This window comes from Urocitellus parryii, chromosome Y (genome assembly GCF_045843805.1).
Source record: "Urocitellus parryii isolate mUroPar1 chromosome Y, mUroPar1.hap1, whole genome shotgun sequence".
Classification (NCBI taxonomy): domain Eukaryota; kingdom Metazoa; phylum Chordata; class Mammalia; order Rodentia; family Sciuridae; genus Urocitellus; species Urocitellus parryii.
The window spans coordinates 7,770,767-7,842,855 of NC_135548.1; positions in this window are offsets into that span (position 1 = coordinate 7,770,767).

Here is a 72,089-nt window from a genome sequence, read left to right on the forward strand (position 1 = left end):
CGCCTCATACAAGCCATTAACTAGCAAGCAGGGAGATTAGAGACTGCCAATAGGTGGAATCCCGCCAGCCAAGCCCACACTGACCCTTGGGCCAAGTACGGGATTTCAGAAGGGGAAGGAAGCAGTACAGTCTCGTCCCATCCCCCACAGCGGACACTCCATCCAGGCAGTCAGTGGCCACCATCCGGGAAAGCTGAAGGATACACCACCACTCTCCTTCAGATTGCAACACCAAAACAGGTTTGTGTCAATCAGCTCACCTCCCAGACATCGGGAATTCGCATAAAATCTCTCCTAAGCTTTCCGGGGGAGGGAGGATCAAAGTGAGCCTGCATAAAGGCTAGGTGGGAATCTTGAGACACCTGACCTCCAACCCCTCCACCCAGTAGCAGCCAAAATGAAACCTGGTTAGCCAGCGCTGGGGGAGGGGCAAGCAGAAAAAAATCAAAGTGATAGAGTGCCTGGGATCCCAACAGCCAGCAGCAGGACCCGGGAGATCCAGGCCAACTGATTCGCGCGGCCTGCCCTGCGGCTACAGAAGGCGTGGCACCTCAGAGAAGCCATTAATTAGCAAGTAGGGAGGTTAGGGCCTGCCATTAGGTGGAATCCCGCCAGCCAAGCCCACACGGACCCTTGGGCCAAGTACGGGATTTCAGAAGGGGAAGGAAGCAGTACAGTCCCGTCCCATCCCCCACAGCGGACACTCCATCCAGGCAGTCAGCGGCCAACATCTGGGAAAGCTGAAGGATACACCACCACTCTCCGATAGATTGCAACATCAAAACAGGTTTGTGGGGGCTCACGCCAGGGGTACATTGGCAGCCCTTAGTGCTGAGTTCCTGCTTTGAGTCAGAGGAGAGAAGCAGTCCAGCCTGGTTCCAGACACCGGTCGGACCACAGTGGAGGACAGCAGCTGCCATTTCGGAGAGATGATGTAATCATCCCCATGTTCTACTGATCTCAGCTCATTCAGCTATGAAACAGGTGATTTCAGGCTGGTAGTTGCCTGTGTCCAGCAGACAGATTTCTTGCTCAGGCTGTGGACTGGGGATCTTGTGGAGAATATTCCTAGAGTCTCGTGCCGGGCAAGGCTTGCGCCGGGCTCTGAGCAGCTTGGTTCTGGTTCCCGGGGCTAACCTGGCCCAGGTCTGAGGAAACTGCGGAGACTTCTTGTGGAGGCCAGCTCCAAGTGGAGCGTGCGCTGAGCTTGGGGCGACTGGATTCTGACTCCCGGAACAGTTTTGGCCTGGGGCTGGGGAACCCGTGGGGGTCGCTCGCTGGAGCCAGCTCCCAGCGGAGAGTGTATCGGGATCGGAGAGGTGGGGTTCCGGCTACCTAAGCTGCTTTGGCCCAAGGCTAGGGAACCAGCGGTGACTGCTTCTCAATCAGGGTCCTGTTGGGTGCTGTGGGGGCAGAGTGGAACTTCCACCTGCGCCCAGAGCAGGCCAAGTGACCCGCTGGCGTGGTATCATGACACCCAAATGCAGCTGGAGCTGAAGAGAGCAGCCGCCCACGCCTAGAATAGGACCAGCGACCCCGAGGCGCGGTAGTCAAGTTACCTCATTTGGAGTAGGGGCTGTGCGGAGCTGCTATCTGAGCAAACAGGGCAGGCAGACCTGCCACCCACTGGCAAGTCAGGCCAGGTAGCTTGCCAGCGTGGGGGACATGTAACACCGAGGCAGTCGCGTCACACTGGTTGGAGTGGTGGTGGAGCAGGGTCGCCACCTGAGTCCGGAGGGGGCTCAGCAGCCTGTTGGAGAGGTAGTCAGGTACCCCCATGGGGAGTGGGGGCTGTGCAGAACTGAGACCCACCGGCCTAGAGGTCTGCCAGCGTGGTAGACACGTCACACCAATTGGAGTGGGGACCCAGCAGAGACGCCACCCACATCCAGATCAGGACGTACGACCCCAGGGCATGGTAGTTACGTTACCACAATTGGAGTGGGGGCAGAGCAAAGCCGCCTCCAGTGCCCGCAGGGGGGGCAGACCTGCGACCGATCAGCGTAGTAGACAGACCACCATAATTAGAGGAGGAGCACAGCCACTACCAGCCCTGCGAGGGAGACTTTCCAACTATACAAGAGCAACATAAATAAATAGGGGGTAAATTTCAAAAACACAACAGTTGCACCAAGCAGAAAGAAACGCGAGCAGTATGAAAAGACAAGGAAAGAAAGGACCACAAGCAATGCAGGTCAACTCAATTTTAGAAGAGGTAATAGCTGCAACAGATGGAATATCAGATAAAGAGTTCAGGATATATATGCTTCAGATGATCTGGAGTCTCAAGGAAGACATGACACAGCAAAATCAGACAATGAAAGATCACATTGACAAACAAATCCAGGAAGTAAAAGATCAATTTCACAGGGAGATAGAGGTAATAAAAAATAAACAAATAGAAATTCTAGAAATGCAGGAAACAATAAACCAACTTAAAAACTCAATTGAGAATACTACCAGCAGAGTCGATCACTTAGAAGAGAGAACATCAGACAATGAAGACAAAGTATTTCAACTGGAAAAGAACATAGACAGCTCAGCAAGTCTGCTAAGAAACCATGAGCAGAACATCCGAGAATTATGGGACAATATCAAAAGACCAAATTTAAGAGTCATTGGGATACAGGAAGGCACAGAGCTCCATTCCAAAGGAATAAACAGTCTATTCAGTGAAATAATATGAGAAAACTTCCCAGAATTGAAGAATGAGACAGAATCCCAAATCCTAGAAGCCTACAGGACGTCGAATGTTCAAAATCATAAGAGATCCACACCTAGACACATTATTATGACGATGTCCAACATATAGAACAAGGAGAGAATTTTAAAAGCTGCAAGAGAAAGAAAGCAGATGACATTTAGGGGTAAACCAATCAGGATAACAGCTGATCTCTCAACACAGACTCTGAAAGCTAGAAGATCCTGGAATAACATATTTCAAACACTGAAAGACAATGGGCTCCAACCAAGAATCGTGTATCCGGCGAAATTAAGCTTCAGGTTAGAAGATGAAATTAAAACCTTCCACGATAAACAAAAGTTAAAAGAATTCGCAGCTAGAAAACCATCTCTTCAAAAAATCCTTGGCAAAACATTACAAGAAGAGGAAATGGAAAATAACATTGAAAACCAACAATGGGAGATAGGACAGTAAAGGGGGGAAAGTAGTCAAAGAGGATAACAAATCAGGTTTAGTAACATCAATAAACAAATATGGATAGAAGAACAAACCATATCTCAATAATAACCCTAAATGTTAATGGCTTAACACCAATTAAGAGACACAGGCTAGTAGAAGGGATCACAAAACAAGACCCAACAATATGCTGTCTACAGGAGATGCATTGGATAGGAAAAGATATACATAGACTGAAGGTGAAAGGTTGGGAAAAATCATATCACTCATATGGACTGCAGAAACAAGCAGGAGTGTCCATACTCAAATCTAATAAAATAGATTTCAAGCCAAAGCTAATCAAAAGTGTTAAAGAAGGACACTCCATACTGCTCAAGGGAACCATACACCAACAAGACATAAGAATCATAAATATATATGCCCCAAATAATGGTGCAGCCGTGTTCATCAAGCAAACTCTTCTCAAGTTCAAGAGTCTAATAGACCACCATACAATAATCATGGGAGACTTCAACACACCTCTCTCACCACTGGACAGATCTTCCAAACAAAAGTTAAATAAGGAAACTATAGAACTCAACAACACAATTAACAACCTAGACTTAATTGACATATATAGACTATACCACCCAACATCAAGTAGCTACACCTTTTTCTCAGCAGCACATGGAACCTTCTCAAAAATAGACCATATACTATGTCACAGGGCAACTCTTAGACAATACAAAGAGGTAGAGATAATACCATGCATCTTATCTGATCATAATGGAATGAAACTGAAAATCAATGATAAAAGAAGAAAGGAAAAATCAAGCATCACCTGGAGAATGAACAATAGGTTGCTGAGTGATCAATGGGTTTTAGAAGACATCAAGGAGGAAATTAAAAAATTCCTAGAGTTAAATGAAAACACAGACACAACATATCGGAATCTATGGGACACATTGAAAGCAGTTCTAAGAGGAAAATTCATTGCTTGGAGTTCATTCCTCAAAAAAAGAAAAAAACAACAAATAAATGATCTCATACTTCATCTCAAAATCCTAGAAAAAGAAGAGCAAAACAACAGCAAAAGAAGTAGAAGGCAAGAAATAATTAAAATCAGAGCTGAAATTAATGAAATTGAAACAAAAGAAACAATTGAAAAAATTGACAAAACTGAAAGCTGGTTCTTTGAAAAAATAAATAAAATTGACAGACCCTTAGCCATGCTAACGAAGAGAAGAAGAGAGAGAACCCAAATTATTAGCATACGGGATGAAAAAGGCAATATCACAACAGACACTGTAGAAATACAGAAGATAATCAGAAATTACTTTGAATCCTTATACTCCAATAAAATAGAAGATAGTGAAGGCATAGATAAATTCCTTGAGTCTTATGATCTGCCCAGATTGAGCCAGGAGGATATAGACAACCTAAACAGACCAATAACAATAGAGGAAATAGAAGAAACCATCAAAAGACTACCAACTAAGAAAAGCCCAGGACCAGATGGGTATACAGCAGAGTTTTACAAAACCTTTAAAGAGGAACTAACACCAATACTTTTCAAGCTATTTCAGGAAATAGAAAAAGAGGGAGAACTTCCAAATTCATTCTACGAGGCCAACATCACCCTGATTCCAAAACCAGACAAAGACACTTCAAAGAAAGAAAACTACAGACCAATATCTCTAATGAACGTTGACGCAAAAATCCTCAATAAAGTTCTGGCGAATCAGATTCAATACATATCAAAAAAATTATACATCATGATCAAGTAGGATTCATCCCTGGGATGCAAGGCTGGTTTAATATACGGAAATCAATAAATGTTATTCACCACATCAATAGATTTAAAATAAGAACCATATGATCATCTCAATAGATGCAGAAAAAGCATTCGACAAAGTACAGCATCCCTTTATGTTCAAAACGCTAGAAAAATTAGGGATAACAGGATCATACCTCAACATTGTAAAAGCAATCTATGATAAGCCACAGACCAGCATCATTCTGAATGGAGAAAAATTGAAGGCATTCCCTCTAAGATCTGGTACAAGACAGGGATGCCCTCTCTCACCACTTCTGTTCAACATAGTCCTCGAAACACTGGCCAGAGCAATTAGACAGACGAAAGAAATTAAAGGCATATAAATAGGAAAAGAAGAACTTAAATTATCGCTATTTGCAGATGATATGATTCTATACCTAGCAGACCCAAAAGGGTCTACAATGAAGCTATTAGAACTAATAAATGAATTCAGCAAAGTGGCAGGATATAAGATCAACACGCATAAATCAAAGGCATTCCTGTATATCAGCGACAAATCCTCTGAAACGGAAATGAGGACAACTACTCCGTTCACAATATCCCCCCCAAAAATAAAATACTTGGGAATCAACCTAACAAAAGAGGTGAAAGATTTATACAATGAAAATTACAGAACCCTAAAGAAAGATATAGAAGAAGACCTTAGAAGATGGAAAAATATACCCTGCTCATGGATAGGCAGAACCAACATCATCAAGATGGCGATATTACCAAAAGTTCTCTATAAGTTTAATGCAATGCCAATCAAAATCCCAGCAGCATTTCTTGTAGAAATAGAGAAAGCAATCATGAAATTCATATGGAATAATAAAAGACCCAGAATAGCAAAAACAATGCTAAGCAGGAAGTGTGAATCAGGCGGTATAGCGATACCAGACTTCAAACTATACTACAGAGCAATAGTAACTAAAACAGCATGGTACTGGTACCAAAACAGGCGGGTGGACCAATGGTACAGAATAGAGGACACAGTAACCAACCCACAAAACTACAACTATCTTATATTTGATAAAGGGGCTAAAAGCATGCAATGGAGGAAGGATAGCATCTTCAACAAATGGTGCTGGGAAAACTGGAAATCCATTTGCATCAAAATGAATCTGAATCCCTATCTCTCACCATGCACAAAAGTTAACTCAAAATGGATCAAGGAGCTTGATATTAAATCAGAGACACGACATCTGATAGAAGAAAAAGTAGGTTATGATCTACATACTGTGGGATCGGGCTCCAAATTCCTCAATAGGACACCCATAGCACAAAAGTTAACAACTAGAATCAACAAATGGGACTTGCTCAAACTAAAAAGTTTTTTCTCAGCAAAAGAAACAATAAGAGAGATAAACAGGGAGCCTACATCCTGGGAACAAATCTTTACTCCACACACTTCAGATAGAGTCCTAATAACCAGAATATACAAAGAACTCAAAAAATTAGACAATAAGATAACAAATAACCCAATCAATAAATGGGCCAAGGACCTGAACAGACACTTCTCAGAGGAGGACATACAATCAATCAATAAGTACATGAAAAAATGCTCACCATCGCTAGCAGTCAGAGAAATGCAAATCAAAACCACCCTAAGATACCATCTCACCCCAGTAAGATTGGCAGCCATTAGAAAGTCAAACAACAATAAGTGCTGGAGAGGATGCGGGGAAAAGGGCACTCTTGTTCATTGCTGGTGGGACTGCAAATTGGTGCAACCAATTTGGAAAGCAGTATGGAGATTTCTTGGAAAGCTGGGAATGGAACCACCATTTGACCCAGCTATTCCCCTTCTCGGTCTATTCCCTAAAGACCTAATAAGAGCATGCTACAGGGACACTGCTACATCGATGTTCAGCACAATTCACGATAGCAAGATTGTGGAATCGGCCTAGATGCCCTTCAATAGATGAATGGATAAAAAAAAATGTGGCATTTATACACAATGGAGTATTACTCTGCATTAAAAAATGACAAAATCATAGAATTTGGAGGGAAATGGATGGCAATAGAGCAGATTATGCTAAGTGAAGCTAGTCAATCTTTAAAAAATAAATACCAAATGACCCCTTTGATATAAGGGGAGTAAACAAGGACAGGGTAGGGACGAATGTTTGAGAAGAAGATTTACATTAAACAGGAATGAGAGGTGGGAAGGAAAGGGAGTGAGAAGGGAAACTGCATGGAAATGGAAGGCGATCCTCAGGGTTATACAAAATGTCATATAAGAGGAAAGGAGGGGTAAGACAAGATAATACAAATCGAAGAAATGATTTACAGTAGAAGGGGTAGAGAGAGAAAAGGGGAGGAGAGGGAAGGGGAGGGGGGATAGTAGAGAATAGGACAGACAGCAGAATACATCAGACACTAGAAAGGCAATTTGTCAATCAATGGAAGGGTAACTGATGTGATACAGCAATCTGTATACGGGGTAAAATTGGGAGTTCATAACCCACTTGAATCAAACTGTGAAATATGATGTATTAAGAACTATGTAATGTTTTGAACGACCAACAATAAAAAAAAAGACAGCCTTAACCACATAGCAATGCTGTAAGCAACTTATTGAAATATTAGTGATATATCACCTGACTAAAAAAAAAAAAAAAAAAGGACTGGGGACATAACTCAGTGGTAAGCACCCCAGGAGTTCAATTCCTAGCACCAAACCACACCAAACTAAACAAATATCTGATAGATAGTGGAGTCTCCAGAGTATAGGTGTATATGTATAGATAAAAATGTTGGTTACAATATAAAGTTAATAAAGATACTTTTGAAAAAAATTCATAGTTCTTTTTTTAAAAGAGAGAGAGAGAGAGAGAGAGAGAGAGAGAGAGAATTTTAATATTTATTATCCATTTTAGTTTTCAGCAGACACAACATCTTTATTTATACGTGGTGCTAAGGATAAAACTCTGTGCCACAGGCATGCCAGGCAAGCAAACTACCGCTTGATCCACATTCCCAGCCCCTATCATGGTTCTTAAGAGCTCAAAATAGAAATGCCATATAATCCACTAATAAAAATTTTTTGAAGCATGGTATTACTATGAATGTCTGTACTCTCAGTGGCTTGAGAGGATGAAACAGGAGGAACTTAAATGCAAGACCAGCCTCAGAAACTTGGCAATGGCTTAAGTGACTCAGTGATATCCTGTCTTGTTAAAAAATAGGGATGTAACACAGTGGTAAAATGCCTAAATAAATAAAAATAAATAGCAATTCTTGGTTTAAAAATGCCCTATAACCCAGTAACTATAATTCTGGATAAATATCTAATGATATTGGAACACTTTTGTGGAAGAAATTCCTTCAATTCCATTTTCATTGTAGGTTTATTCACAGTATCTAATAAAAGGAATCAGATAAAGTGCCTTTTAGATGCAAGGTATTGATGAAAAGGTTCCTTCCAGCTGCAGATCATCCATCTATTTGCCTTAAAGACTGCATACTTATAATTCAAACTTATCCCTAAAAGGCAAGACTCAGATATGGATTTTTCTGAGTACTCCAAGAGATTTTGGTACCTCTGGACAAATTGTGTAAGACTTTTCTAAAACTAAGGAATAGGTAAATTTTGGAGTTTGGAATGTGGACAACATACAGTAAATTCCTCAAGGGGGAATCTTAATTCAGACACTGTGATAAGGTGTCTGAGTCTGGGGAAGAAAAAGGAAGTAAAATCAGAGTTTGATATAAAACTAGACTTTGCTTCACTGATTTCTAGGTTTGATTTAATCCAAACAGATATTCAAAAATGGTTAAAGTTACTAATTAAAATTTATGTGAAACAGGTATTTAAAAAGTACCAGGAAAGAGGTGAAGGTGTGGCTCAGTAGTACAGTACTTGCCTAGCATAGATAAGCCCTAAGCTTAATTCTCAGCACCACATATAAATAAATAAAATATAAATAAATATTAAACTAAATACCAGGTAAGGGTTTAGTGTGGTTGCTCAGTAGTAGAGTGCTTGGCTAGTATGCATGAGGCAGTCTGTTTGATACTGGACTAATAATAATAATAATAATAATAATAATAATAATAATAATAAAGATAAAGATACTTTGTTCATCTACAACTAAGAAAAAATATTTTAAAAAAGTACAACAGTGCTATGGCCTGTAACTTTCTAATTATCTGTGTGCTAATTAAGCTCTTGCAATTGAACTTACTTGTTATTTAAATTTAAGTCCAGTTCCACTTTTATTTCCTGCCACACCAGGTCAAAGGAGTTTGCTTGAATATTTGGAATGCTTCTAAATGTAATTTTAATAAAGTTGTCTTACATATTTAAAAACTAAGTTGAAAGCAAACTTGGTAGCACAGGCCATAACCCCTGTGGCTAAGAAGAATTATACATGGGTATCATGAGTTCAAATCTACCCTCAGCAAAAGCAAGACACTAAGCAACTAAGTGAGACCCTCTCTATAAATAAATAAAAAAAAGGACTGGGGATGTGTTACAGTGCCCCTGAGTTAAATACTTGGTACAAAAAAATAAATAAATAAATAAAAATTTAAAAAATTCAATTGAGGAGAAATACATTAAAGAAACAAACAACAACAAAAACAACAACAACCTTAATTTTGGAAAATTTACTATTGTGAGGATGGCCTTAGGCCTGGGCTAAAAAACTCCATTTTAAAAACTTCAATTTGAAACATGCTGTCTCACCAGGCATGTCTACAGAAGCACTGTAGTATTGCCCTCAGACATAAACAAATCACTTCACCTCACCTTGATAAACAGAGTGAGGCCTCTGGCAGGTTGTCCTCACCTAATAAGAGGGAAAGGTGAGAAGACCAAGGTGCAGACCACCAGACCAGATGTTTCTGGCCCTAGCATAAATGATCCCAAGGAAAAATCTGGTGGTAACTAACAGGGATTTAAAAAAGGGTAAAAAAGCTGCAAAATTTAGTATAAATAGTAGAGCAGATAAACAGATGTACAGTCAGCTCAATAAAAAATGCACTTGAGCTGGGGAGGCTGATGAGGACTTGGAATGACATCTCATCATTTCTCATCATTTGTATTATCCTCACCACTCTTAAACTCTACAGCCACACCTTAATGAGAGGGAGAAAGGTAAAAGATTATATGATGTTCTTCTCATGTGATGAAAACTTAATTTCAGTGGAGAGAAACCCAATGGGGAAAATATACCCACGAGGCAAGATCTCCCACACACCCAAAATATATACTTTTATGAGTAAAAATTTTATCAAAATTACTTTAAAATTTCATTTAACTTTTGTGCTATCTGGTCTTATGAGAAAGCAAATCTTATTTTAAACTTCTAAGCAATGTCCTAAGGCATTAATATTTCCCCAGAGGGAAAAACAATATAATGCACTAGTATAATTTAAAAATTTCCAGTATTCATAATAAAAATTAAGAAGGACAGCTTAAATCAATTTAATAACTTAAATCAATTTAATAACTTAATATCCAAAACATTATTATTTTTAAAAATATAAATTGACAAATAAATAAATGTATTTTTCCAGCTTGATCCTAAAATTCACTCTTGACCTCTCAGGGAAATCTATGTTCACCACAGCTATATTCCATGTTTGAGATCTATAAATACCCTGACCTCAGCAAGGTGAAAAAAAATGGACAACTCAGTTCTGTGTCATAGGTTATGGAATAAACATACCAAACAACTTTCTCTCAGGGCCAAAGAACAGGAGAGACTCTGCACTTTGAGAGAGCAGCCATTTACATCTCAGAAGTGTACAAAAGTGGACACTCTTTCTCACAGGATTCTGGGCACAGATCTATTTTCATTTTAGATATCATACTTTAACGAAAAGAGATTGGTATCACTGGAGAGAAGACTCTAGGTCATCAGATCATCAGTAACCCAGAAACTAGAGTCTACACATTTTAAAAAAAAAATCTATTTAGCATTTTTGTCTTTAGCCTAATGCAGGGTTTAGATTTCAATTTTCTTCTTTAGTATGGGGTACTCTGAGAATGTCATCAAACATTAAAGGCATAGAAGTCTACACATATTTTCATATAATTCAATAAAACCTGTCAAGAGATTAATGTTTAAATTTGAATTAATAAAAATTTAACCAGTACCTATAAGGCACAATATGTTTTTCACATAACTTCTGTTCCACATGTGATTGAATCCTGGCATTCATCCTATTTAGTGAATTAGATATCTATCACTGAATTAGAAGAAACTATATAAAAAATTATTGTCTCAAGTGTGGGCTTATCATCAATTAAGGCTGGGTTCATATGGGATCTTTTTACTGCCTTAGGTGATAGTTGGTAAGGTTACTGAACTTCAAAGGGAGATATGGTTGCCAAAAAAGCACCCTTCTTCTCAGAATCAAATAAATTAAGGTGGGATCATTCTCATGGAGATGGCAGTGTTATGAAATGAAAAACAAAGTATCAAAATGTTTCCTGACTAATACAATTTCATAGTCACAGATTTACATAAGTCACACACACAAAAAAAGAGCTCAGATACAAAGTTTGGGAAATATACTCTGCACTTTGGCAACAAGAGGGGTAAAAACACATTGTCAACTTTATGTGTACAGATAGTGCTAAAGAATTCCTAATATGTTGACACTTGGTATCATTCTGCTTTTTGTAATGAATGAGGTTTACATAGTTGTTCAGTGTGAAAGAATATTTGAAAGGTCTCATGAATATTAAGCAACTTTAATGGAATTCATGATCAATTCTATGTGACCCCAAAGCCACAACTCACATCCTCTAGACTACATGAATTACCAATCTTTCATTATTGTCTTAGAAGTTAGATAGTGGCACAAAAAAGTAGAATATTTCTTTTTGCACCAAGCACTGGACTCAGAACACTTTATCACAAATCACATCTCTAGCCCATTTGTTTTTAAAGACAAGCCAAGTTCTCACTAAGATGCTTGAGGCCCCACTGAGTTGCTGAGTCTAGCCTTGAACTTAAAATCCTTCTTTCTCATCCTCTTGAGTCACTGAAATTACAGACATGCATTAAAATATTGGCTCTTGTTTCCTGGTTTATGAACAGGCAAAATTGAAATGCTAAGCAGAGAAACAGCTGTTATAATAACCCCTTTGTTAATTCTGGCTTATTTCCTAAGGTTTAAATATTGAAACCAATATTTCAATGTATATTGAAGGTAACATCATCTATTATAGTCAACAGTCTGATTCTATCAAGACATTTTTTTACTGCCTAAACTTTTATTTAATTTGAAAAGGTTACTCAATATATTTGAACTTCTCATTTTTCTACTGGCATTATTAGGATACTAGGTTCAAACCATACAGCCTATGGAAAATTAAGGTGTGGTTATAGCTAAAGAGAAGACTATATGATAAATAAAATTTTAAACTCACAAGGATGAGGTATTTTCTTTGTTGTTTTTGAAGTATCCTTGGTGAATAAGATAGAGTACACAATCAAATCTTAAATCATACAAAGCAGGCTCTATCTCTAGTTAATAAAGACAAATATCAAATACAAAAAGTTGTGTTGCAAAATCACATGGCACTTTGTTTGTTAGCAGCATCACAGGAATGGATTTCTGCCATATTCAGTTGTATGTATATTCTATTTTTAAAATATTTTTTTAAAGAGAGAGGGAGAGAGGGAGAGAGAGAGAGAGAATTTTAATATTTATTATTTATCGGCAGACACAACATCTTTGTTTGTGTGTGGTGCTGAGAATTGAACCCGGGCTGCACGCATGCCAGGCAAGCGCTCTACCGCTTGAGCCACATCCACAGCCCTGTATGTATATTCTGGATCAACAAAATAATATCAGTATTACTTCAAAATATATTACATCTTTAGTTTCAGCCACACAGCAGTTGATCAATAATAAGTTGAAAGAATGATGAGCTTGTCAGGATACCATCTGGAGATCGCTTTTAGTAATCCTAGGCAGGGGGATTGTGTTCTGGTCATATCACAATACAGTGTATTTTTTGTGTCCTGTGGATGCAGAGCTTTTACTTCCTTGCTAATAGATCATTGCAGAAGACTTCAGGTGTGTAGATTTTTTGATGATGATTCCTAAAAGTGTGGATCATTGGAAAGGCCAGACATGGCTATAGCTACTCTGTTGTTGATGCTTCCAACAGGTTGTTGTTATTATTATTATTATTATTGCTATTATTATTTATTGAATTAATAAATACCCTGATTTAGTGTATTAATTTGTTGTCATAAACATTTTCTTTTGAGCATATGTTTATTATGTAAAATATTGACCATTCACTTTTGTTTTCTGTCCTATATATAAAAAGACCTACGGAATGATGCAGGAATCTATGGGCTGAAGGCGCTGGACTGTCTGAGAACTATTGTGCTTTTTTGTATAAGCATGACTACACTGCCAACTCTACCTCACATCTCTCAATTGCTAGAGACCCGAATTTTACATCCTGGTTCTCAACATCCACACAGCAACTGGCAAAGTCTTTAGGATATTTGCAGGTGAGAGATATCTCAGTCCTGATAGATTAATAGAGGTTGTTAGGGGAGTGGTGGTACCTATGGACAACAAGAAAAATACAATACTTAGTTGCCTCAGTCCTATTACAGTGGACTCTTATGAAGAGTTGTGATATAATGGGATTAGTTCTTTGTAAGCAGAAATAAGGATTCTGACTGCACTGTGGGCAAACATGAACCCTGCAAGTTGAAGTGTCAATGAAGTGTTGAAGCCTAGGCCCCAGTCCCTGGCCAAAGAAAAAAGTGGCAGCAGTGGCATATATGATTTGGAGAAGTAGTCAAAGGAGTCATGTGCAACTGCTCTGGCCATGGGATGAATGGTTTCTATAGATCTGACAGCAAAAACAGATGCAAGTATATGAGAGACTACCAGAATAAGGAATTGCAAGATAATGAAGAGGTCTAGGAATCCAAAATACATCCAGTAGAGTAAGATCTCTGTATTTTGAAAATACCTATCAACATTCCCCATTGTGACATTGAGTCTGTAGAGAAGAAGAAGGATAAAGGCCTTCAAGTCCAGTTATTGGATGATGCATAAAATGAAACATCAGTAGCCAATGGCTCCAGTGAACAACTGGCATTGCCAGCCCAGATATCCAAGTTTAACATATTTTACCTGTTAAGCAGAACTGATGGGCTTAAAAAAATAATTTACCCAGGTGTTAAGAGAGCAAAATTATTATTTTTTTGTGTCTGTAAGAATTAGAGAAAAACAGCATTCTGTGTTGCACCCTAAAAATGGTGAGGTTAGCATTGCTCCTTACAGTACAAGTTGTAAAATGCTCAATTCCATGAGGCATTTAAGGCGAAAAAAAGTTTAAAAAGACCAAGTGTGTTAGTACAGCTTATAGAGGGCTATGTTTTAACAAGTAGGCAAGGTCATAAACACTCAGATTCAATGTATGTACTCAAGGTCAAAAACATTTGTTTGTGAACATGCTCTTATATCAGTTAAATGATGTTGATGTGCCTTTTTGTCTTACCTGCATAAAAAAAGTTTCTATTTAATAACTTTGGGGGCTGAGAGATAGAAGCATGAGGCTGGTTATGGGCTATTGCTGCCTTCAGAAGTAGCAAGCCTCCCATCTCAAAAGTTCCTCACATCTGGTGAATAGGGAGCCTCCACCCTGGGAACAAATGTTTACTCCTCAAATATCAGATAAAGCTCTAATCTCTAGAGTATACAAAAAACCCAACAAGTTAAACAACAAAAAAGCAAATAACCCAATCAACAAATGGGCCAAGGACTTGAACAGAAACTTCTCAGAAGATGATATACAATCAATCAACAAATACATTTAAAAAATGCTCACCATCTCTAGCAATCAGAGAAATGCAAATTAAAACTACTCGTTTTGAACAACCAACAATAAAAATTAAAAAAAAAACGAATTAAAAATATTCTAAGATACCATCTACTCCAATAAGAATGGCAGCCATTATGAAGTCGAACAATAATAACTGCTGGCAAGTATGGAGAGGGGGGAGGCGCACTCATACATTGTTGGTGGGACTGCAAATTGGTGCAGCCAATTTGGAAAGCAGTATTGAGATTCCTTGGAAGGCTGGAAATGGAACCACCATTTGACCCAGCTATTCCCCTTCTCGGACTATACGCAAAAGACCTAAAAAGAGCATACTATAGGGACACAGCCACATCAATGTTTATAGCAGCACAATTCACAATAGCTAGAATGTGTAACCAACCTAGATGCCCTTCAATAGATGAATGGATTAAAAATGTGGCATTTATTCACAATGGAATATTACTCAGCACTAAAAAATAAGATCATGGAATTTGCAGGCAAATGGATGACATTAGAGCAGATTATGCTAAGGGAAATTAGCCAATCCTAAAAAAACAAATGCTGAATGTCTTCTCTGATATAAGGGGGTGACTCAAAATAGGATAGTGAGGAAGAGCATGAGAAGAAGACTACCACTAAATAGGGAAGAGAGGTGGGAGGGAAAAAGAGGGAGAAGGGGAGTTGCATGGAAGATGGAAAGAGGACCTCATTGTTGTACAGAATACATATATGTTGTTGTAATGAGAAAAAATAAAGAGTGTTGTTGTGAGCCACAGTTTAATTGGAATGATTCCTGGCATTTTCTTAGAGGGAATGGTTGAAAGGTGACCCTGCTCTGGAATTGGGCAGCTCCAGGATCCAGGATTAGGGCGGATCCTGCTGCTTTGAGCACCCACTACTTGGAGTTCCCATTGAGTTCTCAGGAGCATTCAGGGAGAATTGGCAAGGTGAGCCCGGTGGAAGGAGTGTGTTCCTGAGAAGTGTGTGTAGAGTGCCAGTGAGAATTCACTAATAAAGACTTGCTGTTTGAACCTACAAGGCTTTTGTGGTGGCTTGGTTATTTGTGCCCAGACAGACTGTGGCAGTGTGTCACATTAGATTGAATAAAGAGAAAGGATGGGAGAGGAGGGCAGGAGTAGGGCAGCAAAATATAATAGACAATATGATTGATGTATGTACATTCCATGTATGCATTATATGTCAAAATACATTCTGCTGTCATGTATGACTAAAAAAATTATAAAAGTAAAAGATATGGTTAAAAAAAAAGTTCCTCACATCTTCTTTCAACTGCTTCAGCCCCAAACATTGCTTTTTTGATATGAGCCCCTACACAGCAGCCACAGATGTGAAACTATTTTTAATTTGAGACTATCACAAATTGTCTGCTTTATGCAAAGAGTATTGTGTTATTTTGTACACATGCTCCCAGATAATATTTACAGGGTGGATATTTAGTGTATTGTTTATTTTAGATTACATATATTGCCTTGTTGTTGTCTCTCCCTCACTTTTTTATGTAGTGTTTTATGTTTCATATTCTCCATTTATAAAACTTTTGTGATACAAATACAATGGTTTTGTTGCAGTTTCCATGCCATGCTGCATTTTTATCATGACTGTAATGAAATATATCTGTTTGATATATTTGATATATTTGAAAATATTATTTTTTGATACTGAACAGCTGTATAAACCTCATCTATTACAAAAGGCAGAATTAGTGCCATAATATCAGTAGTCTTTTAGCCTTATCTGTGTACAGAAATTTGGTAATGCGATTTTACTCCTACTCTAGCCAAATGCAGAATGCATTCTCAAAACTTTGGGTCAGGGCTCTTCTTATTTTTTATGGCTTATATAAATGTGTGGCTATGAAAGAGTACTTGTCAGGTACCCAGTCAGGAAAGAAATTTTAAAAATATTGCTTGTCCTTGATTTTTTCAATTCAGTTCTCTGCCATATTCCAAGTTTATTTTAAATCCTTGCTATAAGCTTCAGAATTTTTTTCTCAAATATATTATCCCCATTTAATAAAAAGTTCACCAGATGTAAAAATTTTGTTTTTGTTTTTTTATTCTTTTATTTTTAAGTTTAGAGGAATGAGTACTAACCCAGGATACTTCTCATAAACCCCTGTAATACCAGCTCTTTTTAATTGTATTTTATTTTATTTTTAGTTTTCAAACAAAGTGTCGCTTAGTTGCTTAGAGACCTCTCATATTATTTGGGCTGAATTATAAATTGTGATTCTAGTGATTAAGTCTCCAAAATTATTAAGATTGCTGACATGAGCCACCATATGTGTGTAACCCCCCCCCTTTTTGAAAAAAACGTCACTGCTTAACTTTTAAGAGAATTTAAAATGCTCACCATCTCTAGGAGTCAGAGAAATGCAAATCAAAACCTCCCTAAGATACCATCTCACTCCAGTTAGATTGGCAGCCATTATGAAGTCAAACAACAACAAGTGCTGGCGATGATGTGGGGAAAAGCGTACACTTGTACATTGTTGGTGGGACTGCAAATTGGTGCAGCCAGTTTGGAAAGCAGTATGGAGATTTCTTGGAAAGCTGGGAATGGAACCACTACTTGACCCAGCTATTCCACTTCTCGGTCTATTCCCTAAAAACCTAAAAAGAGCATGATACAGGGACACTGCTACATCGATGTTCATAGCAGCACAATTCACAATAGCAAGACTGTGGAACCAACCAAGATGGCCTTCAATAGACGAATGGATAAAAAAAAATGTGGCATTTATACACAATTGAGTATTAGTCTGCATTAAAAAATGACAAAATCATAGAATTTGGAGGGAAATTGGTGGCATTAGAGCAGATTTTGCTAAGTGAAGCTAGCCAATCCCTAAAAATAAAATGTCAAATGTCTTCTTTGATATAAGGAGAGTAACTAAGAACAGAGTAGGGACAAAGAGCATGAGAAGAAGATTAACATTAAACAGGGATGAGAGGTGGGAGGGAAAGGGAGAAAGAAGGCAAATTGCATGGAAATGGAAGGAGACCCTCAGGGTTATACAAAATTACATACAAGAGGAAGTGAGGGGAAAGGGAAAAATAATACAAGGGGGAGAAATGAATTTCAGTAGAGGGGGTAGAGAGAGAAGAGGGGAGGGGAGCAGAGGGGAGGGGGAATAGTAGAGTATAGGAAAGGCAGCAGAATACAACAGACACTAGTATGGCAATATGTAAATCAATGGAAGTGTAACTGATGTGATTTTGCAATCTGTATACAGGGTAAAAATGGGAGTTCATAACTCACTTGAATCAAAGTGTGAAATATGATATATCAAGAACTATGTAATGTTTTGAACAACCAGCAATAAAAAAAGAAAAGAAATGATACCCATGATACAAATTAATATATGGCAAATCTCAAAAGAAAATTAAACTGGGATATAAATGTTGTTGTGTACTTTACATAAATTATCCCATTTAAGTTTCATGAAAATGTCAGTAGGCAGGTATTATCATTCATTTTACAAGTGAGGAAACTAACAGATTAGGTATCCCAGTAAGGCAGAGCAGACATTTGAGCAGACCCAGCACTTGGTGCTATGGATCTTCTTTTCAAGAGAGATTCTCTAAGTATCTAGAAGCACTGGAATGTCACCTTGTTCAGCAAAAATACATTTTTATATCTCAATCTGTTCTGAAGAAATTTATGGGTGAATATTAAAATGATAGTAATGAAGGGACATTTATAATGTTGACTCATAGTAAGTATCCCAGCAACATACGTGTATTCTTTCAGTATGCTTGTTAAGGTTATACTTTTTCATTAGTATATTGTACATTCAGAAAATAGCAGGGAAATGTGATAAAAATCTATGAACTAAAGAGATATGTTTGAGACATTTAAAACTGCATGTTACCACTATGAAAAATTAGGAATCTTTGACAAGAGACAATAGACTTGTGAAATCATTGAATAAAGAGGATCAGGAGTTCTCTTGTTGGACTCTCCATTTTGAATTGGAATTCCCTGTACCTCTTTCTCTCCAGAAAACACTCTTTAATTTCTTTTTGAAATTTAATTTCTTAATTTTTTTTGAAATTTAATTTCTTTTGAAATTTTTTATTTATGGAAACAAAATCCACCTCCCTTAGCCTTTTTCAGTGAAAATAAGCATTTTTTACATGTTTGTGTATATACAAACTTTGATCTAGTCCTTCCAAAAAAATAGGACCTAATCTGTTTTCAATGGCACTATACTATGGACATGCATGACTTTATGTCATAACTATCGTCCAAACTCATTGGGACCCTATCTTCTTATAATATTTAAATGCATCCCCTACTTATGCTGCTCAGTTCTCTCCTTAGACTTCCAGCCCGATCTTTGAATTTCCAGATCACTCTTCACATGCACCATTCTCATTTGATAAATGGATGAAATTACTGAAGATAGTGCTAAGTGAAGTTAGCCAATCTGAAAAACAAAACAAATTCAGAACGTTTTCAGAATTTGCCTATAGGCACCACTTTTTCTCTGAATTTTCTCTGTAGCCTCAGAGTAAGAAGCTTTCCTGTTTGTAGAACAGCCTCTATAAAGATGTTTCTTTTAATTTTTCAATAACTGTCTTTCCTTACTCACTAATTTGCTTGTCACACATAATTTTACAAATACAAAAATAATGTAGTGGGATTCCATAATGTTTACAAATAAAAATTAAAAGTTAAAAAGGTTATAACTTGCACTTTATTAACTTTTTCATGATGTTTACATTGTAAAACAAGATATTCTTTTTAGTTATTATGTAAGTATTTTGTAGCATAGTATTTCTCAATTTATTTCCTATTATATTGTATTTAGTTATTTCAGGTTTTTTTTTTTTTGGTATTTGAAGTAATGCACCTAGAATATAAACAAATGTTTTTTTTTTTTCATATTTTGGATTTCTTTCTTTTTTTATTCATATATGACAGCAGAATATATTACATTTTTATTACGCATATTAGAGCACAATTTTTTATATCTGTGGTTTTATACATAGAATATTCATACCAATTCATGTCTTCAAACCTGTACTTTGAATAATAGTGATCATCATATTCCATCATCATTAATAACCCCATGCCCTCTCTCTTCCCCTCCAACCCCTCTGTCCTATCTATAGTTTGTATATTAATCAGATACTCCTTTGCCCTATCCCACTATGAATCAGCCTCCTTATATCAAAGATAACATTCATAATTTGTTTTTTTGGATTGGCTAACTTCACTTAGCATTATCTTTTGTGACTCCATCCACTTACCTGCAAATGCCATGATTTATTTCACTTTTTTGCTGAGTAATATTCCATTGTGTATATATTCCACATTTTCTTTATCCATTCATCTACTAAAGGGTATCTACGTTAGTTCCAGAGTTTGGCTATAGTTTAATGTGCTGCTATAGATATTGATGTGGCTGTTTCCCTGCAGCAAAATAACCGGGGGTGGGGGGGGTGATGAGCAATTTGTGTACATTGATACAGCAGGAGTGGGAGCCGTTTATTGTAGGACAGGAGGGGTATATATAATTAACATAAACTAGATACAGCAGTCAACGAATTAGAAATCTCCACACTTAATGGTTTGCTGGCATTACTTCATAAACCACTCCCTATGGCAAAATGCCAGGTGCCATCCTGACTTGTTTACAGACACTAAGACACTGTGTTCCCCCTGAGGACCCAGCTGTGGCCAGCCCCACCCTACCCCCTACTCTGGGCCTGGCAAGCTGCTGAGGTTCAAGTGGAGGAGAAGCAGCTTGGAGTGGTCAGGGGTGGGAGGACGAGGCCAGGTCCTGGAACATTTGAGTGGGTACTGGGCTGGGCTTTACCTGCTTCTTGGTTTCTTGGCTACTATAACATAGCAGTGTCCATCCCTGGGTCCAGGTGGGCCAGCAACTCTGTCCTGCCATGTGAGAGGTGCTTACCTCTTTTAGGGACTTGGGGTGGAGAGTTCTCTCTTTTATTCTGTCCCTTCCTATCCCATCCCCCAGGCCTCAGGAGCTCCACTGGCTCAACTTGGAAACTTGGATGTGCTTGTTAGGAGTGTGTGGTCTTGCTGAGGGACTCAAATCGGGAGACCCTGGAGGTTTCTGGACCATATCAAGTTGCCTGGGTGTTGTTTATTTTTTGGGGGGCCATGCTGGGTGGAGGAGCTGGGAGCTAGGAGACAGGCCAATGACTGGTTCAGGGCCAGCCAGGGGTGGAGGCTAACCACCAGCTCATGTCTCCCTGGATCAAACTGATCCCAGTCCCTTCCTCTGGGGGTCTGGGGCCTGGCTTCCCTGCCAGCTGGGGAGCAGCCCTCTTTGGCATTTTCTGTCTGCCTCCCTTTCATTTTGCACCCAGGCTCCCCAGGGTTTCCTCTGGGGCCGGGACAAGAGCCTACTCTAAACATTCTCCCTGGTGACAGTACCTGACTTCGCCTGGCATGGCTGTTGTCTCACTGAGCCTGGGTTTGCTAGACCTCGTCTCCCTACATTTCTGTGCACCCACCTTCTGGCTGGGCAGCGGGGTCCCAGCCAGGTCTCCCTCCCGGTCTGAGCCAGAGAGCCACAGTCCGAGATGATCCTCAGAGACCCCTGGGCTGGGGCCAGTCATGCCTGTGGGCTCCGGAAGAGGCAGAAGGGTTGGGGATGAGGAGAGGCATGAGCTGGCCTTCTGGGGCAGGAGCCAGGACCGAGGACTCTCTGAACTTAATTCTGAGGTGGTTTTGAGGACCTCCAAAGCCACAGCATCACGCTGCTCTCCCCGCCCCCCAGGCCCACCCCACACATGGGTTTGCCTTTCCAGGCATCCTCTCCTTGTCCCCTCCCTCTGGGTGCCTTCTTGAGCTCCTTGGGCCCCTCCCCTAGCTCTCCTGGGCCCCCTCCTTCCTCCTTGACACACTTTAGTCCCCTGTTGCTGGGGGAGGGGAGCACACAACTGGTGGCTCTGATCCTGGATGCCTCCCCCAGCTTCCCTTGGGGCGGGCTCTGGATGGAGCCAGCAGGCTGAGCTGGCCTGGCCCCAGGGACTGGCACACTGTGTGTTCCTAGTGGCAGCGTTCCTGCCCCCTCCACGGACAGACAGTTCTGGACAGCTACCCCTGCCCAGGCCCTGGGGAGGCCCTGCCAGGACCCAGCACCAGTTAACCCCAGCCAAAGGGAGCAGTGGCTTCAGAAGTTCCTCCTACCTTCTTGCCAAGCACCATTCCCAGAGGGGAGGGTGGCAGGGCCAGGTCCTGGCCTCCACCCATCCTTCCCCTAAGTCTCTGCTGGACAGCCCGAAGCTCCAGTCAAGTCCTGTGTCTGCTCTTAATCTCTGTGACTTGGGGAACTCCACCAGCCCTCTCTGGGCCTCATCTGTACATTTAGGAAATGGAGCAGATCACTGACGTTTACCAAGCCTCACTGTGTTCCAGGGACTCGACTAACTGCTGTACATTGATGACCTCATTGTCCTGTGGGAATGCTATGAGCACACTTTCCTATTCGGAACGTGAGGCAACTGAGGCACAGGAAGGGGAAGGAACATACTTTTGAGGTCACTCATACATGGAGTCCCGGGCAGCCTGATGTGTGACTTGTCTTCACTCTGCCATTCACTATTTGATCCTGGCACTGGGGCTATTAACTATTCAGGGACTAGGACAGGGCCCTTTGAGGACTTTAGATGGGGGCTTCTTCTTGGGGGGCCATTCATTCTGTCCTGCTCAGGTGGCCTGCCGCCCTGCCACATGACAGACTGTGGGAAGCTAAGTCCCCAGACATCCCAGCTGGAGACACCCCCTCCCCCATTCTGAGTCCTAGTCCTGGGGTTCAACGACTTGACTCCAGCCTGACTGTGCCCTCGAATGAACATCACCCCCAGCACAGGGGAGGTCCCCCTCCCAGCATGCCAGCTGCAGGGCCAGGAGGACACAGGAGTTGCCTGTTAGGACCCCAGCAATTCTCCCTCCCATTTCCCAGCCAATGAGAAATGCAAAAAATAGCGTGGGCGGGCCGGGCCCTAAGGGGCTGTTTGAATTTTGGAATCTGCACTCCCCTCATCTCCACATTTGCCTTGACATGGGTCCTGTCTCTGGGAACCTTTTCATGTCACCTCATTGTCTTGCTGAATAAAAGAGGGGGTGGGAGGTGGGAGGAGGCTCTGGGAGCTAAGTCAGGAAATTTTTTCTTATTTGCCTAATTTCCTCACTCAAATGTGTCTTGTGATTAAATATTGCTTTGTTCTACCCTGTGTGATTAGGTCAGAGGCCAGGTTTTTTTTTTTTTTTTTTTTTTTTTTTTTTTTTTTTTTTTTTTTTTTTTTTTTTTTTTCTGAACAGGGAATTGATAGTATCTGGTCTTTCCATCTTGAGACTTCTCACTCCATTCCCTCTCTTTCTCTTTTTTATCTCCCACTCTTGGAAAAGCCATTGTCTTCCCTTCTGGAACCTATCTCCTCTAGAGAGAGCACATGGGTGGTGCCAAGTGTTAGTCAAAGGCAGTGACCCCTACAGTGCTCAAGAAGTGGAAAAGACTGCAATGACTTGGTCATGCTGCCCTCCTTGGCCCAGGGTAAATCACCGAGCAGAGTGGGCAGTGGATTTATAACAACAATTCCTGTGTTCTGGTCCTGGTCCTTCTGGCCTTGCCTGAACCTGCACTCCATCACTGTGATCTCTCAGTGGCCCTTTACATGCCTGCCCTTGGGGTGATTTTAAAATACTCTCTATCATGAGCCTCCTAGCCATTGCCTAATCTCCTTTTCTTCCTTTCCGAGGCTCATCTTGCAGTCACTCTTATTCAGGAACCTCCATGGCTCCTGTTACAGCTGGGTTAGGGATGGGCAGGGTGAGTCCACTCTTCTAAAAGTAGAAAAATTAGATATCAGGATGTTACTGTCTATGGAGGAAGAAAAATTTTAAATTGTCTTCTAAAACAAGGATAAAATTTACAGAGCATACTGTATGCCAGACATGGGGCTCGATGCTTTGATTACCTGTATCTCTCAGTCTTCCTGAAAATTCCATGAGGTGGGTCCATTCTTCCCATTTATTAATAAGGAATCAGCATAAAGAAGTTAACCTTGCTAAGCACATGTGGTCTGGGTGTGTACCACGGCCTTATCATTTTTCTTGCCCCTTCGTCTCTCTATGAGTTTATTGGCACCAAAACAATAATGCTAAATGCAGAGTAGGTTTCCTGATAAATTCCCCCAGAAGCCTATCGGGCCACACATTGCAAACTAATGTCTCTCAGGACCAAAATGCAGCCCCATGGCTCCCAGGCATACCTTGGTTTTACAAGGCTTCCAGTAATGTGGAGTCTCCCACTCATCCCCACAGCCTGTTTTTTGATCCCCAATACCACCATAGGATATATATAACTGCATAAGTCCCATTTTGCAGATGTGGACTGAGCAGGGGAGTTGCTGGAGCAATTAGCCAAGGCTGTGGGGTGTGTATGTGGCTGGACTGGAAAACCAACCCATGTTCTCACTGTTTCTGAAAGCCTGCAAGAGTCACTCACAGGCTACAAAGCACTAGAAAGTCACATTATTTTCTAAGCAAAAATAACCAATGGAGATATAAATCCTGAGCTAAAAATGGAACAGTGAGAACTCCATCTTTTGTTTTTCTGCCCACATCTTTCCCAGGAGGTGATTTGAGGACAGAGTCCCACTTTTAATAAACACAGAATGATGGAAGTTGGAATTGCAATGCCTATGTATATATAATTAGAGGACCCACCCTCATTCTTGTATTTTAGTCAATATTTAGATTCAATATATCTCAGAGAGTTTGAGAGCCTTACAGTGAGTATAGTTCATTGGGAATTACATGCAAGACAAATTTATAAATGTCTCAACCCTATCATACCACTTGATTTGATTATATTATCATTTCGATCCCTGGGTACATTGCAAAGGCTTTGGTCTTAACCAGATGTAATTCAACTATGGTCAATATTGGTGGTTATGAAACAATGCAACAAAACACAACGAGAAGTGACTTTTGGACATATGTGAAGTCTGTCCTTTGGCCAATGGAATGGATGATTCACAGTGCCAAGCTTAGGCGCCCCTTCCCCAGGATGTACAATGTGAACCAAGTGGGTGAATGGTGAGAATGGCCTTAGGCGTGAGCCTAAGCAACTCCATTTTAAAAACTCCAGTTTGAAATAGGCAGTCTCACCAGGCACACACACACAAATCTCTCAAGTATGACCTCAGACAATTACTTCCCCTCACTCAGATAAACAGAGTGAAGAGTCTGGCAGGCTGTCCTCTCCTAATAAGAAGATAAAGTGAGAAGATAAGGGTGGAGACCACCAGACCAGATATTTCTGACCCCAGGGTAAATGATGTCCTGGAGAAATCTGGTGGTAGCTGATAAAGATTGCAAGGGGGGTAATACAGCCCCAAAATTTAGTGTAAAAATAGAGCTAATGAACAGGGATTCAGCCAACTGAAACAAGGATGCACTCAGGCTGGAAAGCCTGTCAAGGAATTGGACTGACATTTCATTACTTATCATCATTCTCCTGATGAGATCCTCATCACTCTGAAACTCTATAACCTCATCTGGACAGAGAGGGCCTCAACTTCTTTTTTTTTTTTTTTTCAATGTCACTATTTTATTTTTGTTGTTGTTGTTGTTGTTGTTGTTGTTTTGTTTTAAGTGTCTGGCATATTTTCTTTTTTTTTTTTTTGATTGTTCCATACATTACAGAGCTCTTGATAAATCATCTTTCATACATTTGATTCCTTTGGGTTTGAACTCCCATTTCTACCCCAAATAGAGATAGCAGAATCACATCTGTTACATACTCACATTTTTACCTAATGGCATATTAGTGACTGTTTTAATCTGCTACCTTTCCTATCCCCTACTATCCCCCCTCCCCTCCCCTTCCACCTTCCCTCTCTGCTTCCTCTGCTGTTGTTCAATTCTCTCCCTTTTTTCCCCATCCCCCTTGCCCATCATAACCTCTTATAACTTTTGTGTATCATTGAAAGTCTCCTAACATTTGCATATCCTTTCCCTTCTCTCTCCCTTTCTCTCCCCCATCCGTCTTTGTTTACTGTTAGTCTTTTCCTCATGCTCTTCCTTCCTGTTCTGTTCTTAGTTGCTCTCTTTATATCAAAGAAGACATTTGGCATTTGTTTTTAGGCCTTGGCTAGCTTCACTTAGCATAATCTGCTCTAATGCCATCCATTTCCCTGCAAATTCTATGATTTTGTCATTTCTTAGTGCTGCATAATACTCCATTGTATATAGATGCCACGTTTTTTTTTTTATCCATTCATCTATTGAAGGGCATCTAGGTTGGTTCCACAGTCTAGCTATTGTGAATTGTGCCGCTATAATCATTGATGTGGCCATATCCCTATAGTGCGCTCTTTTAAGGTCCTCAGGGAATAGTCCGAGAAGGGCTATAGCTGGGTCAAATGGTGGATCCATTCCCAGCTTTCCCAGGAATCACCATACTGCTTTCCAAATTGGCCTCACCATTTTGCAGTCCCACCAGCAGTGTACAAGTGTACCCTTTTCCCCACATCCTCGCCAAAACTTATCGTTGTTTGACTTCATAATGGCTGCCAATCTTACTGGAGTGAGATGGTATCTTAGTGTGGTTTTGATTTGCATTTCTCTGATTGCTAATGATGGTGAGCATTTTTTCATGTACTTGTTGATTGATTGTATGTCCTCCTCTGAGAAATGTCTGTTCAGGTCCTGGGCCCATTTGTTGATTGGATTATTTGTTATCTTATTATTTAATTTTTTGAGTTCTTTGTACATTCTGGTATTAGGGCTCTATCTGATGTGTGGGGGGTAAAAATTTGTTCCCAGGATGTAGGCTCTCTATTTACCTCTTTTATTGTTTCTCTTGCTGAGAAAAAACTTTTTAGTTTAAGTAAGTCCCATTTGTTTATTCTTGTTGTTAACTCTTGGGCTATGGGAGTCCTTTAAGGACTTTGGAGGCTGACCCCACAATATGTAGATCGTAGCCAACTTTTTCTTCTATCATACGCAGTGTCTCTGGTTTGATATCTAGCTCCTTGATCCATTTTGAATTAACTTTTGTGGCTGGCAAGAGAAAGGGATTCAATTTCATTTTGTTGCATATGGATTTCCAATTTTCCCAGAACCATTTGTTGAAGATGCTATCCTTCCTCCATTGCATGTTTTTAGCCCCTTTATCAAATATAAGATAGTTGTAACATTGTGGATTAGTCTCTGTGTCCTCTATTCTGTACCATTGGTCCAACCGCCTGTTTTGGTACCAGTACCATGCTGTTTTTGTTACTATTGCTTTGTAGTACAGTTTGAACTCTAGTATCGCTATACCTCCAGATTCACACTTTCTGCTTAGAATTGGTTTTTCTATTCTGGGTCTTTTGTTTTTCCATATGAATTTCGTGATTGCTTTATCTATTTCTACAAGAAATGTCATTGGGATTTTGATTGGCATCGCATTAAACCTGTAGAGAAGTTTGGGTAATATCGCCATTTTGATGATGTTAGTTCTGCCTATCCATGAACAGGGTACATTTTTCCATCTTCTGAAATCTTCTTCTATTTCTCTCTTTAGGGTTCTGTAGTTTTCATTGTATAAATCTTTCACCTCTTGTTAGGTTGATTCCCAAGTATCTTATTTTCTTTGAGGATATTGTGAATGGAGTGGTTTTTCTTATTTCCATTTCAAAGGTTTTGTTGCTGATATACAGGAATGCCTTTGATTTACGCGTGTTGATTTTATAACCTGCCACTTTGCTGAATTCATTTATTAACTCTAGCAACTTCTTTGTAGACCATTTAGGGTCCGTTAAGTATATTATCATGTCATCCGCAAATAGCGATAATTTAACTTCTTCTTTTCCTATTTTTATGCCTTTAATTTCTTTTGTCTGTCTAATTGCTCTGGCTTGTACTTCGAGAACTAAATTGAATAGAAGTGGTGATAGAGGGCACCCCTGTCTTGTTCCAGATATTAGAGGGAATGCCTTCAGTTTTTCACCATTTAGGATGATGCTAGCCTGAGGTTTCGCATATATAGCTTTTACAATGTTGAGGTAAGTTCCTGTTAGCCCTAGTTTTTCTAGTGTTTTGAACATAAAGGGATGCTGTACTTTGTCAAATGCTTTTTCTGCATCTATCGAGATGATCATATGGTTCTTGTCTTTAAGTATATTGATGTGGTGAATAGTATTTATTGATTTCCGTATATTGAACTAGCCTTGCATCCCAGGGATGAATCCTACTTGGTCATGGTGCATAAGTTTTCTGATATGTTTTTGTATTCGATTCACCAGAATTTTATTGAGAATTATTGCATCCAAGTTCATTAGAGATATTGGTCTGTAGTTTTCTTTCTTTGAAGTATCTTTGTCTGGATTTGGGATCAGAGTGATGTTGGCCTCATAGAATGAATTTGGAAGAGCTCCTTCTTTTTCTATTTCTTGAAATAGCTTGAAAAGTATTGGTATTAATTCTTCTTTGAAGGTTTTGTAGAACTCCGCTGTATACCCATCCGGTCCAGGGCTTTTCTTGGTTGGTAGTCTTTTGATGGCTTCTTCAATTTCTTCCTTTGTTATTGGTCTGTTTAAATTTTGTGTGTCTTCCTGTCTCAATCTGGGCAAATCATATGCCTTAAGAAATTTATCAATATCTTCACTATCTTCTATTTTATTGGAATATAGGGTTTCAAAATACTTTCTAATTATCTTCTGTATTTCTGTAGTGTCTGTTGTGATCTTGCCTTTTTCATCCCGTATGTTAGTAATTTGAGTTCTCTCTCTTCTTCTTTTCATTAGTATGGCTAAGGGCTTGTCTATCTTATTTATTTTTTCAAAGAACCAACTTTTAGTCTTATCTATTTTTTCAATGGTTGTTTTTGTTTCAATTTCGTTGATTTCTGCTCTAATTTTAATTATTTCTTCTCTTCTATTACATTTGCTGTTGTTTTGCTCTTCCTTTTCTAGATTTTTGAGGCGTAGTGTGAGTTCATTTATTTGTTGTTTTTTTCTTTTTTTTTTTTTTTTGAGTAAAGAACTTCAAGAAATGAATTTCCCTCTTAAAACTGCTCTCATTGTGTCCCATAGATTCCGGTATGTTGTGTCTGTATTATCATTTGACTCTAAGAATTTTTTCATCTCCTCCTTTATGTCTTCTGTAACCCATTGATCATTCAATAACATATTGTTCATTTTCCATGTGGTGTAGGGTTTTTCCTTCCTTCTTTTATCATTGATTTCCAATTTCATTCCATTATGGTCAGATATTGTGCATGGTATTATCTCCACACAGTGAGAGCCTCAACTTCTTTCTATGACCCTCTCCTCAACAGGTCATCCACTCCATGCCAGGAAAAACCTGCCTTGGTTCTGCACCTGATTACTGTGAATCATCTTCACAAGATATCTCAGAATCAAATAAATTAAGGTGGACTTGTTCTAATCAAGGAGACAGTATTCTAAAAGCAAAAGCAAAATAATTAAAAATATTTCCTGACTAGGTACCTGACAAGTACTCTTTCATAGCCACATGTTTATATAAACCATAAAAAATAAGAAGAGCTCTGACCAAAAGTTTTGAGAATACATTCTGCATTTGGCAAGAGTAGGAGTAAAATCACATTACCATATTTCTGTACACAGATAAGGCTAAAGGACTACTGATATTATGGCACTAATTCTGCCTTTTGTAATAGATGAGGTTTATACAGATGTTCAATATCAAAAAATATTTTCAAAGTCCCACAAGTACTGTGTGTTTGTGTGTGTGTGTGTGTGTGTCTGTGTGTGTGTGTGTGTGTGTGTGTGTGTGTGTGTTTATATGAGTGTAGTACTGGTGGTTAAACTGAGGGAATATTATTCCTGAGCTATATCTTCAATTTTTTCATTTTTTTTTAAATTTTGAGACAGGATCTTACAAATATGATTTCTTAAAAATTGCCCACAATTTTTAAGTACATATCAAGATCAAATATGCCTGACCCAAAGGCAAATCTTATCTCCTTTAGGATCCATGATTCATCATTATTTTTAAATTCTCTTAAAAGTTAAGTAGTGACATTTTTTTTTTCAAAAAGGGGGGTTACACACATATGGTGGCTCACGTCAGCAATCTTAATAATTTGGGAGACTTAATCAGGAGAATCATAATTTCTAATTCAGCCTAAATAATATGAGAGGGCCCTAAGCAACTAAGCAACACTTTGCCTGAAAACTGAAAATAAAATAAAATACAATTAAAAAGAGCTGGTGATACAGGGGTTTATGAAAACTATCCTGGGTTAAGTACTCATTCTTCTAAACTTAAAAAGAAAAGAATAAAAAAAGAAAACAAAATTTTTACATCTGGTGAACTTTTTATTAAATGGGGATAATATCTTTGAGAAAAACTTCTGAAGCTTATAGCAAGGATTTAAAATAAACTTGGAATATGGCAGAGAACTGAATTGAAAAAATCAAGGACAAACAATAGTTTTAAAATTTCTTTCCTGACTAGGTACCTGACAAGTACACTTTCATAGCCTCGCATTTATATAAGCCATAAAGAATAAGAAGAGCCCTGACACAAAGATTGGAGAATACATTCTGCATTTGGCAAGAGCAGGAGTAAAATCACATTACCAAATTTCTGTACACAGATAAGGCTAAAGGACTACTGATATTATGGCACTAATTCTGCCTTTTGTAATAGATGAGGTTTTTACAGCTGTTCAGTATCAAAAAAATATTTTCAAATATATCATTATAGTCATGATAAAAATGCAGCATGGTATGGAAACTGCAACAAAACCACTGTATTTATATCCCAAAAGTTTTATAAATGGAGAATATGAAACATAAAACACTATGTAAAAAATGAGTGAGAGACAACATTAAGGCAATATATGTAATCTAAAATAAGTAATACACTAAATATCCACTATATAAATATTATCTGGGAGCATGTGTACAAAACAACACAATACTCTTTGCATAAAGCAGAGGATTTGTGATATTCTCAAATTACAAATAGATTCACATCTGTGGCTGCTGTATAAGGGCTCATATCAAAAAAGCAAAGTTTGGGGCTCAACCAGTTGAAAGAAGATGTGAGGAACTTTTTTTTTTACCATATGTTTTATTTTTATAATTTTTTTAATCATACATGACAGCAGAATGTATGTTGACATATAATACATACATGGAATGTACATACATCAATCATATAGTCTATTCTATTCTGCTGCCCTTCCTATCTTCCCTACTCCTGCCCTCCTCTCTCATCCTTTCTCTTTATTCAATCTAATGTGACACACTGTGGCAGTCAGTCTGGGCACAAATAACAAAGCCACCACAAAAGCCTTGTAGGTTCAAACAGCAAGTCTTTATTCCCGAACCCTCACTGGCACTCTACACACACTTCTCGGGAACACACTCCCTCCACCAGGCTCCATGTGCCAATTCTCCCAGAACACCCATGAGAACTCAATGGGAAATCCAAATTAGTGGGTGCCCAAGGCAGCAGGATCTGCCCTAATCCCGGAGCCGCCGTATTCCAGAGCAGGGTCACCTTTCAACCATTCCCTCTAGCAAAATGCCAGGCATCATTGCGACTAAACTGTGGCTCACAACAACACACATTTTTTTTCTTTTTCTCATCACAACATCATATATGTATTCTGTACAACAATGAGGTCCTCCTTCAATCTTCCTTGCAACTCCCCTTCTGCCCCTTTTCCCCTCCCACCTCTTTTCCCTATTTAGTGGTAGTCTTCTTCTCATGCTCTTCCTCCCTATCCCATTTTGAGTCACCCCCCTTATATCAGAGAAGACATTCGGCATTTGTTTTTTAGGATTGGCTAACTTCACTTACAATAATCTGCTCTAATGCCATCCATTTGCCTGCAAATTCCATGATCTTGTTATTTTTTAGTGCTGAGTAATATTCCATTGTGCATAAACACCACATTTTTTAATCCATTTATCTATTGAAGGGCATCTATGTTGGTTACACATTCTAGCTATTGTGAATTGTGCTGCTATAAACATTGATGTGGCTGTGTCCCTGTAGTATGCTCTTTTTAGGTCTTTTGTGTATAGTCCGAGAAGGGGAATAGCTGGGTCAAATGGTGGTTTCATTTCCAGCCTTCCAAGGAATCTCAATACTGCTTTCCAAATTGGCTGCACCAATTTGCAGTCCCACCAACAATGTATAAGTATACCTCCCCCCCATCCTTGCCAGCAATTATTGTTGTTCGACTTCATAATGGCTGCCATTCTTATTGGAGTGAGATGGTATCTTAGAATAGTTTTAAATTGCATTTCTCTGATTGCTAGAGATGGTGAGCATTTTTTTTTATGTATTTGTTGATTGATTGTATATCCTCTTCTGAGAAATTTCTGTTCAAGTGCTTGGCCCATTTGTTGATTGGGTTATTTACTTTTTTTTTGTTTAACTTTTTGAGTTCTTTGTATACTCTAGAGATTAGAGCTTTATCTGATTTTTGAGGGGTAAAAATTTGTTTCCAGGTTGTAGGCTCCCTATTCACCAGATGTGAGAAACTTTTAAGATGGTAGGCTTGCTACTTCTGAAGGCAGCAATAGCCCATAACCAACCTCATGCTTCTATCTCTCAGCCCCCAAACTTATTAAATAGAAACTTTTTAATGCAGGTCAGACAAAGAAGGCACATCAACATCATTTGACTGTTCTAAAAACACATAGCCCTCTGGAAGCTATAATAACACACTTGGTCTTTTTGGTCTTTTTTTTGGCCCTAAATGCCTCATGAAGTTGAGCATTTTACAACTTCTACTATAAGGAGCAATGCTAACCTCACCATTTTTAGGGTGCAACACAGAATGCTGTTTATCTCTAATTCTTACAGACAAATAATAATAATCTTGCTCTCTTGACACCTGGGTAAATTATTGTTTTTAAGTCCATCAGTTCTGCTTAACAGGTAAAATAGGTTAAACTTGGATACATAGGCTGGCCATGCCAGTTGTTCTCTGAAGCCATTGGCTACTGATGTTTCATTTTATGCATCATCCAATGACTGGACTTGAAGGCCTTTATCCTTCTTTTTCTCTAAAGTCTCAACATCACAATGGGGAAGGTTGATAGGTATTTTCAAAACACAGAGATCTTACTCAACTGGATATAGACTCTCTTACACAGAAACACATTTCCCTCTATTAAATCCATACCTAGAACCTTCTAATTTTTTTTCCATCTGTTAACCTCCTTCAGTTCACCTTTTGAAACAATACTTGTAAATTTTTGAATTTAAGCAGATTATTTCATAGACATCAACATTTTATTGTTTTTTTTGTTTTTTGTTTTTTTTTTTTTTGCAACAGAAAAAGGGGTGTAAAAAGTGAGAACAGAAAAGTTGGTGGTTCTATTGACTTTTGGTCCCTTACGGGAGAAGCATACTAGGGGCAAATTAGGTTAAAATTTAGCTAAAGTTATCTCCACACCTCTAAGGCAGATTGGAATTTGGGACTCTGCATCAGTCCAAAGTAAAACAATGCCATCACACTTAAAACAGACATGGACAAAAAGACACAGAAAGACACACAAAGACATAGATTCCCTTTTCAGATTGTCAAAAAAATTAGAGTGGGTGCTGGCCCCAAGCCAACTGGGGTCTTCCCTTCACAACCCCAAGATCTACAATCTTGTGACTCAGGGATAATGGAGGGAAGAGTGAGAGGAACAGAAGGTTTGAGTGATAGGATCATGTGGGAAGGGGCCGGAGTGGAGGCAGGGACAAGGAAAAACTTCACCCATGTGGGAGGAGGCTCACAGAGATCCTGTTAGGTTAAGATATATGGCTGTTGATCTAGATGACTTTGGGATTAGAGGGAGGTGGAGGGACCCTTCTGGGGGCCATTCTGAAGCACAGAGAGTGTGCCAGGTCCGGCGTTTCACTGAAAAAGGAAGATTCTGGGCCCTTGATTGGACATCCGTACAATGACCAAGGGTCAGGGACAAAGGCGTGGAATGGCTTTGTCCCATAATGGGAGTTACTCAGAGACAGGGACAATACAAACGTGACACAGACAAGGACAGACAAGGACAAACAGTAAACATTTAACACGAGTACCCTAAAGGCAGACAGTAAACTCAACACGAGACAAAGCCGGCAGAACCTGACGGGTAGGCAGCAGAATCACTGAATACACCTGAGTTGAGGGCGCTTCTATCCCCTAGTTTCCCTAGTCCTCCAAGGTTTCCCTTGGGGACATGGTCTGTGGCTTCAGGACACGTCTGTCCACCACAGGCGGGGGAGCTCACGCTTTCCGCCGGCAGTCACTCTGCCAACCCTTAACCCAAAACTCTGAGCAATTGCAAGAAAGAGGAAAAAGGCACCTTACTTACCCCTAGAGGAGTCCGTTGGGGTCTCCTTGTCTGGCACTGCTGGATTCCCGTCCAATGCACCAAATGTAAGGGTCTGGCGAACGTCGGAGGAAGAGACCACCAAGAGACCAACTCATGCACCAGCAAAAGGGGTTTATTGCAGATCCAGTGTGCTGGGGCTCCAGGCCCACTCAAGAAGGGAGAGTGGCCAAGAGCCCCGAGCAGGGGTTAAGCAGTGCTTAAGTACACTTTTGGGGGAGGGCGGGGGCTTTGCATACATCAGAGCAAATCATCATGAGGCACAGGAAAATTGAACAACAACTCTCAAACATGATTAGTAAATTCATTGGCGGGAACAGGTCGGGCAGCAGTGATAGGTCAGTCCTAAGGAGGGGGGTACATTCAAACTGATTGGTTTGGGCCCTGTGATGCTTACATGCCAACTGCACTGGGTCCAGGTTATTAAACAACTAAGTGGGCAGTACCGGGCATTGTCTTAACTGCCTCAGGAATTTCAGGTTCTGTGTGCAGTTCAGAAACTTTACAATACCTAGTCCTTTACATTTTAACTTCAGTTTCTTTTATCCTTTCAAATGTGGGTCCAGTATCAAACAGATTGCCTCATGCATACTAGCCAAGCACTGTACTATTGAGCAACAACCCTAAACCCTTATCTTGTATTTTGTTTAATATTTATTTATATTTTATTTATTTACATGTGGTGCTGAGAATTAAGCTCAGGGCCTCATATATGCTAGGCAAGCACTGTACCACTGAGCCAAACCTTCAGCTCTTTCCTGGTACATTTTAAATACCTGTTGTACATAAATTTTAATTAGTAGCTTTAACTGTTTTCCAATATCTGTTTGGATTAAATCAATAACCTAGAAATCAGTGAAGCAAAGTCTAGTTTTTTTTATCAAACTCTGATTTTACTTCCTCTTTCTTCCCCAGACTCAGACACCTTATTACAGTGTCTGAATTAAGAATCCCCCTTGAGAAATTTACTGTATGTTGTCACATTCCAAACTCCAAAATTTACCTATTCCTTAGTTTTAGAAAAGTCTTACACAATTTGTCCAGAGGTACCAAAATCTCATGGAGTACTCAGAAAAATCCATATCTGAGTCTTACCTTTTATGGAGCAGTTTGAATTATAAGTATGCAGCCTTTAAGGCAAGTAGATGGATGATCTGCAGCTGGAAGGAACCTTTTCATCAATACCTTGCATCTAAAAGGCACTTCATTTGATTCCTGGGGTTCCTTAGATAATGTGAATAAACCTACAATGAAAATGGAAGTGAAGTAATTTCTTTCACAAAAGTATTTCAATTTCTTTAGATATTTATCCAGAATTATAATTACTGGGTTATAGGGCATTTTTTAAACCAAGAATTGCTATTTATTTTTATTTATTTAGGCACTTTACCACTGTGTTACATCCCTTTTTTTTAAAATAAGACAGGATATCACTGAGTCACTTAGGCCATTGCCAAGTTTCTGAGGGTGGTCTCACATTTAAGTTCCTCCTGTTTCCTCCTCCCAAGCCACTGAGAGTACAGACATTCACAATAATACCCTGCTTCAAAAAATTATTATTAATGGATTATATGGCATTTTTATTTTGAGCTCTTAAGAAACATGATAGGGTCTGGGAATGTGGCTCAATTGGTAGTGTGCTTGCCTGACATGCGTTCGGCACTGGGTTTTATCCTCAGCACCACGTATAAATAAAGATGTTGTGTCTGCCGAAAACTAAAATGAATAAATAAATATTAAAATTCTCTCTCTCTCTCTCTCTCTCTCTCTATCTCTCTCTCTCTCGAAAAAGAACTATGGAATATTTTTTCAAAAGTATCTTTATTAACTTTATATTGTAACCAAATTTTTTATCTATAGATATATACCTATACTCTGGAGTCCCTACTGTCTTTCAGATATTTGTTTAGTTTGGTGTGGTTTGGTGCTAGGAATTAAACTCCTGGGGGTGCTTACCATTAAGTTATGTCCCCAGTCCTGTTTTTTTAGACAGGGGATATATAACTAATATCTCAATAATTTGCTTATAGCCTTGCTATGTTGTTAAGGCTGTCTTTCAAATCACAATCCTCCTGACTTGTCTCTCCAGCCTCTAGTATATTTGCTACCACACCTAGCTCTTTCAGATTATTATAATAACCTTTTCAACAACACTACCCAGGCTACAGAAAATATCTTTGACTGATGCATTTTATCCCTGTGGAAAGTCTATATGAAATAGCTAATGTAGGCCTATTCTGTAAATATTTGTTGGAATAAACAGGAATCATTGTTTTAACCTCCTTTCTGAACTGATGTTTGGTATCATAGTTCATAAAAGTGCTGGGAAAATAATGTAAATTCATTTGTTTGAAATCTACAGAGATTTACATAAGCTCAATCACCTTTTATTCTAGAGTTTGGAACTTCAGGACATAGTAACATAAATAAAATATGTTAAAGTTGAGATATTCAGTACACACATGGACACACACATCCATACACACACACAAAAAAAAAAAAATGAAAAACCTTCTTGAGCAATTGGTAGTTCTGGCATTATTACTAGTGTATCAGGGACATGGTAACATAAACAAAATGTGTTAAATTTGAAACATTCAATACACACATACACACACCACAAAAAAATTAAAAATGTTTTCTAGGAGGAATTGGTAGTTCTGGCCTTATTACTAGTGTATCAGGGTTGGGGCAGGATTCAGAAAGTGCTAAAATCTCACTCAAGCTAAGAGTAGTTTACTGGATCCTCCCTATTTCACCTATAATACAAGCTAGAGTGAACTTCATCTGTCAGCAACAGCAATTGGGAAAATGTGCTGGCAGATTTTTTTTTGAGATAAATTGGCAGCTTTAATATTTGGGTATTTTTGTGTCTTGGTCACAGCTGATGAAACACTTATCAAGGCTTTTATAGCTCCTAGATATCACCATTTCTTGTATCATTTATTTCATATTTACTTCTTTTTTGTGTGTGTGGTGCTAGATATTGAACCCAGGGCCTTGTGCATACAAGGCAAGCACTCTAAAAACTGAGCTACATCCTCAGCCCCTCTCTCACATTTCTGTTCACTAGAGGTAAAGATGGTAATTGGGGATTTTGTCCCAAATGTGGTACATTTCATAAAACCAAACTAATATCCAGTGAATCTAAATCTCTCTACTCATTCATGATTTTGCCAAAGAGACACTCACAGTAGTTTTTTCCTTAAATATATCTATAGATGAAGGGAGAGTGTCTCATTTAATATTCTGCTTTATTTTCAGCATCATTCCCTCTCAATATTTGTTTTTTTATAGTGTTGCTAAGGTTGGAACTAACTATCTTGCACATTCTGCATACACACTCTAACAGTGAACTTTGCCACTATGTCTCAATTCTAACTTTAGGTTGGATAGATTCATTCATTCACGTCTAGTGTTATTTTTCATATGGTCGGTTTTACATATGCATTTCTATTGCTCTTAACAATACTATTGATATACATATGGTTTCAGATTTGATTCATATTATGATATATTGGTCTGTATTATTGCAATATAGTTTCATAATATACATTAAATGTGTCTCATAACAATAACTACATTTTTTTATTAAAGGTTTTGGGGTATTTTACATATATTTTATATCTAAGATAATTTTTGGTCCCATCTTTTCTTTTATTTGGTACTTGGAATTAAACTCAGGGGAATTGAGCCACATCCCCAAACCTATTTTGTATGACATTTAGACAGTGTCTCACTGAGTTGCTTAGGGCCTCACTTTTGCTGATGCTGCCTTTGAGCTCACAATACACCTGTCTCAGCCTCCCAAGGTGCTGGGATTACAATTGTGCACCAAGTCCAGCTCTCTTCTTGTATTTAAAGAAAAACATGCTAAAATATTGATAGGAAAATATTATATATTAAATTCAGTTAAAATAGTTGTCTTTGTAATGATTAGTTTTATTTACACACATGCTATTTTATGTGCTTTAGTAAATTTTTCTTTAGTTTGTGATAAGTTCCACATATTTTCCTTGAAATCCATTATATATGTGATGTATTTAACAGATGTAACTTCAGTATAATACTTATGTGGTATTTTGTACTCTAATTAAACCAAAAATCTCTCTGGGCTCCAGAAACCAATTTTTCTCAAACTTTATTATTTTTATTTTTCTTAATCACCTCCTCTTTCCTCCTAGGCTGCAGATTTTCACTGTATCGAAAAATATAGCTCTAGCCTTATGCTATCACATACTTGTACACTGTCATGGTACACACATACTATAATTTCTACAGATCTAAGCTTGGTGAGGAGTATTTCATATATATATATATATATATATATATATATATATATATATATATACACACAGCTTTAATGATAGAATAACTGCAATTTCTACTCCATCTTAAGTTCATGAGAATTTGTTTTGTGTCCTTATCAACACTCTGTATTCTTGTTGTTGTTGTTGTTTCTTACTGGAAATTTAAATCAGGGGCACACAAAGACTGGGTCACACATAGTTGCTTAGGGCCTTGGTAAGTTTCTGAGGCTGGCTTTAAACTCAGGATTATCTTGCCTTATCCTCACAATCCAATGGGATTAGAGGTGTGTGCCATGGAACCTAGTTCTATTTTATTTTTATATTGAAATATATATTACTTCTGAAAATAATTTATTCTTGATATTAAGAAAGCATAGAATACCATTTTCCCCCACAAATAACCCCCCCTTTTTTGGAAAAGATGTCAATTCTTTTGAAAAAGATGTCAGGAGTGCTAGACATAAAATTTATTAATGTCTAAATGGCACGTTTATTATTATTATTATCATTATTATTATGCTATGTATTCATTTATCTGTTCATATTATTATAAGGTATATAGTCTTTTCTATAATTCATAGTGTAAATCACTGTGTATCAAAATGAGATTTTGGTGGTTGGGAGGTGAGGTGAGGGATCATGGGGTTAGAAATGATGGTGGAATATGATGTATATTGTTATATAAAGTACATGTATAAAGAAGTGAATTCATGTAAATATAATTTGTATAAAACCACAGAAATTAAAAATTGTGCTCTATATATGTAATAAGAATTGTAATGCATTCTGTTGTCATGTATAATTAAAAATATTTAAAAATTAAAGATAAATGATGGCATTATGTTCTAACTAAAATAAGTAGTACTCCTTTTAAAAATTGAAAAAAAAAAGGTCTGTTGGTCAGTTGTAAACTTTATAAAGTACAAAATATATCCTGAACATTGGTAATACATAAACCTAGATGTAGGTATTTATAGTGTTGTCTGCAAAATTAAAAAAGAAAATTACTGTAGAGTTAATTGTTTCAATGTATTCTCATAATTATATGAGATACCTTTTGTACATATACATGTTTACTACCGTTATATATAATTAATAAATGATTACTACATCTCACATTAACTACATTTATTTGAAATTAATTTGTCTTTTGAAAGCACCAATATATGACACTCTTTGATATGTACACTTGGTGTATCTTCAAATTTGTCACTTTTATGTATTATGTTCTTTTCTTTATTCTTCTTTTTATAGAATTTCTTTTTCCAAATTATTGAGATTAATGAATTTTAAACAATTTATTTTAACAGTGCAGTCTGTAGATTTTCGTTTTTAACCTAAGACAAAATTAAATCCAATTCTAATAGGCTTACTGTTATGTAAATTTCTTTAAAAATCTGCATATATAACACCCTTACCTGACCTTACTCTGGATTATTGATATATGGGTGAAGGGGATCGCAAAGTGATCCATGGAAAACGCAAAACAGGGATGGGTCAACATATGAGATTGGTGGATACTGAGTATGTAGTAGTGAGTATTCATGAAAAATTATTGGTGGAATAGACACGGGTAGAGAAAAAAAATGCTGTGAAGAAAGAGGGAAAGAATGACCAGCTCAAGAGTTCAGATTTAAAATGTCTAATGGTGGATCAATGGTATTATGAGGTTAAAGGGTAGTTTCTTTTGAGGCAGAAATAAGGTAGAAGTGAAAGAAGAAGGCAAGTCTGGCACAGTCCCCAAGAGAAAGAGTCAAATGAACACTACCCTCTATATTCAAGATATATATATATATATATATATATATATATATATATATATATATATATATATATATATATATATATATCAAACATCTGTAACATTAGAATAAAGTCAGCCAGCCTCCGCAACTTAGTGAGGCTCTAAGAAAATCAGTGAAACCCTTTCATTTTATGGAATATTTTATTAAAGGCTGAGAGTGTTTCTTAGTAAAAAAAGCATATCTGATTTCAATATGTCATATGAGAGAGAGAGAGTGAGAGAGAGAGAGAGAAGAGAGAGTGAGAGAGAGAGAGAGAGAGAGATCTTGAAAAAATAAAAAAGTAATCAGTGACAATCTTAATGTCAAGGATGTAAATAATTTAAAAGTAATAGTGAGCTAGTAATAGTTAGTCTACTCTACAAAATATAAAAGTGAGAGAGGAATTCTTTATCAAAGTGTATATAAGAAAACAGATATAAGTACAAAGATGTAATGTGACTGGAATTTTCAAAATCAGCTTGTAGCCATGAAAAAGTGTAAAGGTACAAAGAAATAGGTTTTACTACTTACTGTGACACACCCTATGAACTATAAATTCCATTCCTAGGCGGAAAGAATTGAACAGAGAACCCATTCACCTGGCTCTCACTTGGGAACTGTGCAAAAAATCACCCTTTTCTTTCCCTTAAATTTTATTGCTGCTTCCAAGAACAGTACCCTCTATATTCACACTATCATTGTAGACTTATAGCATGTGAACCCCTCTACTGTTCAAGTTTTTCTTCCTTTTTTCATTGCTCTTTTTCTCCCTACCCCATATCATCCACCAATACTTATTATATAGCAAAATCTACATACTCAGCAATCACCAGTCTTATATCTTACTATATCCATTTCCTACCTTGTGCATGACCACTTTTAGATCCTCTCCCTCATAATATCAATAATCCAAAGTGATCAGAATGGGGGTAAAATTTGCAGAATATTAAAGGTCAGTTAAACAATAAGAAAGCTATAAAAAGTGGGCTTCATTTAAAGGTGAAAATACATAGAAATTCTTTAGACTTCACTAGTTAAAATAAAGGATCAAAAATTTATGAGTCTCAATAATTTGAATTATACTTGTGAGTCACTTTTTTTGGGGAAAGGGATATAAAGACATTGCTAATGAGTTTAAAGCTCAAACTGTTTTTTTATGAGACAAAGAATAGAAAAATTAAAAAATATATATTAAAATGATTGTGATATCATTTTCATAAAAAATATATATACATATTTTTTCACAAATTGCTTTAACCTTATAAAGAGTTATAAGTGTCAATACATTTCTCTCTGGGGTGGGTCCTATTATTGGAAGAAAACTTTGCCTTAAAATAACCCCATACAGAGGCATTTAATGCAATTAACAGGCCAAAAATAATAATAATAATAATAATAATAATAATAATAATAATAATAATAATAATAATAATAGAAGAAGAAGAAGAGGAAGAAGAAGAAGTAGAAGAAGAAGTGAGGTGGGGAGGATTTCAGTGTTGCGAAGCATACCTGTAATATAAGTTACTTGAAAAGACATCACAGGAGAATTTATACACTGTCTGAAGACATATATGTATATATTATTTATAAAAAGTGTTTGAGTCCTGTAGTGAGGGTGCACAAGTCCAATACACAGTCTTTTATTTTCTTGAATTTTTTTTTGTTGTAGATGGACACAGTATCATTAATAGTTTGTTTGTTGGCTTTTTAAAAATATTTATTTTTAGTTTTTGGCGGACACAACATCTTTGTTTATATGTGGTGCTGAGGATCTAACCTGGGCCGCCCGCATGCCAGGCAAGTGCGCTACCACTTGAGCCACGTCTCCTCTTGGGTGGCTTTTTAATGCGGTGCTGGGTGTTCAACCCAGTACCTCACGCATGCTAGGGAAGTTCTCTACCACTGATCCATAACCCTAGTCCCCAAAGTCCTTTACTTAATCTTTTTTTGTGTGTGTGGGGGGAGTGTGTGCGTGTAGTGCAGTGGATTGAGTCCATGTCTTTATATCAGAAAAATAAGCACTCTACTGACTAAGCTATATTCTCAGCCCTAATCTGTAGTCTTTTAACAATGACAATGGAGCACCCTGTCATTCAGACTTTGATTCTGTGCCCACTTGGATCAGGTTGGAGGCAGTGCCTGAAGCCTTGTCCAATCAGTCACTTAGGTGAGAACTGTCCAATCCTCATGCAGCCAGTGATGAGGGGGAGGGTTTCCACAATTTTCTGTTCCCGTGGTGTCTGGAACCCACCATTTTTTCAATCTTTTTGTAGACTTCTGTCCTGGATCCAGAGCCCAGGTGTCTGTGCTATGCAGAATCTGAAAACAAACCACAGGGAGAACGCTGAGAACCCTGAGAGGCAGGAAATGGTAAGAGTGCCTTGTTATATTGAGACTGCATAGGAAGGTGGCTTAACGCTGACAGTAGTGTCAATGGTGGAAACTGGCAGTCATGGCTAGGGACTCCTCTTGGTCCTCTCCAGAGTCTTGTGGCCAGAAGGTCTCTCTATGGTAGCTTAGCCTTCACCTCCCTCTGACTGGTCTAGTGAGGCTAAGATCAGCAGTTGAAACCTGGGAATTTTGTTCCATAATTGTATGGTGTTTTCAGCTTCTTTTTAACGCTCTTTGTTGGCCATGTGCCATGAGTCCAGCATGTCTCCAGATTGCATAGTGAAGACTGAGATAATTACCAGGAGAGAACTCCAAATCCATTTATTGTATTCATGCATAAGAGAGGGTGTTAATTTCAGGGCTTCTTACTCAAGAGGGTTTGTTTGTTTGCTTGTTTGTTTATTTATATTATTATTATTATTATTATTATTATTATTATTATTATTATTATTATTTTGTGTGTTTTGTTTTCTTTTTGGTACCAGAAAGTCAACCCAGAGGTGTTCATCCACTGATTCACATTCCCACCCTTTTTTTAATATTTTTATTTAGAGACAGGGTCCCTTTGAATTTCTTAGGCCCTCACAAATTTGATGATGCTGGCTTTTAACTCATTCTCTTCATGAGTCCTGAGATTTTTAAATGTAGCAGAAGCAGTATCTCAAAAAAAAAAAATCTGAAATCCAGAACTTCAGTTTAGCTCTCCATAGGTCTCAGAAAAAAAACTCCTAGTTTTCTAGATGTCTGTTCACATATCCAAAACTAGGGTTCTCTGTTCACAGAGAATAAGTATAAAAGAGAATAGATAGTATAATGACCATGTAATGAGGATAATGGACCTCACTCAAACACACCTGGTGGCTACCTCAAAGATGTTAATGAGCACCATTAAGGCCTATTTCAAATGTAAAAGACCTTGAAGCCCACTTGTGGAAACACCTTCAGCAAAGTTCTTTGTCCCAAGGGTGATTCCTGATCGAATTTGAAGAAAAAAGGATGGGTCACCGAAAGAATGAAAGTGAACCCAATGGTAGTCAGGATGCCTATTCCAAAGCCTATTCTAAATGCATTATGCTTCATTTTCTGCCCAAAACCATCAGTAAACTTCTAAGATGGCACACAAAAATTAGGTTTTTTTTTTTGTTTTTTTTTTTTTTTTTTTTTTTTTTTTTTTTTTTTTTTTCTGGGATCATTCAACTGTCATGTATTTAAAAAGTAAAACAACAAAAAAATCTTTATATGTATTGCTGAGAATCAAACTCAGTGCTTGACACATTCTAGCAAAGTAGTCTACAACTGAGACACAACTCCAGTCCATGTACCCAGCTTTTTATACTCTCTTTGTAGTAATCAGAAACAACTTTAAAAATTAAAATTGCATTTATATCACTTTTTCTAGTACAGTAATGTATTACTAACTAAACTTATTCTTAGTATTTAAAAAAAATAATCTAATGGATGACTGTTATTTTTTCCAGAGATTATTTTATCACTTCTTTAGGGCTTGGTAAAGGGTCTTTTTTTTCAGAATATAGATTTTTTCTATTATCAAATGGGCCCATGCTAACTGTGTTGAAAATAGTGATTCTAAAACTTCACACAATCCACACATTTCCAAGACTATGGGGGAAAGGGAAAGAGAATATTCACAACCAAGAAACCATTTCCCATGTAAGCATAGTATCCATGTCCAACCTGGTGTGTAATCCAGATCTTTCAGTGATAAGTTTGTTTAAGAATCAAAACCATAGGTTTTTGGGATCCTCTAAAGTACACTGAATGGATTTAAATCACTTACTGTTCTTCAAAATAAAATTTATGCTATCTACTTAAAAAATAAAGCAGCATGAATGAGAAAGGTGAATGAGACTTAAGTTCTTTGGAGGTACTGAGGTTGACCTTTAATTATAGTTTATAAATATCAAGTAAGAAGGGCCTTAGAGTTGTCTCAACTATTCCAACACATAATATGGAATACTTAGATGAACTGACATGAAATAATAAAAATGCATTTCAGGGAAGTGATATCACAGAAATTTTGAGGGTAGAGTCTTGGAAATGTGGAAAAAATATAGTCATATACATATGCATTTCTATAGAAAAATATAAGTGATAAGTACATGAGTATGATGGTAAATTCAGTGTTCCTCATGCATTGTAGGTTGAAGGTAATGGTAAAGTAGTAACTGAGGATATCCAGAACTCTATAATTGTGGGAGACATTAATAGCAATTCAGAAAAAGAAAATATAGTTAAATCCCTTTATATTTACCTCTGTCATCTGTTCCCCTTATGAATTTGATTCTGTCAAATGAGATTATGTGTTATGGTTCTCTCTGAATTTATGTTTTCTTTTTTTTTAGGATTTTGTCAGCTATGTCATGTAAACCCCTGTCTTAAACTCACTTTGGGGGCTCTTTTACCTCCTGTTCTGGACTGCAGAGCAGAGACTCACCTCACTCATTCTGTGCAATTAATTGACTTTTGTCAATATTTGCAAACAATGGTTGGAAGAACAAGCATATTGGAGGGGCTTTTATATACTATAATACGGTTGTCAGACCCTGTGGGTTAAAAGGTAGTTACTTGCTATGTTAGAAACGACTTCCCTATGAGAAAGGCTTATCTATATTTTTGATTTGGAAGCCCCATAAAAACAGAAGAGAAGCATTTATGGTCACAAAAAGAAGCATGCCAGAAGCCATTAGATATGAGAAAATAAAAAAAAAATCTTCTCTTAGAGCTTTTAGAGGTAAAAAGTTTATTTCTGTTTTGTGTAAGAAAACTAAAATTTTTCTTTGGCCTGACAATATTTTGATGTTTTAAAGTAGCTTGCAATTTCTACCTGTGTTTTGAATTCACTTATACCTGTCTATTCCTTATGAGATAACAACCCTCCAGTAAAACCTTACTGGAGCCTCATAAATTCTGGCTCCTGCTGACCAAAAAAAAAAAAAAAAAAAATCTCTCTAAATCTCAGTGGTAGCTCATAAATTCTAATATCTGGAGGTGAATTTATTTTCTACCTTGAAATGTTAGCCATGTATTATGATTGTCAAAATCTTTTTAGCTTAAAGTACCTTAGATGCCCACCTCCTTTGTAACTTTTTCTGCTGTAAAAACTTTTTCCTGAAGATCAGAGGGATGATCTCTAGCATGGAATCTTGTAAGAGACAATCCTGGCCAGCTTTTGTGTACACAATACAATCTTAATTTGATTTGATTTGAAATTTGAGTTGGTAGAATTTTCTTTGTGTTTTGGTTTAACAGTAACCTTCTTTTTTTTTTTAGCTTCACTGTAAATATAACCAAAGAACACAACAAAACTCCTGTAAATTATCCAGGTGCATAAAAAGAGTCATTCTTTACTAAAAGCACAGTATTCATTATAGAAATGATATAGGCTTAAAAATTAAAAGATATCTCAATTCAGATCAATTCAGCCCACTTGGCTCAGGTTGGAGGCATTTCCTGAAGCCTTGACCAATCAATCTCTTAGGCTTCTGTCCTGGATCCAGAGCCCAGGTGTCTGTGCTATGCAGAATCTGAAAACAAACCTCAGGGAGAATGCTGAGAACCCTGAAAGCCAGGAAATGGATCACTAGGCAACATTGAACTGACGTGGATCTGGGGCAAACAGTCTGGGCCTCTCAGAACACACACTGAGCCCAGATTGGCTGAATTGAAGCTCCTGTTCACCTGTGTCTTGCAGACAAACTGCTGTGACTCAGCACTAAATGGTCTTGCTGAAACAACTGGTCAGCCCTTCTGAACCTGTGGAGGTTAATACCAACTGAGCCTTCATAGGCAGTGGCCACAGGATTGAGATGGGGCTTGGGAGAGCCAGTCAAGACCCACCCCTTGCATTAGTCACCTGGCAAAGGGAGCAAACTGTCGCCATTTGCATGGGATACCAACATGGCAGAGAACTGACATCACCAGAATGCAGTGGAGGAGATAACTTCATTGAACCCGGTGGCAACAGCATGAAATAAATTTTTGGAGTAAACAGTAACTCAGCAGACAAACAGAATAAGAAGTAACATGAGCACCATGAAAAAGCAAAGAAGAAAAGGAGTACAAACAATGCAGGACAGCCTAAATATTCAGGAGGACCTAGAGGCATCAGAAAAATGGTCAAATAATGAACTCAAGGAATACCTTAGACAGATGGAATGGAATCTTAAAGAGGATATGAGACAGCAAATCCAAATAGTGAAAAAACAAATTGAAAATGAATTATATTAACAGATAAGAGAAGCAAATAAGCATTTTTATCGGGAGATAGAGATTATAAAAAAATCAAACAATAATTCTAGAAATGAAGGAAACTATTAACCAAATTAAAAACTCAAATGAGAGTATCACTAACTGATTGGAGCAAGTAGAAGCCAGAATGTCAGATAATGAAGACAAGAATATCATCTTGAAAAGAGTCTAGCCAATTCGGAAATGCTGGTAAAAAATCAGGAGAAAAACATCCAAGAGATAAGGGATAAAAAAAATAGATAGAGGAAGAGGAAGGTATAGAGGTTCAAACCAAGGGAATGAGCAACCTGCTGAATAAAATAACTATACAAAACTCTCCAGAAATAAAAAAGAAAATGGATGTGCAAATTGTAGATGCATACAGGACACCGAGCATACAAAATCACAGTAAACCAACGCCAACACACATTGTTATGAAGATATCCAATATACAGAAAATATTAAAAGCTACAAGAGAAAAGAGGCAGATTACATTCAGTGGTAAGCCAATAAGGTTAACAACGGATTTTTGATTGCAGACGCTGAAAGCGAGAAGATTCTGAAACAACGTATTTCAAACACTGAAAGACAATGGATGCCAACCAAGAATTTTGTATCTAGCAAAATTATGTTTCAGGTACAACAAGAAAATAAATATCTTTCATGATAAACAAAAGTTAAAAGAATTTGCAGCCAGAAAACCAGCATTCCAAAGCATCTTGAGCAAAACACTAAAGGAGGAAGAAATGAAAAACAATAACCAAAACCAACAGTGGGAAGTACCTCAGTAAAGACAGAGGGCAGGGGGGAAAGCTAATCATGGAAAAACAAACCAATTTTTTTTAAAGATAAATAATTAAACATGGCTGGAAGTACAAACCATATGTCAATACTAACTCTAAACGTTAATGGCTTAAACTCTCCAATAAAGTGACATAGGCTGGTAAAATGGATTAAAAAAAAACAAATCCAACAATATGCTGCCTCCAGGAGACACATCTGATGGGAAAAGACATACACAGGCTGAAGGTGAAAGGTTAGGAAAAAAATATACCACACACATGGTCCTCGTAACCAAGCAGGGGTGGCCATCCTCATATCGAATAAAATCGACTTCAAGACTAAGTTAATCAAAAGGGATAAGGAAGGACATTATATAGTGTTAAAAACAAACATTCACCAACAAGACATAACAATTATCAATATTTATGCACCAAATAAGGGTGCTGTGATGTTCATAAAAAAAACTCTCCTCAAGTTCAAGAATCAAATAGACCATAACACAATAAATATGGGTGACTTCAACACACCCCTCTCACCATTGGACAGATCCTCCAAACAAAAGTTGAATAAAGAAACTATAGAACTCAATATCACAATCAATAACCTAGACCAAACTGACATATAGATCAACCATCATCAAGTGGATATACTTCTTTCTCCATAGCACATGGATCCTTCTTAAAGATAGACCATATATTATGCCATAGGGCAAACTTCAATAAATATAAAGGGGTAGAGATAATACCATGCATTTTATCTGATCATAATGGAATGAAACTGGAAATCAATGATAAAAGAAGGAAGGAAAAATCCTACATCACATGGAAAATGAACAATATGTGACTGAATGATCAATGGGTTACAGAAGACATAAAAGAAGGAAATCAAAACATTCTTAGAGATAAATGAAAATACAGACACAACATATCGGAATCTATGGGACACAATGAAAGCAGTTTTAAGAGGGAAATTCATCGCCTGGAGGTCATTCCTCAAAAAAAGAAAAAAACAACAAATAAATGAGCTCACACTTCATCTCAAAGCCCTAGAGAAGGAAGAGCAAAACAACAGCAAATCTAGCAGAAGGCAATAAATAATTAAAATCAGAACAAATATCAACGAAATTGAAACAAAAGAAACTTTTAAAAAAATTGACAAAAATTAAAAGTTGGTTCTTTGAAAAAAATAGATAAGATCCACAGACCCTTAGCCATGCTAACAAAGAGAAGAAGAGAGAGAACTCAAATTAGTAACATACAGGATGAAAAAGGCAATATCACAACAGGTGCTACAGAAATACAGAAGACAATTAGAAATTATTTTGAAAAACTATATTCCAATATAATAGAAGATAGTGAAGACTTTGATAAATTTCTTAAGTCATATGAGTTGCCCGGGGTGAGTCAAGAGGATACACACAGTTTGAACAGACCAATATCAATGGATGAAATTGAAGAAGCCATCAAAAGACTACCAACCAAGAAAAGCCTAGGACCGGATGGGTATACAGAGGAGTTTTACAAAACCTTTAAAGAAGAATTAATACCAATACTTTTCAAGTTATTTCAGGAAATAGAAAAAGAGGGAGCTCTTCCAAATTTATTCTATAAGGCCAACATCACCCTGATTCCGAAACCAGACAAAGACACCTCAAAAAAAGAAAACTACAGACCAATATCTCTAAGGAAACTAGATGCAAAAAATTTCAATACAATTCTGGAGAATCAGATACAAAAACACATCAAATAAAATTGTGCCCCATGATCAAGTAGGATTCATCCCTGGGATGCAAGGATACTTAAATATATGGAAATCAATAAATGTTATTCACCACATCAATAGACTTAAAGATAAGAACCATATGATCATGTCCATAGATGCAGAAACAGCATTCAACAAAGTACAGCATCCCTTTATGTTCAAAACATTAGAAAAACTAGGGATAACAGGAACATACCTCAACATTGTAAAAGGTATCTATGCTAAGCCTCAGGCTATCATCATTCTGAATGGAGAAAAATTGAAGTCATTTCCTCTAAAATCTGGAACAAGACAGGGATGCCCTCTCTCACCACTTCTATTCAATATAGTTCTCGAAACACTGGGCAGAGCAATTAGAGAGATGAAAGAAATTAAAGGCATAAAAATAGGAAAAGAACTTAAATTATCACTATTTGCAGATGATATGATCCTATAACTATAAGACCCAAAATGGTCTACAAAGAAACTACTAGAACTAATAAATGAATTCAGCAAAGTGGCAGGATATGAAATCAACATGCATAAATCTAAGGCATTTTTGTATATCAGCCACAAAACTTCTGAAGCAGAAATGAGGAAAAAATACCCCACTCAAAATATCATCAAAAAAAAAAATAATAAAATACTTAGGAGTCAACCTAACAAAGGAAATGAAAGATTTATACAATGAAAACTACAGAACCTGAAAGAGAGAAATTGATATTAAATCAGAGGCTGTGCATCTGATATAAGAAAAAGTTGGCTCCAATCTACATATTATGGGGTCGGGCTCCAAATTCCTTGATAGGACACCCATAGCACAAGAGTTAATAACAATAATCAACAAATGGGGCTTACTTAAACTAAAAAGTTTTTTCTCACCAAGAGAAACAATAAGAGAGGTAAATAGGGAGCCTACATCATGGGAACAAATTTTTACTCCTCACACTTCAGATAGAGCCCTAATATCCAGAGTATACAAAGAACTCAAAAATTTAAACAATAAGATAACTAATACCCCAATCAACAAATGGGCCAAGGACCTGAACAGACACTTCTCAGAGGAGGACATACAATCAATCAAAAAGTACATGAAAAAAAAATGCTCACCATCTCTAGCAGTCAGAGAAATGCAAATCAAAACCACCCTAAGATACCATCTCACTCCAGTAAGATTGGCAGCCATTATGAAGTCAAACAACAACAAGTGCTGGCGAGGATGTGGACAAAAGGGTACACTTGTACATTGCTGGTGGGACTGCAAATTGGTGTGGCCAATTTGGAAAGCAGTATGGAGATTCCTGGGAAAGCTGGGAATGGAAACACCATTTGACCCAGCTATTGCTCTTCTCGGACTATTCCCTGACGACCTTAAAAGAGCGTAGTATAGGGATACTGCTGCATCGATGTTCATAGCAGCACAATTCACAATGGCTAGAGTGTGGAACCAACCTAGATGCCCTTTAATAGATGAATGGATAAAAAAAATGTGGCATTTATAAATGGAGTATTAGGCAGCACTAAAATATGACAAAATCTTGGAATTTGCAGGGAAATGGATAGCACTAGAGCAGATTATGCTAAGTGAAGCTAGCCAGTCCCTAAAAAACAAATGCCAATTATCATCTTTGATATAAGGAGAGCAACTAAGAACAGAATACGCAGGAAGAGCATGAGTAAAAGATCACTGTTAAACAGAATTGAGAGGGAGGAGGGAAAGAGAGAGAGAAGGGAAATTGCATGGTAAATGAAGGAGACCCTCATTGTTATACAAAATTACATATAAGACGAAGTGAGGGGAAAGGGGAAAAAACAAGAGAGAAATGAATTACAGTAGATGGGGTAGAGAGAGAAGATGGGAGAAGAGGTGAGGGGAACGGTGTCGGGATAGTAGAGGATAGGAAGGGCAGCAGAATACAACAGACACTAGTATGGCAGTATTTAAAAAAGTGGATGTGGAACCGATGTGAATCTGCAATGTGTATATGGGGTAAAAATGGAAGTTCATAATCTGCTTGAATCAAGTGTATGCAATATGATATGTCAAGAGCTTTGTAATGTTTTGAACAACTAATAATGAAAAAGAATTAAAAAAGATATCTCAAATATTAAGGGAGTTAAGGAGTTAGAATTTTTTTCTTTCAGAATATAGGTAGTAAAATAGGACAAGAGAGAATATATGAAGGATAAATATATTAACTAATATGCAAAAAAGTCAGGAAAATATTTATTACAAAAAAATCATATCTACAGAAATGGTTCAAAAGTAGCAGTCTTTTTGTCAGGAATAAACATTTGGACAGGAATGGAAGTTTGGGTTCTCTTTTTAAGTATTTTTACTCCTAGTGAATAATCTTTACACTATTTCTGCATTTTACTGGTTGGAATTAATTATAATTCATATATCTATGGAAAAGGTACTGAATGCAGGAAAATATTTTTGCTCATGTTTAAATCACCTCCATTGTTTGATCTTTCCCCTTTTAAACCAAAAATCTGCATAAAACCATCTCTTAATAAATATCTGTATTTCTATATATTAGCAGCAACTGAGTTATAAAATTTAGTATGATAACTTGTCTCTTTATGTACTAAAAGACTATGAATTTGCTACTTAGCATTTAGGTATAATTCTGTATGATGTTCTCTAGTTATTTATGTCTCTTTGCCAAGTTTTATACCAAGCTATTAGTATGTGCCTTAGTTACTCTATGTAGCAATGTAGGATTTATGTCTTATTTGTGACACTTTGGTCCGAGAACTGTGTCTAAAGGGAAATATGTACAAAATGATTATCCAGGGGAAAAAATCTATCTAATATTATATTTCATTTTATATTTATTTATATATTTATGTATACATATTTTTATTATTTAGAAATACCCTTTGGCCTGAAACTACAGTGATACTAGTGTATTTTAGCTTGATTTAGTTGTGAGAAACAAACTAAAAAGACGTTTCTTTGTGTTGATTGGTGATTTCTGCAACCTCAGGAACCTAGTGGATAATAGCAGAAATAAATAAGTAACCCTTTAGTTTGAGGCACAACCACCAAACTAGATGATGTTTTGCTTCTGTTTTCTTTCTTGATTGTTAGAAACATACCTTTAAATTTACATGGAACACTTTTGGAATTCTGTTATGTTAGTTCTTCTAAAAAATCAATGAAAGTGAAATATAATGCAGTAAAGATAAATAATTAATTTCAAACAATTCATTTCTTAAAATAAATATATTTTTTTTCAAAACACCAAAAATTCTGAAAAGTTAGAAAAGTTAAAAGCTTTAGAAATATCCTAAGGAAATTTCTCTTTTGCTCAGGACTGTAGACTATATCTCCAACTCATTCTTCTCTAGAATTGGACTGTGTGCAAATATGAAAAAAAGTGCTAAGATGCCCCACATGGCTTATAAGTTTTAAAATCCTTAAGGGAGCTCAAATCTGCCATTTTTCTATTTTACAAAATACAAAATCTTAAATTTGTATACTTAACAAACATTTGCAGAAGTCTTATTAAAAATGACCTAAAAGAATGAAAAAAATCATTGAAGTACTGACCCACTGAACATGAGGGATTTATAATATTGAATCCCTTATATTAAATGTCTTTTTATCATTGTCAAAATTTTCCATGTTTATATTATCAATATATTAATAAAATTTTTTATGCATTTAATAAGAAATATTTAATATCCTATTTTATTCAGTCTTTTAAAAATTAGTAGTAATTAATATCAATAATTTAATTATTATATTTGTTAAAGTATGAAACATTTACTTTACAAGCTATGGCTATAGCAAGTGAAAAATCCAGCCTAATTTCCTTTTAAGATTGGGAGCCATCTCATCCCAAAGGCATGAAAAGTTAATTTCTGCTTCTTTATATATTACTGTGATTTGTAAACTTGCTTGCAATGCCTACCAGTTCCTTGAACTCACCCATGTCTGGTTTTCCCTGATGAGATAACAACCCTTCCTGAAACTTTAGTGATGACTGATAAATTCTGGCTTTCTCTGAACAAATAACAACTCACTCTGAAACCTTAGTGGTGTATCATAAATTCTGACGTTGTGATCTAAATTTACTCCCTAAGTGCTAAACCATTTAGACCATTAACCTACTAAGTGTCTTTGTATTATGCTTGTGAAAATCCAGTTATTCATGTAAGTTCTCAAGTCACCCTTCTTTTGTAACTTTTTGTGCTATAAAACTACAGTCCTAGAGAACTGGAGTGCTGAATTCCTTTCCTATGGGTTTCAGGAGAGACTGTTATGCTCAAATATGGGACCCCCCAAAGACTACCAGAGACCAATATCGATGTAAGCACCAAAGAGGCGTTTATTGCAAGCTAGCTCAGTCCTCCACACACAGAGAAACTGGTGGCTTAGAGGCCCTGAGCCCGGGGTTTGCAGCAGTTTCATAACTCTTTGAAGGAAGGCAGGAACCACACATACATCATAGCATCTCTTAGAAAATCATCACACACCTTGGGAAAATCATAAACAACTCTAAAACATGATTAGCACATTCACTTGTGGGTACAAGTTGGGTAAGAATGATTGGTTAGTGCACGATGGAGATTCATTTGAACAGATTGGGTTAGGCCATGAGGGGAGTATATGCTGAACTATATAGTTTCCCAAAATGTTATCAACCACCATAAACTACTGGGAGAGTCATCTGGAATCCCAGGTATTTTCCCTGTGTCATACTGATTTCTGGCTGCTAGGAGGTTGTTCTGGGTCCCCACCTAGCCTGACTGAGTCAGGGACACCAGGCACAGCAGAACTCTCCTGTTATTTGTAGATAAATAACTCAGCAGGATGGGACTCTCTGCAGTCTCTGGAGTCTGCAGGCTTACGTCCTCCACTGGGCCACTATGTCCTCAGTCATACTGGCCAACCAGGTGGGGAACATGTCAGTACCAGAGACTCTTTGCTGCCTTCCTTATGCTCAAAGGGCATCCTCAGTATCTGCATAAAATACTATGTGCCAGGTGTTTTCCTGCAGCCCAGTGTCTTACCACCTGCTGGAGATTGACAGGTGGAATAATTATCAAAATCAAATCTCGAAGGTCCATTTTCCTGCAGGAAATGAGCTGTCATTATTGGGTACCTAATTTCCTTTTTAGCTAGCTAATTTTCATTTTGACATTGTTTTATTTTTACTTCCTTCATTATTATTATTTTGTTAAAGTTAGGTGAACTCAGGGATATTGTACTACTTAGCCATATTCTTGGTAGTGGAGCCAGATTTACAGATAGGTAGTTTGTGTAGTTAGGTAAATTTGGTCTAATATCCAGTAAAATCAAGAATGAACACCATATAAAGGGTGGAGTCCAGGATAAGGGGAATTGAAAATGTCCCCAAGGCCCTGAGCCCATCCCAAGGATATTTTAATGAAGCAGCTCACAGCAAACATGGAGATGCTAATCTAAAAGCCCTTCCTGTCCAAATTACTCCTTCTGCCCACCTGTCCTCCACACTTTGGGTCTTCCCACCTACATTCCAACACAGCAAGATAACAGAACAAAGGACAGCAATGTGACAGGAATGCAGGATAGCTGAAGGAAGACCTTAGTTATAAAAAAGCTAAAAAAACCTTAGTTTAAAAAAATCCCTTTCATGGATTCTACCTCTTTGGTCTCCTTTTTCTTCTGGGGAGAAGTCTTTTCTACTGACTTTAATAAAACTTCTACTTTCCACTCTAAACTTGCCTTGGCACATTTCTCTGGTGTTATATTTCAGCACTGGGGAAGCAGGGACTCTTCACCAGTAAACAGCAATAACAGGTTTAAATTTATTTTGAGAAAGGCCCTAGCTAAATTCCTGAGATTATTTTTGTTATGTTTTGATTTATCTAGAATTTGGTATTGTAATAAAACATACTGTTTTTACATACATATGTATTCATATGGGGATCTTATTTATATTGTGATTCTTTATTATCATAATATTATATTTTCACAATATATATGAATAGTAGGCCATGATAAGTTATTTTTTTAATCTTGTAACTGAAAAGATTTCTGGCTAAAGTTGCATATAAATTTGTAGATGAATTTTTAAAATTTATGTTTGGTTTCTTACTTCATTTAAAGTAAAACTTGTTTTTTTTTTATTATTGCATTATTGTTGTATTTAATAGTCAGGTTTATTTTGACATAACCATAAAACATGAAACATAATTTGCTCCCCTTCAGTATCCAGTAATTCCTCTTTCCCTATTCTCCTACTTTCTTTTATCATATATTTACTTATTTTTTTTAATTATTGCTTTATAGAATACACATAAAAGTAGACTCCACAGTGATGTATTCATATTTGTACATAACGGTTTTCGTGAGATATATTGTTGGTTAATTTGGGTGAAAATTATCACCTTTGTAATGATGAGTTTTACTATTTACATGGGATGTATAATTCACTCTTTTGTGTGCTTTTTGTGACTTTTATTTTCTCATAAGTTCTACACATTTTGTTTCTAAAAATATCCACATGTGAAATACCACTTGCATAAGGCACCTATGTAAAATTTATACATAGTGTTTTATGCTCTTTTTTAAACTGGATATGTTATGAAATGTGACTGGCCCCAGTGACCAATTTTTGTACAGATTATTATTTATTTTATTATTATTATGTATATTGTATTGAGCCATGCCCTTGGGCTTCAAGTGTTTGATAAGTACCATTGCATACTTACATGTTATCATGATCACATATGCTCTAATTTCAGTAAGTCTCTTTGATGGGGAGTATCATATATATTCAATAGCAAAATAGTTTCCACAAATATATACTAATTTAAACTCCTTTTGAGTTAATGATTATTAATTTGTGTTAAATGTTCATCAATATTACTTAATTTTTCCCATGATGGGTTTTTATTTTGTATTTCTTAAATTTCTAAAGATTTTGAATTTTTAGAGTTAATAAACATATCTCATGTATAAATTTGATGTTCAAACATCTGTCTTTTATATATTTTTGGCTTAAAAGATGAGAAAAGGATCTAAAAATGTTAGAGATTGATTTCAAAAAAAAGAAAAAGGTTCAAATTTTTTAATTGACTTTTTTCTTTACATTTATTATATATTTCTTGTATGATTGTAAGGGTAGGTTATTTAAAGTGGATTCTAGGGATTATCTTTGTTAATTACTATTGGAAAAATAAGAAATTTCTCTACACTACGGCTGCAGGAAAATGTATAAATTTCTTTAAAATCATATGGTAATAAAATTGTTAAATGACATACTTACTAAACATCCACCCCCTTAAAATTTTTTTTTTCTGTAATATTTTTGGCAGTGAATCATGAATTCTCTTATCTGGATTTTGGGATTTTATATAAAATCATATGAAATAAAATGTGGCCAATCCTAGAAATATTCATACATAATTTGTGGTTTACTTAATGACATGTGTGAAGATAGCAACTAATGAAGATATTTATTTTTAGAAATAGTTACTTTTTTGATTTTCAGTTTCTAATAAGTCTTTTAGATTTATTTTCTTACTGAGTCACTCAGGGCCACTGATTTTTTTTTTTTTTAATTTTGTAATCTCCAGGCCTTTATCCTTCTAAGAAATCTGTCTTGTGAGCTCTATTTCTGAAGAGTTTCTTAACATGAAAGAAAAAATAATTATCTAAGTTGCCCCTGAAATGTATTCTCAATGCACTCTCTTCAAAATGAAGAGAAAATAATATTTCCATAGACTGACATCCCTATGTCAGGAGCTAACAATACATTGATGGTCTTTGAAGAAATTTCATAAGTTCTGTCTCTGGGTAGTTTTCTGTGGGCTGCTGAATTGTCATTTAGTATCCAGATACCCATCTTTTTTCATCTGTACTATGGGAATAATTTTAGAGGGCACAGATAATGCTCTTCATGGAGGCTATGAATACCTATATGTTCTGTAATGCACAGTAGACAAAGCCGCTGGAATACACTGTGCAGATTGTATTTGGTTAACCATTATCTGCCACTCACATAAATTTTCTTTCAAAAGCTTGTAATAACCTTTTCACTTTAAGCATCCATGTAATCCACATTCCCAAGTATAAAAGTTTGAATCTTTTTTTTTTCTGAATTCCAGGTTCCGTTTCTCTTGTGGTTCAATGTGGTACAAATAATTATGATTTTTTCTTTCTTTTACACTGTGTTTCTAATAAAAATGTTCTCTGCTCCAAACCTATATTTTCCATGTCCAGCTATGTTTAGAAAATGACATAGATAATTGTATTTGATAATTTATAAAGGAGAATTGAGAATAATTCTTGCTTGTGTTTCCCTTCCTTAGAAACTGAACCAGAACTGTTCTTGGTACTGAAAAGAGAGGACCATAACCAATCAGACATATATTTTAAAAATAGTGATTGATTGTATATTCTCTTCTAAGAACTCTCTGTTCAGATCTTTGACCCATTTCTTGAACTGGTTATTATTATTATTATTATTATTATTATTATTATTATTAGCTTAGCTTTTTGAGTTCTTTATGTACCCTAGAGATTAGTGCTCTATCTGATATATGAGGGGTAAAATATTCCTCCTAAAATGTAGGCTCTATCTTCACCTCACAGATTGTTTCCTTTGCTGAGAATAAACATTTTAGTTTGATTCTATCCCATTTATTGATTATTTCTTTTAATTCTTGTGCTATCAGTGTCTTATTCAAGAAATTGGGGCCTAATCCCACATGATGAAGATTAGAGCCTGTATTTTATTACATTGGACACAGAGTATCAGGTTTATTTCCTAGGTTCTTGGTACACTTGGAGTTGAGTTTTGTGCATGGTGAGAGATAGTGGTTTGTTGAAGAGGATATATTTTCTTCAGTGCATGTTTTGACACCTTTGTCTAATATATAATAAATATAATTTTGTCGGTTAGTCTCTGTGACTTCTATTCTGTACCATTCGTCTGCAGTCTGTATTTTTTGCAAATGCAATGCTATTTTTGTTATCATTGCTCTGTAGTATGGTTTAAGGTCTGGTATAATTATGCCACCTGCTTCACTGTTTCTGCTAAGTATTACATTAGCTATTCTTGGTATCTTATTTTTCCAGATAAATTTCAAGGTGCTTTTGCTATTTCTATGAGGAATACCATTAGGATTTTGATCAGAATTGCAGTAAATCTGTATAGTGCTTTGGTAGCATTGTCATTTTCATAATATTAATTCTGCCTACTCATGATCAAGGTAGATCTTTCCATCTTCTAAGGTCTTTTTTATTGTTTTCTTTAGGGTTATGTAGTTTTTCTTGTTAAGATCTTTCACCTTTTTCATTAAGTTGCTTCTCAAGTATCTTATTTTTTTTTTAAGTTATTGAAAATGGGGTAGTTAACTTCATTTCTTTCTCAGAAGATTTTTCACTGATATACACAAATGCCTTTGATTTATGGGTGTTGATTTTATATACTGCTACTTTGCTAAATTTATTTACTAGTTCTAGAAGTTTTCTGATGGAGCTTTTTGAGTCTTCTAGGTATACAATCAAATCTGACATTTGCAGGTAAATGAATAGCATTGGAGAAGATAATGCTACGTGATGCTAGCCAATTCCAAAAAAAAAAAATGCCAAATATAAGGATGCTGACTCATAATGGAGTAGGGAGAGAGAGCATGGGAGAAGTACATGGATACTCAATAAAGAAGAGGTATGGGAGGACAAGAAAGGGGGTAGGGCATTAGCAAGAATTATGGAATGTGATAGAGACCATCATCAAAAGTACATGAATGAAGACACAAATTTGTATCACCATACTTTATATACAACCAGAGATATGAAAAATTGTGTTCTATACAAGAATTGTAATGCTTCTGTTGTCAGTTATTTAAAAAAATAATAGAAATGTAAAAAAGTTCATAAATTATATACATTAAATATGTGCATGTTATATATAGAATATATATATATATATATATATATATATATATATATATGTATATGTTTATATATAGATCTAGGAAAAGGCAAGTCTCTTTTCTGAATTTTTAAAAATCAATTAATTTATTAATTTGTTCTAACTTGCTAATAGAGCAGAATGCATTTCACTTCATAGCACACAAATGGAACACAAAATTTTATTTCTCTGTTGTAAAGTATAGTCACAAAACCCATGTGACTCTACTTTGTGTACAATAAGATTTTCATCTCATTCCACCATCTTACCTACCTCTATACCATCTCCCATCACCTCCTTCCTCTTTGTCTTATTCAAAGTTTCTTCATTACTTCCATGCTACCTCTTACTTCTCTCATTTTGGATCACCATCCACTTAGCAGAGAAAATATTAGGTCTTTGTTTTAGGAGGATTAGGAGGATTGGCTTAGTTGCCTTAACATGATATTCCCCAACTCCATCCATTTACTTCCCAATTCCATAATTTCATTCTCTTTTAATGATCAGTAATATCCCACTGTGTAAATAGACCATATTTTCTTTATCATTCATGTATTGAAGAGCATATAGATTGGTTCTGTAGTTTATCTGTTGTGAATTGTTTTGCTATGAACATTGATGTGAATATGCCTCTGTATTATGCTGTTTTTAGCTCTTGTTGGCCTAAACTGAGGAGTGGGATAGCTGGGTAAACTTTGGTTTCTTTCCAAGTTTTCTAAGGAATCTCCTTATTTTTTTCCAGATTGGTGTCACCAATTTAATGTTCTACCAACAGTGTAATGGTGTGCTTTTTTCCTCACATCCTCACCAATATATATATATATATATATATATATATATATATATATATATATATGCTTTATGATGATACCGTTTATTTATTTATTTTTTAATTTTTTTATTGGTTGTTCACAACATTACAAAGCTCTTGACATATCATATTTCATACATTAGATTGAGGTGGGTTATGAACTCGCAATTTTTACCCCAAATGCAGATTGCAGAATCACGTGGGTTCCACATCCACTTTTTTACAAACTGCCATATTAGTAATTGTTGTATTCTGCTACCTTTCCTATCCCCTACTATCCCCCCTCCCCTTCCGTCACATCTTCTCTCTCTACCCCACCTACTGTAATTCATTTCTCTCCTTGTTTATTTTCCCATTCCCCTCACAACCTCTTATATGTAATTTTGTATAGCAATGAAGGTCTCCCTTCATTTCCATGCGATTTCCCTTTTCTCTACATTTCCCTCCCATCTCATGTCTCTGTTTAAAGTTAATCTTTTCTTCCTGCTCTTCCTCCCTGCTCTGTTCATAGTTGCTCTCATTATATCAAAGAAGACATTTGGTATTTGTTTTTTAGGGATTGGCCTGATTCACTTAGCATAATCTGCTCTAGTGCCATCCATTTCCCTGCAAATTCCATGATTTTGTCATTTTTTAGTGCTGCGTAATATTCCATGGTGTATAAATGCCACATTTTTTTTTGTCCATTCATCTATTGAAGGGCATCTGGGCTGATTCCACAGTCTAGCTATTGTGAATTGTGCTGCTATGAACATCGATGTGGCAGTATCCCTGTAGCATGCTCTTTTAAGGTCTTCAGGGAATAGTCAGAGAAGAGCAATAGCAGGGTCAAATGGTGGTTCCATTCCCAGCTTTCCCAGGAATCTCCATACTGCTTTCCAAATTGGCTGCACCAATTTGCAGTCCCACCAGCAATGTACAAGTGTACCCTTTTCTCCACATCCGCGCCAGCACTTGTTGTTGTTTGACTTCATAGTGGCTGCCAATCTTACTGAAGTGAGATGGTATCTTAGGGTGGTTTTGATTTGCATTTCTCTGACTTCTAGGGATGGTGACGATACCAGATTTCAAACTATATTACAGAGCAATAGTGACAAAAACAGCATGGTACTTGTACCAAAACAGGCGGGTGGACCAATGGTATAGAACAGAGGACACAGAGACTAATCCACAAAGTTACAACTATCTTATATTTGATAAAGGGGCTAAAAGCATGCAATGGAGGAAGGATAGCATCTTCAACAAATGGTGTTGGGAAAACTGGAAATCCATATGCAACAAAATGAAACTGAATCCCTTTCTCTCACCATGCACAAAAGTTAACTCAAAATGGATCAAGGAGCTTGATATGAAATCAGAGACTCTGCGTCTGATAGAAGAAAAAGTTAGCTTGGATCTACATATGGTGGGGTTGGGTTCCAAATTCCTTAATAGGACACCCATAGCACAAGAGTTAATAACAAGAATCAACAAATGGGACTTACTTAAACTAAAAAGTTTTTTTTTTCTCAGAAAGAGAAACAATAAGAGAGGTAAATAGGGAGCCTACATCATGGGAACAAATTTTTACTCCTCACACTTCAGATAGAGCCCTAATATCCAGAGTATACAAAGAACTCAAAAAATTAGACAATATGGTAACAAATAACCCAATCAGCAAATGAGCCAAGGACCTGAACAGACACTTCTCAGAGGAGGACATACAATCAATCAACAAGTACACCATCATATATTTTTGATTGTTTTTTTTTAATAACTGCCATTGTGATTGGAGTAAGATTAAATTTTGGAGTAGTTTTGATTTGCAATTCCTTAATTGCTAGAGATATTGTACATTTTTTTATTTATTGATCGATTGTGTATCTTCTAAGAAGTTTGTCTCTTCAGTTCCTAAGCCCATTTCATTTAATGATTGGGAAATTTGGTTTTTGGTATTAAGTTTTTTAAGTTCTTTATATATTTTGGAAATTAGGTTTGTATTTGATGTGCATGTTGTAAAAACTTGCTCCTATTCTCTGGTATTACTTTTCGCCTCACTGATTGTTTTATTTGCTGAGAAGAATCTTTTCAGTTTGAATTCATCCCATCTAGTGAGTCTTGTTTCTATTTCTTGTGCTTTAGTAGTATTCTTAAAGAAGCAAAATTTCAAATCCCCTACCTGGGATTACAGGTGTATGAGATCATGATAGCAACACAATTCATCTTCATTTCAAGCCCACTTTCTTAAGGGGCTTTAATCCTAGGAAGAAAAAGAAAATGTTATAGATAGGCCATTGGGTCCAAGGCCATTCATAAAATAAGGAATATACCATTAATCAATTTAAATAATAGACTCGAATCTTTGGATCTGGGGAAAAACATATATGTATGTATGTATTACACACACACACACACACACACACACACACACACACACACACACCATACACTTTCTGGTTAAATCTGTGCCCTCACTCAGGGCAGTTTATCTCTAGTTTTTTTTTTTTTTTTTTTTTTTTTTTTTTTTTTTTTTTTATCTCAGGAGAAATATTGGTAAAAAAAAAAAATAAATGTATCTTTCACCAGTAGCATAAAAAGAAGTGATCATGTCCTTCATCTTCCTGAATTCAGGACAAACATAAAACTCAAATATGGTTCTGTGAACTGAGATTTTCTGGAGTCTTGACATAGTTTTAAGGGTGCTGTTCCAAAAATACATATAATTTATTAGTAATATTTTAAATACATAATGGTAATTTTCACATAGTGGAAATTATGGGTTATACTATAAAATTAAATTTTTACTATTTTTATAAGAATTCTAAAAAATAATTATTTTTCCACCTCATATAATTTTAATGTTCAATCTGTTTCCATACAAGAAAAGTTAACTGAAATTTTACGAGATTGTCTCTGTATTATTTCCATCAATAAATAATATATTTACATATGCAATCTACAAATTTGAAAGGCCTTATATGCAAGTTTAAATGCAAATGCTTTTCTGGGTTGGCTGGATTTTACTTCTCCAAGGATACCTTGCCTTAAATTTGCTGCAGCCTGAGGATCTGGATTTCAATTCCCAGAGCCTCAAATGACAATAAATAAATAAATAAATAAATAAATAAATAAATAAATAAATGTACAGGCAAGACCCTACAATTGTGACATCAGTTATTTCTGGATTTGAGGTTATCTCCTGACTCTCAAAAAACTCACTAGGCTCACATTGAGCATATGAAGAAATAAGTTGTGTCTAATCAGGACCCCTTATATAAGCATTGTCCAATCTACACATATTAAGTAAAGAGAAGCAAGTTTTGACCATCTGGTGTGAAGCCTGCCAGAGTGGGTATCCATTTCTAGGCTTCCTCACTTATGTTCAGTGAACCTAATTTTTTCTCCTGTATAGGCACTTTGTGATTTATAGAGAGGACACATGGTTCCTAAAAATACAGTAAATGATGAGTGTGCAGTGCAATCCTGGAGGGTGAGTCTGGTTGAAACTGGCTGCACTGACTATGGTGGGAACTGGCAATGATTGGTTAGAATCCCTGGTGTAATATTTGGTTTCTGGAGTCCTGTGTCTTCTGCTGAGAAAGGTCAGCCATGAATTTCCACTGGCCAGTCAACTGGACCATATATTAACAGTAGACACTGGAAGTCCTATAGTATCCTATAGAATATCTTCAGCCCTTACCTTAAATTCTATGTGAGAACATTTGTGGCAATATTTCTGAATCTTCTCAGATTGTGTTGTGGAATCTGGAGTGAGGAGATCATTTCAATCAGAACTCCATGTGGGGTGAGATACTCTATATGTATCTCAGTTTTTCTTTCCTCCTGAATTCATTCTCCTTCATTTTGGAGATTGTGGTATTGTGGATTGAGCCAGAGGTACTGTACCACTTAGCTACATACCTGGTACTTTTTATTTTTTTTTTCTTCAAACAGTTGCTGAGTGTCATTTTAAATTTATGCCCCAGTATTGTGAGTTGTTTTTATATATAAAATTTCAGCTTACTATCTAATGACAAATTCCCCCTTTGCCAGTATTATCAGTTACATTTTTGCAGTATTATCAGTCACTTTACCCATATTATATTTCAAATGAACATGGTATTTTCAATTGTTGTACCAAAAACTGTGTGACTTTAAAGCATTTTTTTCTCTCTGGGTGCAATGGTACATGCATATTAATTCCAGAGACTCAAGTGGTTAAGTCAGTAAGATTGAAATTTCAAATTAAACATCAGGAACTTAGGTAGACTAATTAGACAAGTAGAAAAACCTGTCTCAAAATTTTAAAACATAGCTGGGTATGTAGCCCAGAATTAACATGCTGCTGTTTCAAATCCCCAGTACCATAGAAAAAAATCAAAAGCAATTTTTTTTGTTGTTGTTTATGAGCATTTTACATGATTGAAAAGTAAAGTTACAAAACAGTTTCTACAAATGTATAATAAGAGCTTAAATTATTATTTTAATTTTTTATTGTATTTAACCCACATATTCATCAATACCATTTAATTCATCTATATGATGTGATTTCATTCAATGTTACCTAATTTCTAAAGATTTTGAGTTTTCAGGATTATTGAATTTAGATTTATCCTTTTTGAAGTGACTCTTCAAGATTTTTTTTTTCTTTTACATTCTGTTGTATCTCTTCTTCTTATAAGTGTTTGATTATATGTTAGGAAATAAGGTAAGGTTTTTGTTTTTTTTTTTACCTTGTCAGTTTTGCAGCTTTTAATGTAAGCATTTGATGAATAGATTTTTTGTATTGATATTTTGTAATTTATAAGTTTAGGTCTATTATGTTATATAATTTTGAAAACAAAAAAATCTATTTTTTTTTCATTTGTGATATTAGGGATTAAACCAAAGTGTCTAATGCTGAGCATATTCTCAGCTGTGTTTTAAATTTTATTTCCAGATGGGGTTTGGTCAATTTCTTCAGTTGGCCTTGTATTTTGAACTTCATGCCTTAGACCCCAGAATAGTAGATATTTCAGGTGTGCACCACCATATGAACCCTATCTTTCTTGGGAAAATTTTGAGCTTTGTACTTTCTTATATATTTCAGTATTATTTATTAATAACATATTCAGCATTTAATGTGTGAAAATATGTTGTTATGTTTTGTGAGTGAAGGGATAAAATAGCATTTCATTATCACACTCTTTTCTCAATATCCTAGCTTGTTTTAAGAGTTTTGTTGTTGGTGTTTTCTGTAGGTCCACCATTTATTTTATAATAAGGTTTACCCTGATTGATTTTACTTCATAACATCAATCATGTAGCATCATGGTATTTTGGTCAACAGTAGCCTTTATGTACAACCATGGATCTAGCAAATATCTTAGCCATGTACTAGTTTATACCATCTATATTCTGTCATTGCACTCAGAGATTTGGAAAATTGCAGAAGATTCTTAGGATAAAATTTCCAGAGTGTATTTGCATTAAATTAGAAATCATTATATATGCCTATATTTGCAATTATATACTGTATAATTGATATAATTTTTATTTGTTGAATTTTCAAATTTGGTAGTGGTTTTTTAATTGTATCTGATTTTTTAAAATTTGTACTGAAAATTGAACCCAGGGGTGCTTAACAATAAAGCCACATCCTCAGTCTTTTTTTATATATTTTATTTAGAGACAGAATATATATATATATATATATTATATATATAATTTTATATATATATATATATATATAATTTTACTCTTTAACCTGTTTCTTTCTTTGTGTGTTACACATCCTACACTTTAGATAAGAAGTACCTAGTATAATTTAGTGATGTAAACTAATATAGACTACACATAACAGGCGACACAGTTGAGTTATTCAAATGTCAAGGAGAAAATCAAACTGAAAAATATTGAAAGAGTAGTTATCCAGCAGAAGAAATTTTCAGAAGCTTAGGTTTATATATTTTGATTGTAATCATTGAACACATACTGCCCTATATTTATCACATTTTCAAATCTATTGTTCTCTGTTTTCTTCTTTAGTGATGTCCCAGTTTATTCAGATTAACCATCAAAACTTAGCTTTTGTTGTGAGGGCCAGCATGATCTGTTTCAAATCTTCTTGTGAGGAAACCTTTAAAAAAGCAAACAGAAAAGAGAGACACACACACACAGTGAAAAAGGAAAAAAAAAAAAAAAAAACGGCCATCCCTCTTAACAGCTGCACATATAATAGCCCCAAATTACATAGCTTCTGATACCTTGACTACATTCTAACCCAGTGTTTCTTTAACACCAAATGCTAGTTAACGAAGATTAGGTACAGTTAATACAAATATAGAGCCCCTTCTCCCTAATAAAATTACCACAGAAACTAGATACTGCACCTGTTGAGTTGTCTTAATAGCTTCAGGGAGAAACTGCTGGGCATTACAATTGTGAGACTCAGGATGCCAGTTACAATCACCCCCAAACTTTCCTGTCTATTCCCAGGCCAGAATACCTAATAGCTCAGTTTTTTTAAGGCCTTTTGAATAAATAATATTACTTATCTCCTTAATGCTGGTAGGGACAAAAAATAGGGCAGGCATAGACAACAGCAAGTTCCAACATCAGTAAACATCCACCTATGAATATTTTTGACCCAGATGAAATTGAGTAAACATGAAGTTAACCAATCCAACAAGTCCAAAATCCATCATCTTATTAAACCTTATTAAAATTCATCCAAATATTATTTGAAATCATCCAAATATTATGACCATAGGCTATGCAAGGGTTTTATAGTCTTTTAAAAATGTTTTTATAAAAAAAATTATAGATATAAGTGTGTATATTTCTTATTAAATTTTTTGTTCATATTTCTTTTTAAGAGTCCATTGCCTCTTTAACCTTGTTGAATATTTATGGTATTATCACTCAAAAACCTACTATATATTTTCAAGTCTCTATGTCATGGAAGACAAAAACCATATTTTGAACACTCTTTGAAAAAGCCAGAAATGTTTGTATAAGTTTTACATTTCTCTTATTATACTGACAGTGAGGTAGATGGTATATATTTCCTAAATACACAATACTGTCTTATGAAGGACAAAAGGCTATTAATGATACTTTTCTACACTTAATTATATTACTCTTTTTAATGATGTTCTCCTCTTGGATACTGTGGTCTCTACAAAAATTTGGATAATATTCTCAAGGTAATTTTTCTGTACATTTTTATTGAACTAATATATTTTTTGGATTTATGGTGACTTTGAATTTACTGATCTGCTAACTCCTGATGTATTTATTTTACCTTAATTTCATGTTATGTATGCAAAATATATTTATCCCAGTCTAAAAGGTATTGTTTTTTACTTTTGTTTACTTCAGTCATGACTCCTAATCATACCCAAGGATGTTCACCAGAAAAGGGCCTAAAACATACATTTTATGAAGCGATAAGTGGAAAATATAAAAGTTATGATCATAACTATTTACCACAAAAGAAAATATGAAAAACTACAAGTGAGAGTGAACACCATAAATCATATAAAAAATCAGGCCTTCTTCACCACCAGAGAATTTACACTGAAGAGAAGCCCTACAAATACAAAGAATGTTGCAAGGCTTTTAGTAAAAAAAAAAAAAAAAAAAAAAAAAAAAAAAAAAAAAAAAAAAAAAAAAAAAAAAAAAGTCTTATTTACCACAGAGGAAGCGACAATGAAGAGAAACCCTACAAATGTAAAGAATGTGCCAAAGCTTTTGGTAGAAAATCAGACCTTATTGGCCACAGGAGAACTCACACTGGAGAGAAGCCCTACAAATGTAAAGATTGTGGCAAAGCCTTTGGTCGAAAATCACATCTTATTTGCCACAGTAGAACTCACAGTGGAGAGAAGCCCTACGAATGTACAGAATGTGGCAAAGCTTTTGGTCACAAATCACACCTTATTTGCCACAGAAGAACTCATACTGAAGAGAGTCCTTACAAATGTAAAGATTGTGGCAAAGCTTTTCGTCGAAAATCAGACCTTAATTGTCACAACAAACACAACAAAACTCACAATGGAGAGAAGCCCTACAAATGTACAGAATGTGGCCAATCTTTTGGTCAAAAATCAGAACTTATTTACCATAGCAGAACTCACACTGGAGAGAAGCCCTACAAATGTAAACAATCTGGCAAAGCTTTTGGTCAAATATCAGTCCTTATTTGCCACATCAAAACTCACACTGGAGAGAAGCCCTACAAATGTGAACATTGTGGCAAAGCCTTTGGTAGAATATCAGACCTTATTTGCCACAGAGAACTCACACTGGAGAGAAGCCCTACACATGTACAGAATGTGGCAAAGCTTTTGGTAGAAAATCACATCTTATTCACCACAGGAGAACTCACACTGGAGAGAAGCCCTACAAATGTAAAGAATGTGGCAAAGCTTTTGGTCAAAAAATAGACCTTATTTACCACAGAAGAACTCACTGGAGAGAAGCCCTGCAAATGTAAAGAATGTGGCAAAGCTTTTACTCAAAAACAGGCTTTATTTGCCACAGGAGAACTCACACTAGATAGAAGCCTTACAAATGTAAAGAATGTGGCAAAGCATTCACTCAAAAATGATAACTTATTTGCCACAACAGAACTCACACTGGAGATAAGCCTCACAAATGCAAAGTGTGTAACAATGTTTTTACTCAAATATTACACCTTTTTTGCAACAGAGCATTTACACTGGAGAGAAGCCTTACAAATATAAGGAATGTTGCAAGGGTTTTAGCAATTAAACAGGTCTTATTCACCACAACAGAACTCACACTGGAGAATAGCCCTACAAATGTGAATAATGTGGAACAGCTTTTAATAATAAATAAAACTTTATTCACCACAGCAGAAGACATCCTGGTGAATGTGAAATGTGAATAAAGTGATAATACTTTTAAAGAAAGACTAAACCTTGGGGCTGGGGTTGTGGTTCAGTGGTAGAGTGCTAGCCTCACATGTGTGAAATCCTGGGTTTTATTCTCAGCACCACATAAAAATAAATAAGTGAAATAAAGGTATTGTGTTCAACTACAACTAAAAAATAAACATTAAAAAAGAAAGACTAAACCTTATTAACAACCAAATTTATACAGAAATTTATACTACAAATGTGAAACAATGCAGCAAAGCTTTTATTAAGAAATCTATTTTTTTCACCACTAGGCTACTTATTCTTGAAAAAAGACATCTAAATATACAGAATGTAGAAACATTTTATATTATATCATATATTATTAGACATCAGAGAAAACACACTGTAGAGAAGCTCTACAAATGAGACCATTTTACCATTACTCTAAGAAAGGGACAACATTTGATCCTCACCACAATAACCATAGTGAAGAGAAAATTTTGAAATATGAAAATTGACAATTTGACAATGCCTCCAAAATTTATTCACCAATACTCAGCACCTGTGGATACATACTGGTTAGAGAAAAATACAAATGGAAAAAAAAAAAAACTGTAGCCACATGTTTCTTAAACACTGCTTATTTTTAGAGAATTCATTGTGCCCAGAAACTCTAAAAAGTTAAATAATATTTCCAAAATGTATTTCAATTTTAAATTCATTGAACATCTGAAAAATCATACTAGTAGAGAACACTGAACAGATTTTGTCCAAAATGTATGCCTTATATAACAATGAAACATTTATAATAAATGTGAGAGTATAGTAAAGTTATTTTCTACATATTACAACTTGATGTATATGAGGATCAGTAAAATACAGAACTCATTTAAGTTTAGAAAACAAGTAGTTGTCTTTAACTTTTGCTTAAATTTATTAAGCATTATCAAGTTATTTTGTAGAAATATCAATCATAAATATCATACATGCATAGTGATGAAACCACATCTTTGAAAGAATATAATTGTTTTTCTAAATCAAAATTTACTATTTTCACTGTTGAATACTGAGAAAAGAATTATATGAAATCTATTTTTGGTGTTTAATACTAAAGTGTAATATTTTAAACTGTATTTTTTTTTTGCATTTCAGTTTAAGTTTAGGTATTTGTATACACTGAGCCATATTCCTAAGCCCACTCTCCACTTTTTCAAATTTTGAGACTGTCTTGCTAAGTTGCTTGAAACCACACTAAGATGCTGAGGCTGAATATACACTTCTGAAATTTCTCAGATTCCCAATTTGCTTGGATTACAAGCATGGACCATCATGCCAGGTTTACAGTGCATTTTTTTTTACCTATATTTACCTTATGTATGCAATATGTCTTTATAACTGAATATTTGTTTATATGTTAACCCTCATGTATTGCATCCTGTTGTTAAATTACAGACATCATAGTGTTCCACTTGACTAAATGTTCTATGTAACAGTGAAACATACTGTTGAGTGAATAATATTCTAGCATCTGTTAATACTTTTACACATTTTAATTAAACTCAATGTGGAATAAAATTTGCATAAGTCAGATTATTATTTTTTTCTGTTTGTATTTATGGTGAAATTAAGAGTTTTAAGAAGGATATTGACATAGGAAAATAAGCCCCAGAGTTTCATATCTTGATTTATAAATGTTAAAATTTTTACTTTTTAACATTTTAACATTTCCTAGTGATTTTAATAGACTAAATTTCCACAAACTTAAAGGTAGCTCTTACAGGAGAGAAGAGTTTTGTTTTTCTTGTGTGCATAATGGCCTTCTAGACTTCATCCTCATTGGAGACATTTCATTTTTTCTGTGAATGAGGTCAGTGATCAGTATTTTCATGTACATTAGTGAATTCTGACATCCTTGTTATTCTATGGATAGTGTTATTTCAGGGCAGGAATTAGAGAAATGGATGTGGAGTTAAGGTTGAGTGAGGTCTTATACTTATGACAAAATAATCAATGAGCTATGTTGATAGTCTCATTTTCTGAGGACCAAGTAGTAAGAGGTTAAACTGAGAAGGTTGTATGTAAAGATTAAGTTTCTTATCATAAGATGTTGGCTTTTCAGGTACAATAGGGTAAAAGCTTCTTATACACAGAATCCATACAAAAATCATATTGAATATCATTCACAATTTTATTAACATTACAGATAATTCATGAAGAATTGAGTTTACAGCAACATATGCCTAAGAACAAGGTCTGGGAACATTGTACACTCTCCAATATAGACATATTTATACCAATTTAATTATACATGAAACTACACTAAATGAGAAGAAAAATCAATTGTATCAATACACAATAATATAGAAATAAAAAATTGTAAAGACTTAAGTAAGAGACCAATAGTGGATGAAGTGTGATTTCCAAATGCTAGGGGGGAAATGGACATGTAATCAGTTAAAGGTAATTGAAGAAAGATAAGTTACCAACTTTGAGCTACAACAGCATTTGAAAGAAATAAAAGTGTTACAAAGTAAGCAAAGATTATTCACTTCCATTTGTATGCTTTGTAATATTTTCCAAAAGTTTTCTGCATATTTTATTGCAATCAAATTGGGAAATAATCCAGAAAGTTAAAAAAGACAAGTATTGCTCCTCTAGTTTTAAAAGCGAGAAAAGGAATAGAGACAGATTTATTGAGCTAGAAAAATTTACTATTTAGAGTTAAAAAAAGAACTGAGATTACCAGAGTCTAAGTATAATGTGTTTCAGCCATCCCTGGCTGCACAGTGCATTTTTGCTTAACAAAGAATTTGATTACATATTCACACTTAAAGAACATTGCTGTTTTTAGTCAGTCTTTTTCATTAATAACAATGATGTATTTTTCAACAGTTTGCAGCCAAAAAATACAGAATTTCAGAAATCTTCTGTTTCATCCTCCATATATTCTGCCACAATATTCACCAGGACAAGATAATATAAACCTTTTGGCAGTCCCATCAAGCATTCACTTCTATTAATTTTAAGGCCAAACATATACTGCATAGAAATTTCACTTAGTAAAAATATTTTTTTTCATGAAAAATATATCCCAACTCCTTTGTCTTGGGATTACATTAGAAAAGT